This window comes from Chelonoidis abingdonii, chromosome 2 (genome assembly GCF_003597395.2).
Source record: "Chelonoidis abingdonii isolate Lonesome George chromosome 2, CheloAbing_2.0, whole genome shotgun sequence".
Lineage (NCBI taxonomy): Eukaryota > Metazoa > Chordata > Testudines > Testudinidae > Chelonoidis > Chelonoidis abingdonii.
In genome coordinates, this window is record NC_133770.1 from 91,907,475 (window position 1) to 91,968,085 (window position 60,611).

A 60,611-nucleotide genomic window follows, 5' to 3' on the forward strand; every position below is an offset into this window, starting at 1 on the left:
TGGTCTTTGATTTTGCTCGGTTTTTGGATCTTGCCTCCTATTTCCTGATGTCCTATTCATGTTCAGCTGTTACTCTGATCTCCTTCACCTAAATTGCATTATTGCCCTTGGCAGACTGTGTTTGTCATGAGGAAGTCTCTCCTCCACTAAGCCATTTACCTTACCTGGATTCTACTAGTACATACAAACCACTCGCATGTGGCGATGTAGTTTCCCATCAAGAGAACCCATCCATCCATGATCGTTCTGCAGCCTAACAGCTGTCACCTGAGACACAAGTAGCATGAGTCAACACGGTGTAAATAAAAAAAAAATACTCTCACACCATGATTTCCTTATTGTTGTTCCAAGTATGCACACTGTTCTACCTGATGTTGTGTTGTCTGTTCATAATACGAAACACTCTGGAATCTCCTACAATCTCTCTATTCCCATAGTCTCTCTTATCTCACTACAAACTACTTGTCTCCCCCCTCCCGAAGTATGTAACTCTCACAAACTGCTCCAGTCTCCCACTTCTGGATGCACCAGCCTGTTGAGCAGACCAAGTGTGCATCCAGAGCTCCTAAGCCAAGGCTAGCAGCATGGCATTTTTCTCACTCTGATTCCAATAATCGTACACTGCATCAGAATGTGATTGCCAGCTGTGTAGACTATACTAGATCAAATCAGCCAATGACAACACAGTGAGCCACTGAAATCACAGACTCATAACTAGGACGGAAGAGGAACCTCAAAGAGTCATCGATCGAGTCCCTCCCTCATGGCGGACCAATACGTTATAACCATCCCTGACAGACATTTATCTAACCTACTCTAAATATCTCAGAATGAGATTCCACAAACCTCCCTACGGCAATTATTCCAGTGGTAACTTACCCTGACATAGAACTTTTTCCAAGTCCACCTAAATCTCCTTCGGCTTATTTAAGCCCAATTGCTTCTTGTTCTATCGATTAAGGCTAAGTGACAAGTTTCTCCCTCTCTTATGACACCCTTTAGATACCTGAAAACTGCATCAGTCCCCTCTCATCTTCTCTTTCCAAACTAAAGAAACCCCAAGTTCTTTCACCTTCCTCAGTAGTAGTCATTCTCAAAACCTTAATCATTCTTTTCTTCTCTGACCCTCTCAATTCTCACATCTTTTAAATCGGCCAGAAACTGACACAATACTCCCATAAGCCTACCCAGCGCAGAGGTAGAAAGCGGCAGAATGACTCTCTGTCTTTTAAACACACCTTTAAGCAACCCCAGAATCACGTTGCTTTTTGCAACCAGATCACACGTTGACCATATTAGTGTTCCATCTATACCCCTAGATCATCTTTCGCCATACTCCTCCTAGACAGCTCTTCCATTCTTTATTGTCAGACTGATTTTCCGTCCTAAGTGGAGCACTTGCATTTGCGCTGATTGAACTTCATCCGGGTTACCTCAGACCATTCTCCAATTTCCATATCATTTTAAAATTTGACCCTTCCTCCAAAGCAGGCATCCCTCCCAGTTTCGTATCGTTCGCAAACTTAATAAGTGTACTTTCATCCAACATCAATCGTTGATGAAAATGAACAGAGCGGCCCAAAACAACCCTGCGGAGAACCCCACTTGTTAACCTATCCAGCAGCGAGGAGCCCATTAAAATACTATCTGAAGTACGATCTCAGCAGTTATGCACCCTACCTTATAGTACCCCATCTAAATTGTTATTGCTGTTTATCAATAAGATATCATGTAGACCTTAGCAAAGCCTTACTTAAAGTCTATGTATACCACATCCACCCTTCCCCATCCCACAACTTGTATACCTATCAAAGAAACATCAGATTGTTTACACACTTTTTCTTTACAAATCCATGCTGGCTATTCCCTATCACCTTACCACCTTCCAAGTGTTTGCAGATGATTCCTTTAATTACTTGCTCCATTATCTTCCCTGGCACATGAGTGGTGGATGCTTAAATATGTACTCAGGGTCCTGGCAGGGTTAGTCGTAGTGCCTTGGCGTCACAGCTATTGTTATTTGAGTTACTTTAGGCTAGCTAGATCGAAGCTAGCTCAGGTATGTCTACAGGGGCCACAGTCACTCCTTCCAAATGCAGTGTAAATATGCTCTTAGGGTATGTCTAGAGTGCCAGGTGTGATTGTAGCCCAAGTAGGCATAGCCATGCTAGCCTTAGTCCAAGTAGCACAATAGTAGTGTAGATGTAGCAGCATGAGCTAGCAACCTGAATACATACTCAGGCTCCCCAACAGTCTTGTACAGGGGTTGTTAGCCCATGCCATCACGTCTACACTACTATTGTTACAAGAGCTACCTAAATCAAAGATGGCATGGGTATGCCTACACATGCTACAATCACACCTTCTCTTTCATTGTAGACATACCCAGCATCACACTCCCAGATGCAGTCTGTGTGCCTCTGCACCCCTTCCTTGGGATATCGGGCTCCAGAGCTCAACTGCCTTTACCCCGATTGGGCAAAGGAATTTCTTAACCACAGATACTTCAATCTTAAGCTGCACCAAAGAGTTCCAGATCTTTGGAAAATAACAAACAGTCCTGAATACAATCTCCCAAGTCTGATTTCATCCCTCCTGTGAGTCCATAGGCTAGGCAGCCATTTCAGCCTTCTCTCTCCTACAGCCCTTTTCTTCTGGTATGTGGCAGTGGACTCCCTCTTGCTTAGAAAAGCAGCCAGCTTTTGAAACAGTTTCTGTCCCTCCTGTTATCCATGTGCTTTTGCTGGTGAAATAACAGGCTTCTTCCCTGGATACAGAGTTATTCAAAATCAATGGTCCTACCAGCTGAAAACTCATTGTTCCAGAAGGGAAAAGTTTTCAATGTAGATGGCTTTGATTGGCATGTGACAGCTTCTCAGACATAGTCTGACTAGTAGGTGTAAAGCCCCCATCACAAACTGGATGCTTAAATCCACAATGCAAGTCACAATACACCATGAGTGTTACAATCTAAAATGAAGCCCCTGGAACAAAATGGCATTCACAAAAAAAGATGGAGTTCACAGTCTGCCACAGACATACCCCCAATCTGTCACATGTAGTTTTTGGAACACTCTGGAAATAAGATGTGATGTCAGCAGCATATCCTCCTTGCCCTCTGTCTATGGAATTGCTCTACCTGTCAGCATTTCCACGACCTAGTTACTTGAGAGGTTATCTCTTTCCTCATGCTATTCTGCCACAGCAGAGGCACTCAAGCTGGAGAGGGGGTGGCTGGAAGGATATACTCTGTGAGGGCTCTGGGACTTTGGAACCCCCTCAACTCCCTCTGCCCGCTCTGAAATAGCCTGAATCTGGTGAGCTTCAGGTACACAGCAAAAGGACTGAGGGCATGAATCCCACAACAAGGAAGGAATGGAAAGGAGATTTTGTAGGTGGCTGGCTGAGTTCTTGGCTGAAATGACTATTGTATTGCTGCCGGGATTTTGTATTATTAGTTACTTGTGAGGCTGCCTAGAGCCTTGGATAGGCAGCTTTTTATTATTTCAATCTAAATACATGCACTGCCAATCCTTACCGTGGTATTTAGGTGGTCTACAAGGGTTCCAAAAGCTCAAGAGCCCTCCCTTCTCTCCTTGTACCATCTGCCACTCCACAGGAAACGTGATGGCATTAATTTATTTACTCCGTCATTATGGTCATCATTATCTGCACCTTTGCCGTCTTCTCTCAGGAGAAGGAAAACCCTTTGGTGTGTCGCCTGCAGGTAACCCTCCTCTCCAGCTTCACTGACCCCTGCATCTCCCTGTGGTAACGCAAGACCACTGTCCACATCAGCATTCATGTCTACCATTTTTACACTGCCTAACATGCTTAGAGTGCTTTACATTAGCTAATGCAGTCTCACAACTCCCTCGTAGTGCAATGTAATTCAGAGCGGGGCCAAGTACCGTCTTAGAATATATGTATATTAAAATTGTTGTTGCGAGGCAGTTAAGTTATTCAGTCCAATTCTCACAAGTGCTTTTTCAGCCTCAATTTGTATAAAGCATATTAGTTAGAACATAGCCTTCTGCAATGCTTTTAAAATAAAACCGAGAGAGACATGGTTTCGATGACACACTACCATCAATTAAAAAGTAACAAAGCCCTACACTTTGTCAATTAAGAATTAATGGGTTATATAAGGTACTGCACATGCCAAGAAAACGTCTTCCAAATTACTGCTGAATTTTCAAAGTGTGATGTGTGTATATGTTTTGTGTAACATACATATGTACAACAGCCTTGATTTTTAAATGATTGCCTAAATTTAGCATCCAAAGTCCATATTTAGGCACCTAAATAAATGGCCTTATTTTCAGAGGTGCCGAACAACCAGTAGCTGTCACCGAGTTCCAAAGGAGGTATGGGGTCCTCAGCAGTCTTGAATATCTGCCTCCTTATTTAGGTGACTCAATGTGGATTTAGGAGCTTAATGTTAGGTGCTTACTTTTGAAAATATCAGCTAGCTATATGTATATAATGGCATTAGCTATACCTACACACCACATAATAGCTGAAGGATATTTTTATTTTACATTTTTATATTGTGGTGCATATACAGACAACATCTCTTTATTTTTATACTTTGGCTATGCAGTCCAACAGTCCATTCCAGATGTGGCACGAAGTTATCTGTAGTGTCAAAACAGCTGGAGCCTAAACAGGTGGAGCCTAATCCAAACCTCACTGAAGTCAATGGAAAGACAACCATTGAGTTCAATGGGCTTTGGATCAGGCCTGTGGTGCTTACAATTCTGGAAGAAAAAAATAAATGGAGTCTTTCTTTTTATGATTTTTAAACATTTATTTTAGACCTTTATTTCAGTGAACACTAGCTGACTTCACGTGCCTACAGAGCATTCTGCAAGTGATTCTGTGAATTGACCGGGATTCTAAAATTGAAGCCATATGGAAACTTACTGTGCATATTAAATGGCATGCAGCCGTGTTAACAGCATTTGATTTGTGGTTGCAAGTAATAAATGAATTATATTAATTTTGTAGCTGCAAGCTAATTTCTCCAGAATTACTTTTTAATAACCAGCACTATATTCACTGGTAAGATTTAAATACATTTATGAACAAATTCGTGGATTTTTTTTGCAAAAAAAAGTAATGCTAGATTATCATTTTGAGACTTTGAGTTTGTTTAATAATTCCCTCTTCTCCAAAACAGTTTTAGAGAAACTGCTGTACCTCAATGGAGTGACTTAGGGCCAAATTACCTGCATGTGTTGCAGGAAGAGAAGTAACCCATGTGTTTGGTGGATAAACTAAGCAAAGAAGGTACATTTAGATATACTCCACATTCTGTACCACTGCAGCTACGCAGTCTTAGTGAAGCTATAGAGCTGGCTGAGGGGGCATGTGGGTTTATCCCCCACTTGAATAGTACTCTTTGAACCAATGACCCATCCTTCCTAGTGTATTGGCAGCTTACCAGGCACATAGACCTTGGCTACAAAGGAGGGCATTTAGTAATGCGCTTGCAGTTTGGAATTGCTACTCCCTGAAATATAGGCTTAAGTATATTATCTTAGCATGCCTTAGGCACATGGGAACAGGATTAATGTTTTATCAGCGACTTTACTGGTCTTATAACTTGCACAGAACTAGGTTGAATGTGAGGGAGAATTTATGTTCTGCTAGTCTGGCACAAGAAGAAAATGCAGTGCATGACCCCTGTATAAGGAAGATACTGCATTTGGGCACATCTCATTGTCAAGCTCTCATGGAGATACTAGGCAGTTAAACTACACAACTGAAGAGCTTTTGCATAAGGCTATGCCTGTTGTAGAGACCATTACTCATGGAGGATCCACCATCTCACAGAACATGCTGACTTCTGTGTGAGTACCTGAGGGTACAGGAACTCCATGATTGAGTAGGATGCAGATGTATTGTACAGCTACATATCTCCTCTAGGGCATCTTTTGCAGGCTCAGCTGTGGTGAAATGCCGGCTACTCCAGCATGAAGGCTGAAGTAACTGTTATAGGCTGGATGACCTGTTGTGCAAAACAAGTGTTTGGTACTGTGACAGGGTGCTGTTAACAGCATCAAATTGGGCTCTCCGGAAGCCAGCACCATGGTCATTCAGAACATGTAAGGTACTGGGTGTGGTTAAGGTAGAAGGGAGTACTTACACATTCTGGTAGCCTGCTGAGTTAATGAGGTAATTAGTTCACCAGCTGGAGAACCCAGGAAGGAAAAGGGGCTTTATAAAAGGCTAACCCAGGGAGGGGCTCCTCATAAATTCTGCTAATATGGTTGTACCGTACCTGGAGTATAAGATGGAGACAAACAATAAACTCGTGTGTTGAAGTACCTTGGTGGTCCTGTGCACTGCATAATTCCCCAAGAGGGCTTACCAGCCAGAGGTTTTCTGGAGAAGAAGGGGGAGCCTGTATACACATACATAATAAGGAATGGGAGGAAGAATGGCCAGGACATGCCTGCTGTCCACGCAGGACCTACCGCATATTTAGCCTGTGTACCTTGCAGCATTTGCTTCTGTGAATGCTGCAGAGATGGATCTGTATGCCCATAAAGCAGCTCTGATCGCACACACCCAAATTGCTTTGTTATTGGAAATGAGTAGCAGTGACTCTGCCTGGAGCTTTCATGGGGGCATTGGGTACATTCCAGCACTGAACTCCACTGGCATCTAGTCACCTCCCAGTTATAGAGTCATTTTTTTTTGATGGGGCCATAGCGATTGTTGCAACTCGCTTCCATCTCATACCCTGTTTTAATCATTCTGAACAATGACCAGAAATGACCTGTTGACCTGAATTTATTTTCCGCCTCTTCATAGGCAAAAGTGATATTATATTCTTACAGTTCTGTTCTACCTCTAAAAATAAAGGTTAGGAAGAGGAGAAGGCCTGAGAGGCTGCTGTGATCATAATGGCTATGGTTGGTTATAATTCTCCTGTTGTCAGTCTTTGTAGCTGAACTCTGGGTGGCTGATGGCTAGGCATGCTCAAGGGAGATATTCTGCTTTATTAAAATGGCTCTAACTCCCCTTCTATCAGGCTCTCAGATTAGTGCCCTTCAGGCACCAAAATTGGTGTAACTGCATTTAGTCAGTCAGACATTTTCCTGACTTTAGGTTGGGTTTTCCTACCTGCGTGGGATCTGCTTACTGGTGTTGGTAAGGTGGAGGCAGCCCAGTTGATTTGATTTGTTTATCTGTTCTGGGAAGAATTTCTCTCTGTGTTAATTTTTCTAAAGTTTTGCCCAGATGCCAAGGCAAAGGGCATCTAATACATTTTAATTAAGAGTGAAAATTGGGTTCCCTGTGCAAAAACAGAGAGAGGGCTTTGCACAGGTGATTGACATAGCATCCTCCCTCAAAATCTGGAGACAGAATGTGGGTCACCTATAGTACTTAGATAAGCTGTACCATCATTATATCAGTCTATGGACAGTAGTAGCTTCTCTGTCTGTTGCATCTCCCTTTGCATGGAGTTGTAGTCCAATGTCTCCTGCCCATTCCCTGGACCACTCACAAACACACTCGTCTTCTGGTCTCTGAGGGAGACCCCAGAGTAGGCTCTCTGGGTTCCAGCCTTCTGCCTAGCACAAATGTCATTTCAGCTGCATTTGAACATTATGTAGCTGCTCATATGTCTGTGAATAATTGACATCAAAGGTAAGGGAAAGTTTACCTTCCTGCCTGCTTTAGGACCTGGCTGAAATCACTGGCAAAACTCCCACTGACTTCAGCAGGACCGGGCCCTTAGTTGCCTCATCTTGTATGTCACAATTTACATTCTAAACCCTGGTTTTCAAGGGCTTATAAATCAGTATTTTGGCTTAGCTTCCATTGATTATTGCCCTTTTCTTTTTCAAAAATACTATTTTGATCTAATAAAGCCCCCCAAAACTTAACACTTCAGGCTTTACATTTAGACCAGTAAATTACTTTATGTGAAAAATATAATTTGGTAAGTTAATAAGCTCCAATTCAGGAAAAATATCTGGTTGGCATCTACTCTGCAAACAAATGATTTTTCAAAGCTTCTGCATGTTTGGTGCTGGTGGTGGGGCTTTCATGTTCCAGAGAAAAAGATGGATTTTAAAACTCGGTCTGTTGTTCCCAATATCAGATGCTTTTAAAACTTCCCCAAATACCTCCAAGTCTCAGTGGACACCAAAACCAGAACATGATATAGGTGACGATCCAGCTTGGTTTTGTAGGGTGTCTTCAATGCTAATGGCATCCTAGAATTAAGTATTGTCTGTAGTGCAGTTGCAAAGATAAATACAAACATAATAGGATAGGGGAAGATTAACTAAGAGGAACATCTCTGGAGAAAAGCCTTCTTGGAGAAGCTCTATGCACTACTATGTAACAACTTTTGTGGATGTGGCTGAGACAATAGCCCATCTTAGGGCATAGACCATATGGCCATCATTTAGTTGCATGGGGTGCCCCTCTCATTCCCCATTCTTCACAGACTGTATTGCTAACAAACTTTGCTTCCCCACTCCCTGCGGGTTATTCTTGCATATCCTTGGAAAAGATTTGGCCAAAGGGGCCAGCCGTTTACTGGCATGATGTGACAGAATTTTGAGAGCAGACTTGGCCATGTGTGTCTTGGAACACTAGAGGGGCAGGATCCTAACCTCTTATAATTTAGTTCAGCTTTGATTAAGTGAGACGTGGAAAGGCTGTCCTTGAGATTCAGTGGTATTGTGCCAACTGTCCTCTGGGTTGGCCTGTTTCCCTCCCGGGTAAAACTGAACCTGCCTCTATTGTTTAGTTCTGGGTCAGATCCAAATTCATGTTTTCTGACTCTGATGAAATGTCATACAGAGTGATGGCCTCATAAATGTAAGGCCAAGATGTCTGTTGTGTTGTCCTGACATTTTGTGAGGGCATCTTGTAAGCTTTTGATACTGTCAAATCAAAAATGATTTGACCTTGACCATGGACTATAAAACAAAACCATAGGCTAAATGTAATTCAGATCATAATCCTGAACATAAACCCACACAGCTAGCCTCTAATTTAGGGAGAGATTGGGTATTTGCTTCTGAGTTGACAGATTCTGCCATGTGTTCCAGTGGGATTTTCAGTCTGATTTAATTTGCTCCCATGTGGGAGCCCTTAGGGCAAAGGGAATCAGAAGAGAGTAAAGCAAGTTCAAGTGAGAAAGGGAATCACTGGTAAGAAAAAACTTTGCCTTTATTTGTGTGTGTGTGTGTGTGTGTGTGTGTGTTCTCTCTATGCCTTTGAAATACCTCCTTGCATTTATCTATGAAGAGAAAGAGCACAGATAAGTCCAAAGAGTGTAAAGCCAGGAGGTTTCCCAAAATGGGTGCATGACCATGGGAGTATGATGTGGCTCTAGACTCCATTCAGAGCTTGGCAAGGAAGGGATTAACCCTCTCTCTCTGACTAGAAGAGTGCAGGGTAGGCCAGCTGTGGGGCACTAATTAAATCTCACCCCAGCACACTGAGGGCTTGTCAACACGGTGGGGAAATGGGCCCTATCTGGGTCTGAGATCTAAAGTGACTAATGTGTTGTGCGTTAATCGTTCCATGTACCCTGCCAGTCACATTCAATGTTCCCTGGTGTGCCTTCAAGAAGTGATGCTTGAAACAGTACCATGTTAAAGTGCACTAGAGAACCTTTAGTGCACACCAGCAGGGTCTACACAGACCAATCAAAGTGCAACACATTAGTGCACTTTAGAAATCAGTTCCCCATAGTGTGCATAACCCCACTGTATAGACATGCCCTATAAGAAGGATGTTAGAGGTAAAGGATTTGGGGAACACAGGAATTGCCCTAGAGAAACAGACCTGTGGTCCATCTAGCCTAGCATCCCATCTCTGACAGTGGCCAGTACCAAGTGCTTCAGAGCAAGGTGTTAGAAGAACCTTGCAATAGGTAGATGTGTGGATAATCTGTCCCCATATTAATGTGTATATGTGTAAGAGAGAGAGACAAATCAAGGGAATTCCTTCCTCCAACATCTCTAGTCATTCAATAACTTACCAGCCAGGGAAAGTATTCTTCTGCGACTTGCTTTATCATTTACTGAGCTTTGGTTTTACAATTTACAGTGCCTTGAGGAAGAGTGGTGCCCTCACAGAGCTACCAGAATGAGTAATCTGGCTGTGAGTTGCCTCTCCTCTGGTCCTGCTATGAAGTTGACTGAGAAGAACTGGACTGGCATTGATTTTCCTCCCTCCCTCCTGGTTCTGTGGCCAGAAGGAAAGATGAACTGTCCCCTGAGTTATTGAGGACCACAGAGCTAGATGCCCCCAAATTGCAAAGCCTGAAGTGCTCCCTTTTGCTTAGCACTGACCCTGCATTTGCTAAGTATACTGCGGCAGGCATTTATTTCCCATAGCTTCTGGGCATTTTTGTAACTTTCCCTACAACTTACACACACACAAATTTTCACAAATACACCATTGTGGAAAGTGCACTTTGTAGTGCTCCCCTCTGTCTCTTTGCTGGTGAAGACAAACACTTGAAAATCTAAATGCATAAGGCTGCTGCTTCCACCTAGCAGGCAAACACTCCATAAAAGTCATGTGTTTCTGGGTTCTTCTGCTACTGGCACAGTGTGAATTGTGGGTGCCTTTTCCTTGCTCCTGCCCTACTGTGCAGTGGCAGGATGATACCTACACATTGTGCCAGTAACTGCGTGTTTCTCCTCCTTGCATTCAGCTCATTCTTCCTCAAATGTCCTTCTGTCACCTGCTTGCATTTTGTTGTTGTTAAATATTGTTGGTGTTCTGTATATATTCAGAAACAGCTACCAGACAAAGGATAGCTTCTCCCTCCTCTATTTCCCAAACCTCTAGTATATTCAATGCAAATTACCTCAATGTGATTTTTGAGGTGTTAAAAAAACAAAATCTTTTTCAGCACTTGGTCCAATATAAAAAGCTGCTCTCTGCCATTTCTCCTGTTTCCTATCACTGATAAAAGATTGAAATGAGGCCTAATCAAAACTGTGGAACCAACAACCCTGAACTAAGGGGAGGTTTGGACTGCGATCTCTACATCTATAATGATGGGATACCTATCTCTATTATGGATTCTAACAAAGCAGAACCCTGGATCCAAACATGCTCCAACTTCAGATTTTAGGGCTTTTGGATCCAGATCCAAACTTTGTGGTTTGGGCCTATTTCTAATTAAAGAGAAGCATCTAGCATTTAGCAGAGATTGGCCTACACCAGTAATTGGGCATGTTAGCAACTAGAACTAGTTGTGAAATTAGCCATGAGGCAAACAGTGCAGTTAGCAGGAGAAATCAGCCTGCTTCCTCCTTTTGGGAGTGGCATAATAAAGTGAGGGTCCAGAGTTCATCAGCCATTACCAAACCATTATCTAGGGCTGTGGTTCAGTCTCTGGTTGTTCCAAGGAACTTGCTTGTGGTGTTTGTATGATATATGTATAGGATTTTTTATTTTCATTAACGATTCCTCACAACTCTTCATGTACACTGTACCAAGTGAAGTCATTCTGGTCCCATAGAAGTGAATGCTTGTCAGTAGAGCTTGTATTTACACCTCTAAAATCAGAGGCCTTGTCTACAGGCAAAAAAGGCACTGGCTTCATTTCAATCAGTGTTTAAACCTGGTTAGCTAATCCAGTGGAAATTGCTGTGCCGACACTTAGTTCAATTTAAAAAGGTTTTATTTCAAGTCATCTGAAACCTGTTCTTAATTGACTTAGCTAAAGTGAAATAAACCTGGTTTAAACAGAGCTAAGAGCATCCACACAGCCTTTTGCACCGGTTTAACTACATTAATATAAAATTGCACCTTTAGTTAAACCAATGCAACATTCTCATTAAACAAACCCTGAGTTTAACAGCAAGCAGTGGTCAGGGAATCTGTCAATCTATAAACCCTTCCCCAGCCCCGATTCCCAATATTAATTCCAGCTGCCAGAGTTGCTAAAAGACAACTCAGTGCTATTTGTTCACTCAACATCCTTTGTATGTTTTAAGATCTGTCCCTGCATTGTACCAAGCTAGAAAGTTGTCTGGCTATATTACAGTTTACTATCTTTAATGAACATATAGTTGTTTCTGTTTAAGGATATCAAGGTATGGCTACATGCTGGTAAAGCATGTGTTTGAATGTGGTATGTAGTAAACCCTGATAATTGTCCATCGTTTCAAAACCCAAATGTAATCAGTAAGACTGTGCAGAAAATAATGCTGTGCAAGAAAAAACAAAAGGCACCTGTGTACTGTGCAATAATAAGTATCAGGCAAAATACAGGATCACAGCTAATAGATGTACTTTATGACTGGAAACATCTATGTTTAATTGCATTTAAAATATGTAGTGAAAAAACCACAGTAATACATTGTTATAACAAACCCTTACATCTGAAGTCAGAATAATACAAAAAAGTGCTGATACCATTGTATTATTATGTTAAAGTAACTGATGCAAAATTTTGACAACCTCTTCTAAAATGTTATGTAGCCCCTATCAGCAAACACTCCAAATTTTATACAGAATAATTCTCAGAGGTGATCACCTATATTTGTCTTACCCAAGAACAAAACAAGCCCCCCAAATCAAAGAAAATAATGTTTTTGCATAGCTTTAAATATTGCTGCACTAACTCTCCTGCATCTTGCAAAACCATCTCAGTTTAGGAATAGTTCTTTTAAAATTCTGCATAATTTTTTAAAATCCAGTTCTTCTCAAATACATAATATATAATTTCTAATAATTATAAATACATCATTTTAATCATCTGATTTTAATAACATGCATTTGTATAGTTACTGTACAATTGAAACAGACATTGACTTTAGAGAGTGTGTATGCGTTTATGTCAATTATATTGTTTAGATACACTGTTCAATGAATCAAGCGAATAGTGTGGAGAAAAAGAATAAGCCTCTGGTAAGAAACAATCTCACAGTGTTTACAGACAAAAAAACAAAAGGAAAAATATGTATATGAAAAAGGATTTATTAGTACATAGAAAATTCCCACAATAGTTGAAACACACTTTAGAAACTAGTAAACACGTTAAATAGAGTTGTGCCCATTATGCAGTGCACAAGCATCTGCTTTGTCTTAATTAGACGGGGAGGTGAATGACCACTGTTTATTTTCATTTTCCTCATTAATTATGAAAAACTGCATTTAATTCGTCTTGCATGGTGAGAGACTGGCTGCGCAGATGTAAGTCGTAAGGGAAGTGGCTCTCGGTAGGCAACCTGAACATGGAGCTCTGCCCAAGGGGACCCCTGGGTGGCACTGCACAGTAATGCATGCCATAATTGTAATTTTTGCCATAGTCCAAGGCATCTTCTTGCTTCAGGGAAAATATCCCATTATAGTTAATTGGGGGAGGACTTAGGGGACCTTCAAACTGTGGGCTGGCACACTCAGGGGAAGTGCTTTCATAGAAAGATTCATAAGCACTGCAGTAATTGTAGGGTTTCATAGACTTGGAATTGTCAAGAGTTCCATGCCCCGGGGGAGTGCTGAGCTCAGGACTGTGATAGGGAGGATAGAAGCTGGAATATGGTGACCTTGTGTGATGGGCACTTTCTCCCGTCTGACCCATCAAGAAACTTCTGGCATTCAGCTGCAGGCACCCTGCCACCAAGTTTGTAGTTGGCTGCGATAGACCTTTGCACAAGTTTTGGACGAACGTGAGCAGGTCAGGTCTCTTGCCAATACGCAGGATTTCAGAAAGAGCCCAAATATAGTTTTTGGCTAGTCTTAAAGTTTCTATTTTAGACAGTTTTTGTGTTTTTGAATAACAAGGGACCACTTTTCTTAAATTGTCCAGAGCATCATTAAGGCCATGCATCCTGTTCCTTTCTCTAGCATTGGCTTCTTGCCGCCTGAATTTGACCCTTTCCACTCTTATCTTGGTTGTCTTTTTTTTCCTAAGGCCCCTCCTTCTAGGCAAACCATTCTCATCCTCCTCCTCTCTGTCTTCTTCCTCCTCTTCTTTTTCTGTGTCTTCTCCAGTGGCCCTTTTGATATTCTTTCCTCGGAGTACAATCTGCTTTGAAAAGCTTTCTGGCTTCTTAATTTGCTTTTGGTCCTCACTTTCTCTGGAAAACTTTCTGCACATCTGGGATTCTGGCATTACAACAGACTCATCAAATGGTAGTGTTAACATGGTTCTATAATCTTAAGTTACCTGAAAGAATGCCAGCACAATGTTTAAATGTTTCCATTTGTAAAGCTTGTATACTTACACAAACAGCGTCACATACCATTCACTTGTATATATATACACATGTACATGTATGCAATACACAACACAATTTGCTAATAAAATATGTTTATAACATGCAAATTTTTTTCTATTTAGTTTTTTAAAAAAATTAGCTGCCAAAATTAGAAAAACAGCAAAACATGCATTATATCATCACTAATCTAAGCAAATTTAGTACAAGTAAATAAAGAGTAAAACTATGTTTAATAGTCACAATCAACTCCCTGCACATGTGTATTTTTTTAAACAAGCTTTTAGAATCCCCAGCACTGTGGAATTTAAGCAAATGCAAAACATGATAAAGCAATGCGGAAATTTCATTAATCCAAATTCCCCTGGGTAAAAAATGAGAAGGGAGAGATCAGTCTTAAAAATGAAAAGTGCTATATCTCTATTAACTGACAAATATTTTTTAAATCACCTATTAACTTTTATTTTGAAGTTTGTTCACATGCATTCTTTCATGGATCTATACATTTAAGTCCAGTCAATTGGAAAGGGTTAGAAAGAATTTAAATGGGAAAAAACCTAAGACAAATGAATCATTCAGTGACTTAATTAAAATGAAGTGAGGTTTTCTAACGATCAATGTGAAAATATATGAAACAGAGTATTTATTTCCTATAAGAAAAAAAAACAGGAATGATCTAATCCTAAATGTATTCACATAAAAAAGAGTTAGAAAATAAAATCTTTCTCATTTTTTAAAGGAAAGATTCTAAATTAATAGTACAATTTTGTTGTTGGAATTATCTTGTTTTCTTTTCTTTTTCAATTAATCAGGGTTAAAAAACCCGACCACCAAAAACAAAAACAAAAACCCCCTCCACGCGTTAGCAGTGTTTATGTTCTGCAAGAATCAGACATCTCCCTCTAGCTAATATCTGACAGGAATGGGCTGTGGATTCTGACTGCAATTGTGCACGTGCGTTTAGAATCCAGAATGAAATGAAGAAATAATTTTCTTTTTGAATTGTTGTTTTTGCTTTCAGTCTTGAAGCAGCAAATACTTGGATCCACTGTCCTCAGAGACCAGCACAAATGAATGCAGAGACTTTTTAATAAAACAAAACTAAACAAAACCTCCTAATAAAAGGCTAACTCTCTTAGTATTGCCTATACACTTGCAGTATTGCATAATCCCAGTGAAAGTATGCAATTACATCATAAGAATGGAATGCTAGGAGAAGTTATAGGTGGTAAATAGCATACATAAAATACAAGACAATGATACTGTATCTTTAAACACTTGCATGCACACACAGCCCCAACTGAAATAGATCTTTATTTATATTACCTTAGCTTTTTATTTCATTCAATACTCAGTTTTCATTTTTTGCCTTCCAAATCTTTTCAGTCTGAATGTCGCATCGTCTCCTGGAGTCTAGATCTGTGTATCTCTGCACTATCTCATTGATCTCTAAAAAGTGACATTGATGCCAACTGCCAGAGCTGGTACCCATGCCATCTGCTAGTGACGTCACAGGGCAGAGAAAATCATGTGATCCTTTCTCCTGGGACCTTCATTCTGCACTGATCATCTGGCATCCCTGTAAGTGGGTACCAGCATTCATGTATCAACACAGAAGGTTAGACTGATGGGGGGGAAAAATCTGTACCAGCATTTTACATACAGTAGGTGCATTTCCACTAGATCTGCTTCTATTTAACGGGCAATCTATATAGATAACCATGCCAATATTCAGTTTTATCTGTACCTACAGGTACAGCTACTCCATAGTTCTTAATACTGTATTTCTTATTTTAAAAAAGGGCTGTTTCATATTGATCAGAATCCCTTCTATGTGCCTAGGTACCCATGAAAAAGCAATTAAGGGACAGCTGAAATCAGAAAGAAATGTATCTACTAGGACACACCTAAGCAGGTTTAGCTCAAGTGTAAGAAGTCACAAAAGTAGTTCTTGTTAATATTATTGTGAGCAATCTATGTGTGCGGTTCAAATTGCTGCGTGCTGCTCGAGAACACAAAATAATGGAAGAGAGTGTCCATCTGGGGTCTGTGTGAGAGATCCTCTGGTTTTTTTCTTCAGAGACTTTTTGCAATAATCCTGTGGGGGGGGGGGGGAGAAGAAATTTGAAATCAGAAATATATTCTGAATATTTCAAAAATTATCATATTCCAGTGCAATGCATGCCCCCTGCAACATCAGAAATTAGTGTGTTGCCAAACACACATACACACACATTTTTTCCACCTGTGATAAAATGCACTAACTGCTTTGATTGTGATCCTTTTGTAGTCTTTCAGAGTAATCAGAAGATTTTCCCCCTTTGCTTACTTTCTGTGTGTCTTGCCTTCTACTCTCTCCTTTGAATATTAAGAAGTCTTTTCTGTCTTAAAATTTTAATTACAATTTTGTTCTTCCTTCCTGATTCTCTTACCTGTTCTTCCAACTGCATCTTTTTCTACTTTTATTCATTCTCATGTTCTCTCTCTCTCTTTCTCTCCTCCTGTCAGCTGTCTCTCCTGCTATCTGCTCTTTCTCCCTTAACCCTTTTGTCTCTCTCATCAACAACAGAGAAGAAACTATTAAGTAAAGCTGACAAAGCTTCTCAGCTAAGCCTTGCTATAGCGCTTGTGACAAATTCTACCTTGTTTTTAGGAGAGAGATGTCACACACAAGCAAAATGTTATCAAGACTTAAAATATGAACAGACTGTCTTATGTAGAAAAATATTTAGTCTTTACTATTATCACATTTTGTTGCTTTTTAGTAACTAAATAAGCTAAAAAGTGAGAAACTGAGTATGCTTTTAGTATTAAAGTAATCTCTAGCAGGGCTGCTATTGTTACCAGTCGGTGTCAGCATTTCCATCATAAATCCTGTATTTGAAGGGTTTATAACTCATCTGCTTTAATTCACTTTGGGCCCAAGTTTGGCATTAATGTTCTTAGCCCTGATCCAATTATTATTGTTTTCACAAAGTTTCATTTAAATCTGCTTCGGACTTTTTATTTTAAAGAAGAGGGCAGAAAAATTGTGTGTATGTGTGTGTGTGAGAGAGAGAAAGAGAGTCAATTTCAGGAACTCTTTTATTTTCCCTCCAATTACAAAAACAAAAAACAAAACAAGACACACACACACAAAAAAAACAAAACAAAAAAACAATAAGCAAACTTTTCTTTTTTATTGGTGTGAGAAATTGCAGGCCATTAGTTCTTAATCTTGAGTGGGCCTATTTTTAAAAATAAATATATTTGAGGTGGAGAAGGTCTTAAAACATTAGTATTGCAGAAGCTCAGCAAGTAATGTACTATTCACGCACTCATTTCATACTATATTGACTATTACAATCTGTATAATAGATCAGAGTGTAGCATCCCTTTATTCTCAATTGTAATTTATGCATTAAGATTTATATTGTGAAAGGTCCTAGGTATTGTTAACCTTTTCACAAATTTTGCATACTAAGAGTATTACACAATGCACAATATTCTAAATATGCAAAGTCTTGAAGCACTGTTTCAACGCATACTAAAAATACTATATCAAATCTAAGAAAAGGTTGACATTGTAACAGCTGCTTGTTAGTGGAAGAACTGTAAAATTTCCGGTCACATCATCTAGTCTCCAAAACACACATTATATAAGGTATTTTGCACCTCTCCTCTCTGTTACACTAGTTAATAATAATAAAAAAAAACACCTTAAAATATAATATCTATTTTTGGAGATATTTTGTGCTACCATTAAAATTAAAATAAATGAATTAGGGTGTGGGGAAGGATTCAGTTTTGCAGATGCTTTATGCATCATTTGACCTCTTTAATATTTTCAAATAAATTGTTAAGAAGTAAAATAGCTGTGATATCAAGGTTTAAAAAGCATCCACTGTGTATACATAATAACTTTTCCTAAGGATTTTTACTGTGCATTTTGAATAATGGTTCTGTGGTATGCAAATGTGTATTAGTGTTAATATGCATTCACAGCATACACCACAACTACTGCGTAGCTGTCTACTGTGAATGCCTGTTAAGAATAATAGGCTGGTATGTGGTGGTAAGGCTAGCATATGTACTTCTGAGCAATATAGACTTTTTCATCCTTTTGCTGGTTTAAGTTATCCCTTTTCCTCTGAGATTACAAAGACCCAAGTGGTGTTTCTGTAAGAAACAGTCACGTGGTTATGTCATTTTTAGAAACTGTAGTGGTGAGATGGGGATGTATAAACCCCACACTGGGCCCAGAAGGGTTAAAGGACAATATTTCTCCTCCAGGCCTACAGAGCGTGCTCCAGCTGGAGAGGAAGCTTAAAAGGGAACCACTTATCTCAGAAGGGTGAAGTCTGGCGAGGAAGACAGAGCTATCCTGAGGTAGGGTGACCAGACATCCCAATTTTATTGGGACTGCCCCATTATTTATTTGTTTGTCCCGCATCCCGACCGAACATCGATCGGGATGCAAATTGTCCTGATATTTTGTCCTCTGATGCACAGGTGGAGGAGGCTCGCGCCCCCCTACCCCAACTCGATCTGGCCCCACCCCAACTCCACCCCTCCCCCCATTGGATCCCTCCCCAAATCTCCAACCTGGCCCCGCCCCCTCACTGCCCTATTGGATTCCTCCCCAAATCCCCGCCCTGGCCCCGCCTCTTGCCTCTTGCCCAAGCACGCCGCATTCCTCCTCCTCACCCCTCCTCCCAGGCTTGTGCTAATCAGCTGTATGGCGGCGCAGGCACTGGAGGGAGGGGAGAGAAGCAGGATGCGGCAGCCAGCTCAGGGGAGGTGGAGGCAGAGCAATGGTGAGCTGGTGCGGGGGAGAGGGGCATGCTCAGCCCCCACCAATTTTTCCTATGCTCCGGCGGCTGTTTCACGTCTCTCATCTGGTCACCCTAGACAGACCTATCCTGAGGAAGGGTGACCAGATGTCCCTATTTTCTAGGGACAGTCCTGATATTTCAGGCTTTTTTTTATATTGGTTCCTATTACCCCCCACCCCCTGTCCCAATTTTTCATACTTGCTATCTGGTTACCCTATCCTGAGGGCTTCTGGATGGCTACCTGCCCAGCCTGGTTGGGGCTGATGGTTTAGTTTTCTTTTGCTTTCTTATATTGGACTTGGAAACTTTGCGTGAGAAGGATGGTAGGAAGTGACCCAGGGAGGCAGCTCCTCAGGGTGCTCCAGAGTGCCCAGTGTTGCTGTCTCTCATAGGGACCTGGGTTAGAGCCCGAAGGAGTGGGAGGTCCCAGGCTTCCCTACAAACTATCCTTGTTGCAGAGGGACATAAACATCATTTTCCTCTAGCAGGAAGAGGGTAAGGATGTTGAAAACCCTCAGATGAGGATAAGCCACATACAAAAGTTAGGAACTGAATTGAAGGCCCTTCCTGCTGAGAGACTGAAACCAGGTACACTCACCACTAGGCCACCTGGGACACTACAACAAGGGAATTAATATCATTACCCATTGTTTGTCATGGTACTTTTGGAATTTATTTTTTCCTTTCATACTCCCCAACTGGGGTTGTCAAATTTTTTTACTGTAACTTACTGATACTCTTAGAGCAGCGGGTGCCCATAAAAAAAAAGCAGTTTTCAGAGGTATGGTGCAAACACTTTGCTATGGCAGACATTGTAAATATATAGGTGACACTCTGATCAAATTAACATTACAGGACAGTCAATGTTCACTTTGTAATGGCAATCAGTGTTGAAGAATTTAAATAATTGGAAACCTTAGTTGTATTTTTCACATTATTTTCACCTTAATTCATACAGCTTTTCCAGTCTCACTAACTTGTTTACTCTGTGTACCCATTTGGCTATTTCTCTCCTTCTTTTAGGGTCTCAGTTTTAGGATTAGACAGAATCTCTGCTCAATGCTCATTGTAAGTAGAGCTGTGTAGCTGCAAACCCAAGGAGGAGCCCTGGGATGGAATGGTGACTTCCTTTTCCAGCGGAAGAAGTAATTAGTGCAGCCCTATAATGGTGCAGGTTAATTATTGGTATGGAGCCACGATACTGCCCGGTCTCTGCCACCTCCTGCCCAAAGTGAAGGAGAAGAGTATAAGACATGCAGCTCCATCTCATTCACCATGCGTCAGCAGCAGTGTGGAGAGCAGTAATGTGGCCATGCAAAGGTGTGTGTGAATAGATCTTACTCCCCTCTAACTCTGTGGCATTGGTGCCCCTAAGTTTTTTTGAAGATTGAGAGCGTTGGTGATGTAATAAACATAAAGAGAGAATCTTCTAAGGCACTGATTGGCTAGGCCCAATTTTCCCCACTGTTTATTCAAGCAGAGGGAACCATGGAGGGGGCAGGCTTTTGTCACCAAAACACTGGAGCACTCATTCCCTGTGGATTCCCAAGAGCTGTGGGGCTGGCAAGCCACATTCCTTGCTTTTGGAAACATCTCCCACCTGATAAGACAATTACTTGGAAACTCAGCAAGGTCCAGATGTTGGTTTTCCTGACCCTTCCTGTTGACTTCTCTGTGGGAGAGGATCATTCATTCCCTAATGACTGACCACACACTAAGGACTAAATTTGGCATCTGCACTTAGGCAAAGCACCCCATTGGAATCAGTGGGAGAGTTGACTGAGTAAGGACTGCAGGATTTGCCTAGAAGAGCACAACAGCACATGCTGAGATGAACAGTTTATTTAGAAGTGCACAGCATGCTCTAAATTAAATGCAAGACATAAGGCTATAGAGCAGTTAAATTAACATTGAATTGATAGAACCACAGAATAAAACCTAATGAAAACATGACTGATGTCAGCTTCTGTTGGACAGGCCCATTTTATCGAGATTGTCTTGCTCATCATAGGGGGAGCTGGTAGCACCCCTATATTTAGATTTTCATTTTACACTTTCCATTATAAACGATTCTTGCAAACTCTTTTGAGAAGTTTTGACATTTCCACTATTTGCATCTGACCTTTGAAATTCAGGAGAGAGAAAATTCTCAGGCTAGAAAAGTGACTTTTCTTTACGCCCTGTAATTCCATTCAGGTTTAGCTGAGCAGTAAACTGTTAAACTGCTATTTCCTTTCTCTTACTTATATTCCTCAAGCAGCATGCCGAAATACTAACTGAAAACCTTGGAAATAACATTTTTAAAAACTCTATGTTAAAACAATGCTATGTAAGTTACTAAGTAAAGCTCTGGAAAGTTAGCAAAAGTCAGATTTACGATTACCGTGCAACCTTAATTCTGCCCTTTGTGTGTGTGCACTACGATACTCCCCCAACAAGTGAGATCAACTGAGGTGCTTCTGTTTATGGACCCACAATTTTAAGTTTAGGATAGTGGGGCTTCAGGGCATTAAGAATCCCCACACCTTGGTTGTCTTCCAAACTCTGAAATTTGTGACATTTTGGGCAAAATCATGTGTTTCCTGAATTTTCAGCACACTGGTTTGATGAAGATGGGTTCAGCTTCCTTATAAAGAGCAGGGAAATTATGGGACCAGGTAACAAGAAGAGTTTATACAAGTATGTTAGCAATAAGAAAAAGGTCAGGGAAAGTGTGAGACCCTTAATGAATGGGTGGAGGCAACCTAGTGACAGATGATGTGGAAAAAGCTGAAGTACTCGATGCTTTTTTTGCCTCAGTCTTCACAGACAAGGTCAGCTCCCACAGTACGGGGAGGAGGTGAGCAGCCCTCAGTGATGAAAGAACAGGTTAAGGGCTATTTAGAAAAGCTGGACATGCATAAGTCCATGAGTCCAGATCTAATGCATCCGAGGGTGCTGAGGGAATTGGCTGATGTGATTGCAGAGCCATTGGCCATTATCTCTGAAAACTCATGGCAATCAGGAGAGGTCCCAGATGATTGGAAAAAGGCAAATATAGTGCCAATCTTTAAAAAAGGGAAGAAGGAGAACCTGGGAAACTGGTCACCCTCACTTCAGTCCCTGGAAAAATCATGGAGCAGGTCCTCAAGGAAACCATTTTGAAGCACTTGGCGGATAGGAAGGTGATCAGGAGCAGTGAACATGGATTCACCAAGGGCAAGTCATGACTGACCAACCTGATTGTCTTCTATGATGAGATGACTGCTTCTGTGGATATGTGGAAAGTGGTGGACGTGATATATTTTGACTTTAGCAAAGTTTTTGATACGGTCTCCCACAGTATTCTTGCCAGCAGGTTAAAAAAGTATGGATTGGATGAATGGACTATAAGGTGGATAGAAAGATGGCTAGATTGTCGGGCTCAACAGGTAGTGATCAATGGCTCAATGTCTAGTTGGCAGCTGGTATCAAGCAGAGTGCCCCAGGGGTCAGTTCTGGGGATCGTTTTGTTCAACATCTTTATTAATGATCTGGACAATGAGATAGATTGCACCCTCAGTAAGTTCATGGATGACACTAAGCTGGGGGGAGAGGTAGATACACTGGAGGGTAGGGATAGGGTCCAGAGTGACCTAAACAAATTGGAGATTGGGCCAAAAGAAATCTAATGACGTTCAACAAGGACAAGTGCAGAGTCCTGCACTTAGGACGGAAGAATCTCATGCACCACTACAGGCTGGGGACCGACTGGCTAAGCATCAGTTCTGCAGAAAAGGACGTGGGGATTACAGTGGATGAGAAGCTGGATATGAGTCAGCAGTATGCCCTTGTTGCCAAGAAGGCTAATGGCATATTGGGCTGCATTAGTAGGTGCATTGCCAGCAGATTGAGGGAAATGATTATTCCCCTCTATTTGGCACTGGTGAGGCCACATATGGAGTATTGCATCCAGTTTTGGGCATCCCATTACAGAAAGGGTGTGGACAAATTGGAGACAGTCCAGTGGAGTGCAACGAAAATGATGAGGGGGCTGAGGCACATGACTTCTGAGGAGAGGCTGAGGGAACTGGGCTTGTTTCATCTTCAGAAGAGAAGAGTGAGGGGGGATTTGATAGCAGCCTTCAATTACCCAAAGGGGGGTTCCAAAGAGGATGGAGCTAGGCTGTTCTCGGTGGCAAATGACAGAGCAAGGAGCAGTGGCCTCAAGTTGCGGTGGGGGAGGTCTAGGTTGGATATTGGAAACAGTATTTCACTAGGAGGGTGGTGAAGCACTGGAATGGGTTACCTAGGGAAGTGGAATCTCCATCTTAGAGGTTTTTAAGGCCCGTCTTGACAAAGCCCTGGCTGGGATGATTTAAATAAATAATAAAATAAATGGAGATATACCTATCTCATGGAACTGGAAGAGACCCTGAAAGGTCATTGACTCCAGCCGCCTGCTTTCACTAGCAGGACCAAGTATTGATTTTTGCCCCAGATCCCTAAGTGGTCCTCTCAAGGATTGAGCTCACAACTCTGGGTTTAGCAGGCCAATGCGCAAACCCACTCAGATCGGGGGTTGGACTAGATGACCTCCTGAGGTCTCTTCCAACCCTAATATTCTATGATTCTATGATTCTAACTTGTCCCAATAGAAATACTATTACCCCCATTTTACAGGGGATACGGAGGATATGGGGAACAGACACACATGGAGATTAAGTGACTTGCCCAAAATTACACAGAGAGCCTGTGCCAGAGCAGGGATTTTATCCCAAATCTTCTAAATCCCAATCTAATGTCTTTCTACCAGATCATCCTTCCTCCTCCCTCCCTGATCTAATGGTGCAATTCCATCGTAACTAGAACAGCTTTTCTAAAAACCTTAGTCAAAAAGCCTCCCAGAAAGTGAAAGACAAGATCAAGTTCAGCTCTGGTGTAGAATGATGTTGAAGTCAATAGCAGTTGGGCCACTTTTGCCAGTGGTGAGAAAGATCTAAGGAGACTTGGCCATGGCATAAAATGTGAAGCCCAAGTAGTACTTTTCCAATGATGAGTTAATGATGCTATTCTTAGGCAATTATGTGATCCATTGTATCCTTCCAGCTATCTGCCAGTGTTAGAAGTTTCATACCTTAAAACTCATTCAGCGGGATTGTAAATTTCACATGTCCCCATTCAAAGAGTCATAATTTCCCTAGAAATGCCTTAGTGGCAGTGGCATGCTGTGACATTCTCAGTAAGGCAGGGGTGGGCAAACAATGGCCTGCGGGCTGGATCCAGCCTGCCAGCCATTTAAATCCAACCCTTGAGCTCCTGCTGGGGAGTAGGGTCTGGGGTTTGCCCCACTCTGACGCTCCAGCTGGGGAGCAGGGTTGGGGGCCATTCCATGCGGCTCCCGGAAGCAGCAGCATGTCCTTCCTCTGGCTCCTATGTGTAGGGGCGTCCAGGAGCTCCGCACACTGCCCCCACCCCAAGCGCCACCCCCATAGCTCTCACTAGTCGGAAAATGTGGCCAATAGGAGCTGCAGGGGTGGTGCCTACTGATGGGGCAGTGCACAGCAGAGCCGCCGGAGGTAAGTGCTGCCCAGACCCTGCACCCCTGAGACCCCCTTTGCACCCCAAGCTCTTTTCCCCAGCTCTGATTGCCCTCTGAACTCCTTGGTCCCAGCCCAGAGCACCCTCCTGTACCCCAAACCCCTCATCCCCAGCCCCAACCCAGAGCCCACACCCCCAGCCAGAGCCCCACATCTCACCCTCCCTGCCTCAGCCTGGAGCCCCCTCCCACACCATGAACTCTGCATTTCTGGCCTCACCCCGGAGCCTGCACCCCCAGCCAGGGCCCTCAACCCCCTGCAGCCCAACCCCAATTTCACGAGCATTCATGGCCCACCATACAGTTTCTGTACCCAGATGTGGCCCTCAGGCCAAAATATTTGCCCATCCCTGCAGTAAGGCATGCAGTTTTACACTTGCAGGCAAGACATGGCCTCTCACGTACAGTGCGTATGAGGTCATGCTGTGCTGACAATGGTGGTGCGTTCAGGATTTGTACAGAACTGTCCTGAGGGAACAGCTGGTCCTAGGGCATGCAGTGCATGTACTGCATGCATATATACATGGCCCACTACTGCTGAGAGGAAAAGACTGAGATGGGGGAGAATACTCACACAAAAGTATCTTCTGCAAACGTATGGTTTTTGTTGTTTTCTGTGTTCAAAATATCTGCAGGAGACAGAGTCTTTTTTATTTTTATTCTATAGGATCTAGACAAAGCTCCCAAAAGAGGGTGTTATTTGATAATAATTCAGTGATATTAGCTAAAATCAGCAGCAGGTCCTATTGCTGTTCAAAAGAGAGAAATAGTTATCAAATGTTTGGCATGCAAGCTAATGGCAACCCTATGTGCAGTAATGTATGCCTTTAGCATCTGTGTTCAAATAATCCCTGTGGGAATTGTCTAGACACCACGGTTTGTAAACCTCCTCATACATGGGTTCTAGTCTTGACCAGAGATGACTGTCTTTGGCTATCTTGCTCAGTGAAGTTGAATTGATAACAGTTATCTATAAAAGGGCATCATATTACATTATGGGCCAGATTCTGATCCGTGCTAGACTAACACTTGGAAGGCAGTCATGGCTGTATGCTGGCCTTACTTCCCACCTGAATAATGGTGATGATCAGGGGCCAGTCTGATTCCCAGCGCAGTTTAGAGCAGCATTAGGTCAGCGACAATGACTAATTTAATGATCAACAAGACTAGACAACATTGAAGGTTTACACGCCTTTGTAAATTAGGAAAAACGTTCTGCAGTGTTTTAATGGCAAGTTTGCTTAAGTAATTTTCTCAATTTCAACCAGCTAAGTCTGGGGTTTGATGTTTTTTTTTTTTCTTTACTTTGTGTCTTTGTAATCATCTTTGATTAAATTTTCATTCCAAGCAAGCTGTTTCCTTGATCTCATCTGCAGAAAAAGTCCACAGCAAATTCTCAGAATATCAATACACAAACCTAATAAGGAAAAAAGTAGCCTTGCCTTCAAGGATCCCATTTTCCTATCAGATGTAGTGAGCAGATAGATGAAAGTGTAATTTAAAGCTAACTTCCAGGATGCTCTCACCTGAAATGTTCTCTTGAAGGTGCTAGAGTGGACTGTGACTTTGCAATGAATAGTGGAAGAAATGTTTACCAGGGACAAGGTTGCGTGACAGTGAAAGATATTCAGCAGAGAGAATCTGGATATATACAGTGTTTTGTGTTTTGTCCTTTGCTTCTTTCTGTCCTGTCAGTCATCCTCAAACCCTGGGAAACTGCAAAGCAGAAGGAATTATCAGTTGGAGAGAACCGCTTCTAGGGATGTGCAAAGAATGCCATCCCATGTGGTGCTGGGAGGGACAATGATTCAAGCATGTAGTTTTTTTTCTAAATAGTAATAGGGTGGAGGGGTGAGAGCATACATTACATTGTCAGCCTCTGTGCTACTTGGGTCTTATCCTGAGAAGAGTTGAATGCATTCAACCCACACTGAAGTCAGTAAGTGTTAAGAGTCTGCAATACCTAGCAGATTAAGGCTCCTTAAAATCTTGGAATGCCAGGGCAATACTATCCATTGGTTTTTAATTAGTGTGGGAGATTAATTATTTTCTTGTACCACATATGGAACTCTTGTAGTATCAATAAGAGTTTTGTTCAAAGATTTTTGCCCAGGGTCTGCTTAAATGCACAGGCTTCAGTAAAGGCAGAAATCTTTGATGATATGATGTGGGGTTTGACCTTGAAGCTAGAGCTGGTTGAAGATGTTCCAATGGAATGTTTCTGTTGGCAAATGCCACTTCATTGAAATTTAAACTTTTTTGCAGGACTGTGACGATTTAGACAACCTTTGGTTCAGAAAAAAAAGCCAAACAAAAATCTTTAGAAACAAACCATTTTGATTTTTCATTTCAAAACAACTTTTAGTTTTGAAAATTTGTTTTATGTAACATTTTAAAAAGCTGCCTTCAGAACAAAAAGTGTAGATTTTATCAAAATGAAATGTTTTCATTGAGCCAAAATTTTAAAAAATTGATTTTTTTCCCATTGGAAATTTAAAAAATGTTTTTTGTTTCAGATCAGAATGAAAACAAATTTAAAAATGTTGAAATAGAAATTTTGATTTTTCAGCAGCTCTGTAAGAAACCTTGTGCTGCTCGTGATGAATTGGGGTTTGACAAACGACAATTGTCAAACTTTCAGTCATTCATTTCTGGATTTGTCGTGGTCATTTATTATCATGTTCTGTATCACTTCATGTATCACAACATTACTCCAGTGTACTACTATTTAGCTAGGAATACAAAAGCTACTATATTCCCCCCAATCCTCCCCCTTTTTAATTTAATCATCAGTATTTCTCAGTAGTATAAGTTTAGTCTCCCCCAGTCTCAAATCCATTATACACCACACAGCACAAAAAATAGCCTTTGTTAAAAAGTTTAATGTTCTTAATTAGTAGAATTGTCAGACTAATTACAATACCAATTAGAATTGGCAGGGCTATCGTTAATTTAGAAGTGCTGCGGTCTACTGTTAATCGCTATTAAACCTTATAGTTTGTGAAAGAAAGAGAGCAAGGAGATGAATACACACACACAGCCCTTCCTTCCCCTCCCAAGTTAAATGTTAAGGGTCCATAACTATAATGATCTGTGCTGTCAATGTGTACTTAGGGAATGTTTAATCCATAAAGACATTGATGAAAAGTTAATAACTACTTACGCACAATCGCACCACTTCTAAATAAAAACCTTGAACTTTTTGCCTGTATCAAAAGAACAAAATCAGACTAATAGTTGCAAGATTCAGCTTCATATGATACTAATGTAAAGCACTTTGAGATCTTTGTCTGAAAAATCCCAAGAGAAACGCAAATGCATATTATTGCTTACAGTATTGTTACTAATATTTTGCAGTTCTATACCCTCTTTCCAACAAAGATCTGAAAGTCATAGGTGCTGGAACTAGGGGTGCTGGGGGTGCTGCCACACCTCCTGGCTTGAAGTGGTTTCCATCATATGCAGGGTTTACAGTTTGGTTCAATGGCTCTCAGCACCCCCCACAATACAAACAGTTCCAGCATCTCTGCTCAAAGTGCTATGTGAACATAAATTATGCTTCACATCACTCTTGTAAGATGGATAAGTATGATTATACCCATCTTAGCAATGGGGAAGCTGTCCAAGTTCACACTGGGGAGTTGGTGGCACAGTTGGAAATAGATTTGAGAACTCTAGTTCTAACCACTAGAACACATTCCCTTCCAATCAATCCACTTATAAGTGACAAAAATAATTTTGAATGAGACTTTTCTTTCCCCTTGCAACATATAGACTTGTTCAAAATGTGTATTAAGAACATCTACTCCTGACTGAAACCTTCTAGAACAGGTTTCCAGTGGTGGGTACAATGAATGCACCAGTGAAATGTATGTGCACCCATTTCATATACAAAAACACATTTGCATGCCCCAAAACACAGAAAACAAGTGCGCAGGTGACTACTTAGACATGCTGTGGCATGACCTGTGTACATTACAGGCCCAAATGTGTTTTCCAGGCACAACTATGTTCTCATCTTTGAACTGGGCCAAATTCTGTTCTGAATCTATAAATGCAGTGCCTGTTGGTGATAAGGGAAACAGTGATGAGATTGTAATGCTTTACACTACATGGTTATGTTACCTAGCCTGATTTTGAAAACATATATATCTTAGTTTTGTGCACCTTAGGTCTTACATTTGTGAACCTTACAAATTGCACTACAGTCAAGGAGCCCTTGTCTCATCCATTGTGAATCTTGTACATTAAGGACTTATGTAGTCTCTTTTGTAGTAGCCAGTAGTAGAATATGCTACATGTGCGTTTAAGGTTATAGGGGAGGAGGAAATAAAAAACGTGATTATATGAGAAGAAAGCAGAGTTAAGTTTGCAGATATAAGCTTAACCTTGGTATTTCTTGCCTTTTTAATGCGTAAAGCCAAATTTGATCTAAAGATCAGGGGGAGGGATAGCTCAGTGGTTTGAGCACTGGCCTGCTAAATCCAGAGCTGTGAGTTCAATCCTTGAGGGTGCCATTTAGGGAGCTGGGGCAAAAATCAGTACTTGTTCTTGCTAGTGAAGGCAAGGGGGCTGGACTCAATAAGGTCCCTTGCAGTTCTAATCAATAGGTATACCTTTTCTTATTATTATAAGAGAGTAAAAATAAAAGTTAGTTAAGAAGTGAAAAAATAAATGTACTGAAATCAAAATGAATCATCCACTCACATATCTTAATTAAATTCTTCAGAAGTAAATTTGAGTTCATTAAATGTGCACACTCATCCCTTTGTTCTGTCTTTGCTGTTTAAGTTATAGATTCAGTTCAAATGTGAAAATACCCAGGAGAGCTAAAAATCAGGAATGGGCAAACAAAATTAAGCCTTCATCCTAAACCGAACACTTTTGCAGATTTGAAAAAGATTAGTTAAGTTCATAGGAGGGTTTTAATAGTTCTATTTATTTTTTGCTTTGTGTGTTTTAATCCTAATATATTTGCATTTCCAGGTTTTGGCTGGGAAGTGTCTGCATGCTATATGAAATATTGTCAACAACCCAGTATTTTCAGTAAAGTTGAATCCAATAAGAAAACTGATTCTCAAATTTTCAAGCCCAGTTTTCAGTTACGTGAGCTCTGCAGATTCCATTTCTGATTAAGGAAAGGTGAAGGATGCTATTAGCCTGGAAACTCTGCTGGGACTTTTATTTTCCAGTCACATTTCTGGTGTTGCTTGTGCTAGTTTAAGAATGAATGCACACATTCTATAAACTCTTAAGCAACCTCATAACTTTTTAATTCTGTGAGGTTAGTTCCTTTTCACTGCACTGTTAAATTGGTACTTATATTTATATCAAGCCTTGTAAGGTACATAGTGGATGATAGGAGTACACTCATATTAAGTTATGCATGTGTTCAGGACAGCAGTTGGTTGGGAATTTCTGCAAAATCAAAATTTTCTGTGGGAAAATTTCAGTTTTGTTCCCCAAAACTAGGAAATCCGAAACAAAATTATTGGACACAAATTGGAATATTAACATTGTTTAGAGTCAGTATAATATTAAACTGCATTTCCCTAGTGTGGCACATTGCCTCATGGGAGTTGTAGTTTGGACTCCTATTTATCCCTCTGGATTGAGTGCCATGGCTTGACTACATCTCCCATAATTGAATGTAGTTTCCTCTGATTGCATGATATTTACAGAGTATCATGGCTGCAGGTGCATCATGGGAGATGTAGTCCAACCAGGGAGTGTGGCCCAGGTGAGAGAATGAATAGGTGCATTAGGCTCCTGAACGACAACTCCCAGGACGCAATGTGACATCATAGGGGAATGCAGTTTAATGTTGAACTGATTTGAAATGCTTTGCTTTTGGTGAGTTCAAGAATCTAAAATGAACATTTAGATTCAGGAATATAAAAATATTTAATTTTATTTGAAAATGTGGAAAAGAAATACTTCAACATTTCCAAATCAAAGAATGTTGGAACTATTCATGCCATGAAAAAATTGAGTATTTTAACATTTTGTCATGATTTCAGATGAAAACAAATGTCAAATTATCAGAATTTTCTCCAGGAGAGAAATTCTGATTTTTCTCTCAGCTGTCTTCAGGACCTAATAGTCAGAACATAAGAGGCGCCAGCAACTCAACTCCCTTTTTAACATACCACCTGTTGAGATCAAACCCTTCTCCTCGATATGACATGTGGTACCAGCAACAGGGATGTGAAGAATTTTAAAAAATTAAAGTTGAAAAAGACAAAAGCCTGCTCTACACTGGGCTTTTTTGTGTGTGTGCAGATGTAGCTACACTGATGTGACCTGCACTGGTGCAAACCCCTAGTGTAGCTACTCGACCAGTGTAAAAAGTGTCTTCCACTAGTTCTGTTTACTCCATTTTGAAACCAAGATATCACTGGCATTGGTTACTTTTTACACTAGTGCCGTGCATCTATAGTAGTGCTTTGCAGGGTTTCAACTCTGCTGGTGTAGCTACAGCAGTACAAAGCAAAACAAAGCAAACCCCTTGGAAGTGTAAACAAGGCTAGAGGGAGAGAGAGAAAAAAAAACTTCCCTTCTGCTTCTCCAGATATCTTACTACTAGGGCAAGAAAGTGTCCTTCTTGTTGGAGTGCCTGAAGGCGAAGAGCTGTGGTCATGGAGCTGTTCTATAGACAAATGATTTTTTCATTTTACTGCAATTTCCCCAATCATTATTTTTATTTTTTTGCTTAGGTGGTTTGCAGTTACCATATTTATTCATTCTATTGTTTGCCTTTAGGGGTTTTTGTGTGTTGTCTCCACCATTAGTCTGTTCTCTTTTTATTTTCTCCCCCCAGTGATTTTATGTAGTCTATTTTTCAATCTATCTTTTTTTAATCTGTCCTCTTGTCCATTGTACATGTAATTGTTTCTGAAGTGATGAATGTTATTAATTAATTTCATTTTTGTACAAAATGCCTCTTTCTGAGATGATCAAAGAGGTTTTTTTGTTTGTTTTATTTTGCAAAAGGATAGTTGGAAGAGAACAAACCAAATTTCAAAACCCACCTACTTCCATGAGCGAGAGGAGAGTTTAAGGATAGGTTCCATAGTTAGGAGCACAGGAATTGTTGCAGTGTGCCTCTATGCCTCCATATATCTGAGCCCATCAAGCCCATTCCATCGGGGGGGTCTATCAAGTACATCCGGTCTTTTGCCTCCTTCTCCACAGAGCCTTTTATTTCATTGAACTCTGGAGAAAGAGTAATGAATAGGACTCTCATCAGAGCTCATAATTATCATTGAACAATTGGATAGCCAGAGTCAATTTACAGCACATTTCCTATCTCTGACCCTATTTCCAGATCTTACTTGTATAATGGGCATTTGAGGACAAGTCTGCAACTCCAATTCATTGTGTTATACCATGTGCTGCGTCTTTGTCATTGGATCAGTGCGAAGGAACCAGGCTTGGCCCAGGGTATTATTTCTGGCTGACCAGTTCTTTGAAAATAGGAGAATAACAAATGCTTAGTAGTAAATAACAATTAGCAAAATACTGCTCACTATAAATAGCAAATACTCTTGCTCAGTCATAAAAAAAATTGACTATGAATATGGCTATTTATATGAAGAACAACCATTATCCTAATGCATTCTCCAAATCTATTTAAGTAAATAGCTACTTATAGGTGGTACAAACATGGTCAATCCAAAGAGTAGTCTGAAATTCATGGTCAAACACCAAATGGATCTTGCAATGTTAAAAATGAAGAAAAATCTTGACTTCACAGCATTTGTAGACAAAGCAAATGTCATTTGAAAGAAATTCCAGGAGCATAAATATGGAAAACAATTATTTAATTTTTCAGTTATATTTCTGACCATAAACACTTTTTAAAGACCTGCTAACATCCTTTGGAAACAAATGGCAATAAGCCCTCCCTCTCACCCACCTGGAAACTTTATAAGTAAGATCTAAACATTTAAGAAGCTACTGCTAATGAAAATGCTCTCATAGTTTTTTTTTAATCAAAATCAAAAGATCAACGTTTAAACAGATTTTGCCAAATTGGTCTTAAGTTATATCTCATGTTCAGATGCAGGGGCCTCGACTGGCATTCACGTCGCACTCCCCGTCAGTACATGGCCTGGGCTGGGGAAGCGAATGATTCACCCAGCAGACCAAATTCAGTGCTGAATCCTGATCATGTGCCTCCTGAGGCACGGTGCACATACGCTAAGAAGATTTGAAATTAATGTTTTGAAGAACACTTCCAATAGCCAGAACGGAGCCCTATTACCATCTAGTGTCTATTCATTATGAAATAGTTACCTGTGGAGATTTGTCAAAAGCTTTACATATTAGTCAATGCAAACTTGTAGTATTGCAGAGAAAGCCATTTGCTAATAGCAGGCAAATATCACTGCAGGTGGGCGCAACTGTAGTGTAGAACAAACAGTGTGGGTCCCTTGTAACTCTGAGAGCTTTCAAACTTGGAAAGAGCACAAAGCCTTATTTCCTTTTAAATAAATATTTTAATCTGCATAATTTCTAAACAGTTAAATCATGCTTGTGCATTAGACATTTAGGCAAAGAAGGAAAAGGTCATACAACTTTAATCCAATACTTCCCTGAATTCTTCCCCCAGTATTGCTATTTAGGACCCTTTCCCAAGAGCTAAAAATCTGCACCAGACCTAAGGTTCTACAGCACCTTAGATCAATGTGTAGATAAGGTTGGAGGCAGGAAACCCTCTTCCATGGCTGAAAATTACATGAAAAATATATAGATCAAGTTCTAGTTAAACCTAGCATGATAAAGGCTTTTGGAATTTAATTTCCTTATTTATTGTTTCAGTTTAAAGCACGTAATTTAAAGCATAAAGCAAAATGTTTGCTAATGGGGTCTTATTTTTTATTTCAGATGAATTTTAAATGGTGGATGTCTGATGCTCCAGATATTAAACCACAACATTGTTGACTCTTTGAATCTATATCTCTTTCTATTTTGCAGCCTACATTCACAATGTGGATTATCAAGGCTGTCAATGTACAAACTCTCAAGAAGAAGCTCAGAATGTGTTATCCAAATGATGGTATGTAACAGTGAAAGGTAAGTAAGAATAGGGGGAAAATATTCCTCTGGTTGCAGAAGAGGAGGGCATGAGTGAATGACACCATTAGTTACTGATCAGTTATTTTTAATCTCATACAAATATAATATGGTGAATCTTCTCCCATAGCTTTCCAAACCCTTTATGAAAGAATCCAGGCACTATATGCTTAAGATGAACTGTTCACCACGGAACTGCATAATGAGGAGCCATATCTTCCGGTGATGAAAATTGGTGTAGCTCCATTGACTTCAACTGAGCTATGCTGATTTACACCTGCTGGTGATCTGGCTCATTGATTCTGCTGTTGTAGTCCCGTGCTGCTGAATAGTTTGCAATACTGTGGTGAATAGAAGCTCATTCTAGGTATATTGTACCTGGATTTTTTTCACAAAGGGTTTGGAACAGTGCTTAATTTGTGCCAGGACTTGCCAAGGCTGAGCCCCAGCACTCTAGGCTTGCTGCATCAGTTATGAATGTAAAAAAATTGCTTGAGCTCCGGTACCTCTTTCATTGCAAATTAAGCACTGGTTTGGAAAGATATGAAAGAAGCTTCACTATCATTTTCCTCATCTTCAATGGAGTTATGCTGATTTGCAGCACTTGAAGATGTTGCTTAATGTGTGGAGAAATGTAATGATAGCGAACTCAGTATTACTGTGAGATGAGAACAGCACTGAAAACTATACTACTACACATTTCAAACTTCAACAGCTGACTAATCTGTGGGTGAAAGGGCTAGGAGAATGAAGAGTCTGGAAACCAAGAGTGGCCCCACAGTGGGACTGGGAGAACAGGATTCAGTAGCATGTTGGTCATGATGGTGGCTACATGCAGGAAAGGAGGAAAAAGAAGAGTAAGAAGTGATATCAAAATGAAGAGCAAAGTCAGAAGTTCCCCAACTATGTCAGCTCTGAAGTGTGGGCCAGGGCTGGGGAGAAGGAGTGTCCAATCAGCACCCTTTGAATTCCCTTCATTGCCTCTCTTCCCCTCTCCTGACAGTTCACTGAAGTGGATGTCTCCTAGAATTTAGTGAGACTCCAAGATAAAAGGGCATAAATCTGTAATGACTTCAGCATAAATGGCCTCTTGAGATCCAGTTCTGATCCCATGGGGTCCGCTGAGGTAAAGTGAACTGAATGCTTTCCTCCAGATAGCTATCTTTATTTTTATTATATATATAAAGAAGCGTTTGCTGCAAAATGTGTGAACTACTGAGCTCGGAGTCACAGCCTGCAGCACAGCAAACTGTTTTTTTCTGAAGCTCATAATGTGATAATTAAAATGCTAACAGGCACCTTAGTGATGGCATTTGCTGAAGATGTGGAAGCCTTCTCACAATTGTACCTTTCTGTAGGGGACTCATCAGTAGAAGCAAAGTGATCAGAATAGATTTTATATTTTATATATATATATATATATATATATAATTTTTTTCCTTCAATGAGTACATTAAATTTTTATGTGGTGTGAAATGGGACAGGACTTGTTTCCCTTCCACAGCACAATGATTTATTACCCAAAAAAGACCGCAGAACTAATTAGCAGAGTAATTAATTAATATAAATTTGCATATTTGCATTTGCAATTAGTGCAGCCGACTGATTAGTCTGAAAATGGGAAGTTTGACTCATTAGATGTTAGTGTCTGCTGGACTGGAAAACGGCTGCCAGATGAGGCGAAAAAGGGTGGAATAAGCATGTGTGTGTAAGAGAGTGTGCATTCGTGTCTTTTGTTAGAAGAATGGATGACGTGCGAATATCTGGCCTTCGACATCAGAGTTTGCTGATATTTTCTTCTTTTTAAATCACTTTTGCATCTAGTTGTCCCATTCACATGTTCCCTAGCTCTTTCCTGCAATGAGCTACCCCAGCTATGAAATCCAACAATGCTTATTAAACAAAAATGTTTAAAGAAGTAGAGCACCCATAGAATGGCTGTGGATAGGGGAACTGAGGGGATCCCTTTGTCTTGTGAAAGACTGAAACAGAATATTGCCCCTCGCCTTAATGATAATATCTAACCAATTGCTGATGCTAGAAAATCAGGCTCAATGGTTCTCAGGAAAAACAGCATCTGTGGGTAGCTTTCCAGGTTGTTCTGTGGTGTTTTTCCCATCAGATTTCGCCCTAATAATAGAAGACCTTGGTCCCTAAAATATATTTTCATGTTATATCTCTTCTAAATGTTCTTTCTGATTTATACAGTAGTACAGTACTTACTGAGAGCTACAAATGTGTGCACATCAAGGGGGGAATGTAATTTTCCTTAACTTTAAGGAGACTTTTGAGAACGTATTGAGGTGATCTATGTATCTATCTAATTTCTGAAGTACCTAGTTGCTGCCATACTATCTAGATGATGACTACCTTTAGATGCATTTCCCATGGACAGCAAGAGGTAGTGCATTTGAAAAATAGAAACAAAGAAGACTAGTTTGAATTTAACACAGAAAAATAGGCCAAATCCAGAGCATTTGCAATTCATATTGGAGGCGACTGAGTTTCTGAGCACCCTCAAAACCCGCTGGAATCAGGAGTTTTGGAATCTACTCCCAGCTCTGCTACTAATTCACCTTGGGCACATCACTTAGCTTGCCTTTGTCTCGGGCTTGTTCTACAATTAAAGATTTTGCCAGCATCACTATGTTGGGTAGGAGTGTGAAAAAAAAATCTCACCAATAACCAGCATAGCTATGCTAGTGAAAGCCCTAATGTAGATGCAGTTATAATGGCAACAAAGTCCTTCACTGCCATTTAGGGAACTGGTTTAAGCTATATCAGCAAAAGAATTTTTGTTGATATAAGCTGTGTCTCCACAAGGGAGGGGGTTGCCAGTATAGTTACACCAATATATCTATACTGGCCAGCCCTTTTCAGTGTAGATAAGGCCCCAGTCAATGGGAAGTGAGAATTTTTTGTGCCTCAGAGGGCTGCAGTCATTGATTTCAATGGGAGTTGCAGGTCTGAGTAGCACCTCTCAGAACTGGATTCGTTGGAATGTTTCATCTCAAAATGATACAAGCAAATTCACAATTAAATCACACCTGTAAAATGAATGAAGCAGGTATATATATTAGGGCTGTCGATTAATCGCAGTTAACTCACTGAATTAACTAAAAAAAATCAATCATGATTAAAAAATGAATTGCCATTAATCAGTTTTAATTCCACTGTTTAGCAATAGAATATCAATTGAAATTTATTGAATATTTTGGATTTTTTCTACATTTTCATATATATTGTATTCTGTGTTGTAATTGAAATCAAAGTGTATATTACTTTTATTACAAAAATGATAAACAAAAGAAATAGTATTTTTCAATTCACCTCATACAAGTACTGTAGTGCAGTCTCTTTATCATGAAAGTGAAACTTACAAATGTAGATTTTGTTTTGGTTACATAACTGCACTCAAAAACAAAACTATGTAAAAATTCAGAGCCTGTAAGTCCACTCAGTCCTACTTCTTGTGCAGCCAATCACTAAGAAAAACAAGTTTGTTTACCTTGACGGGAGATACTGCTGCCCACTTCTTATTTACAATGTCACCTGAAAGTGAGAACAGACGTTTGCGTGGCACTTTTGTAGCCGGCGTTGCAAGATGTTTACATGCCAGATATGCTAAACATTGATATACCCCTTCATGCTTTGGCCGCCATTCCAGATGACATGATTCCATGCTGATGACGCTTGTTTAAAAAATAATGCATCAATTAAATTTGTGACTGAACTCCTTAGGGGAAAACTGTATGTCCCCTGTTCTCTTTTAGTCACATTCTGCCGTATATGTCATGTTATAGCAGTCTCAGATGATGACCAAGCATATGTTGTTCATTTGAGAACACTTTCACTTCAGATTTCAGAAAACACAAAGAAGGTACCAATGTGATATTTCTAAAGATAGCTACAGCACTTGACGCAAGGTTTAAGAATCTAAAATGCCTTCCAAAATCTGAGATGGATGAGGTGTGGAGCATGCTTTTAGATGTCTTAGAAGACCAAACTCCAATGTGGAAACTATAGAACCTGAACACCAAAAAAGAAAATCAATCTTCTGCCAGTGGCATCTGACTCAGATAATGACAGCGAACATGCATTAGTCCACTCTGCTTTGGATTGTTATCGAGCAGAACCTGTCATCAGCATAGACACATGTCCCCTGGAATGGTGGTTGAAGCATGAAGGGACATATGAATCTTTAGCACAGCTGGCACATAAATATCTTGTGACACTGGCTACAACAGTGCCATGAGAATGCCTGTTCTCACTTTCAGGTGACATTGTAAACAAGAAACAGGGAGCATTATCTCCTGCAAATGTAAACAAACTTGTTTGTCTGAGTGATTGGCTGAACAAGAAGTAGGACTGAGTGGACTTGCAAACTCTAAAATTTTACATTGTTTTATATTTGAGTGCAGGTTTTTTTGTAGATAATTCAACATTTGTAAGTTCAACTTTTATGATAAAGAGATTGCACTACCATACTTTTATTAGGTGAGTTGAAAAATACTATTTCGTTTGTTTTTTGACAGTGCAAATACTTGTAATAAAAAATAAATATAAAGTGAACACTGTACACTTTGTATTCTGTGTTTTAATTGAAATCAATATATTTGAAAATATAGAAAATATCCAATTTTTAAAAAATAAATGGTATTCTATTATTGTTTAACAATGCGATTTATCGTGATCAATTTTTTTAACCACCTGACAGCCTTAATATATATTTATATCAATTGATCTAGCTTTATGTGATTTTAATGTGTGTCTAACTACATATAGGTGGAAAATAGAATACAAAAAAAAACATTGTTTGCTACTCATCATTAAATTTAAGCTGGATTTTTACCAAGCAAAGTTACAAAGAAAGAAACAAATCCTTTACATGTATGGAAAAATCATATTTTCCAAATACAAAACATATACTCATAATGTTCTGGGCAGCATGAAGAGTAGAGCTGAACAAATAGTGAAAATATTTGTTTGTAAATCATTGTTTGATGAGGAAATGGCAAAATATTCAGTGAATATTATTTGCAGGATATTATTAAATAGCTTAATAATGAGAAAAAGTATTTATGAAGTTAATCAACAAAAAAGAACCAAAATGTATGACAAATTTTATTTACAGCAAATTATTCAACCATCTCTAAAAAGGATTAGAATTTTTAATTTTGGGGCAATTAATTATCTTTTTAAAAGAATGTATTTTACAAATTCTGTCTTAAGCACAGTTTGGAGAAAATGCTTTGCTAATAAAATTAACATAAGTTATTTTTCAAGCATTGTTGTCTTGGGTTAAAATTTTCAAAAGTGCCTTTTAGTGACTTCTAAATCCTATTTTTAAAAGTGACTTTGGGCCAGATTTTAACAAGTATTTAGGTGCCTAAAGATCAGATATTCACGTAGTGGGATTTTCAAAAAACTCTAGGCACTTAATTCCATCGACTTCTGTATCTGCATCAGCATCTTTAGGCATATCAGTTATTTAGGAGCATTAAGTTCCATTTTCAAAAGCAACTTAGGCACTTGGGAATCCCACTGAGACATAGGCCCCTAAATCACTGCAGTGTTTTTGAAAATGCTTTGTCTACAACTAAAGGTGGGTCTGGGACAGCTTTTTGACCTGGATTCGAATAGTCATTCAGTAGTGATCCTTAACATCCACTGCTCAGTGTGTGTTACACATCCCCCACTGTACTCAGTCCACAGAGCAAGTGCGTTTGTTACAGCTCTCAGTCTGAGAGACTGGCTCTATGTCAAGCTGTAGAAAGTCATGCTTTTAGTTCTAGAGGTTCCTTGGTTCATTCTAAGATGGAGGTCACACTTAAACTGTCAATTTTTGGGTCATTAACATTGTTCTGGTACTTGCAGTATTCCCACAAATACTGCAGTAATATTAATGGGCAAAAGGCGAAGCTGAAAAAATTTGAATGGTATGCACTCTACAGTACTTTACCAACTCCAGACAGATAACTCTGAGATCAGAGTTAGTGCTCTGCCCGTTCTGTTAGCTCTCAGTTCCTGAACACATGCACAGATTCATCCAAATTCATAAAATTACCACCTATGTTGACTCATTTACTGCAGCAAATCTCTTCTGCAACTCGGGGAGAAGCATCACACTGGCCAGACTTGTGTGGGACAGGGAAACATTAATTAAGGAGACAGACAAAGACATATATCTTCTGACCACAAGATATCCTCTACAGAGTCCCCATCCCCCAACAACGTAGATAAAAGGACTTCCAAACAAGAGGAAACCTCTATGAAGTTGTCTTGCAACCTATAAGGATCCATGGGACTAGACCACAGTTCTGCAGAGCATGGGACAGCTGACATACCCATATAACCACTGGGAGGCCATGTAAAGCTACATCCAAGGAGCACTCTAGTGATTTAGGCGCTGCAGGAAATACTGCCCAAAGGGTTTAGAGTGACAGCACTCTGCGGCCACACAGACATCTGGCCTGCTGTGACTGCAGACAGAACCCTGCTTTCTGATCTCTGGCCTCCAACCCCAGCCTGATTGACTCTTGCTTATCTATCGTGGATCTAGCAATTTCTGCGACCCCTGCTTACAGACTACTGCTTCACAGCCGTCCTTGGTTTGTGGACACCACCCTAGCCATGATCGCTATGCCAGACTGTCTATGCCCCAGTCCCTCACAGTTTGCCCAGACCCATTTTTGACCCCTTCTGCAGAAGCACCTTAGTAGACATATGGAAAGGGTGGGTCTACCAGAACCCATTGGACCCCATGGGCAGTTGATCTTCAGGAGTGGATCACTCGATTCCAAACCGAGCTCCATGTGTTGCAATCCCAAGTGATGCAGCTCCTAGCAGAAAATCAGACACTCTGCGAGCTGATAGCATGGTCCCAGGAAGAGAAGTCTATCTCCAACAGCTGCCCTCTGAACAAGATCCTTCAGTACCACCACCCCAAATATGTCATCAAGATGGAAGACTACCAACTGGTCCAGGATGTCTCTAAATACTCATGGGAATGTTGGTCAGACCAAATGGCTTTACTAAATATTTGAAGTGCCCAAAGAGGGTTCAAAAGACAGTCTTCCATTTGTCTCCTGACCTAATGGGCACTAGGTTGTATGCCATCCTGGAGGCATGCATGCAGACAGGCCCTTCAGCAATGTTCAGAGATGAAGCTGATCCTTTTCTCTCTCCAGGAAATACAAGATGCTTCAGTCAGATGATGCTGAGAATCAGGGGAAGCATGGAGAATGGATCACATTGAATTGTAGCACTTCCTGATGACCCTGGAGTATGGCATCTAGGGGTACTGTTTCCTGTGCCAGTGGCCCTAAGGACAAGAGTGACCCATTTATTGTCTCCACGAGAACAGATGTAGGCTTTAAATGGAGGGGGATTTGTAGTGCTTGAGATGTTTCAGCATCTCTGAAATTCTGTCCAGGAAGGCATACAACCTAGTGGCCATTAGGTCAGGAGACGAATGGAAGACTTCTCACCATAAAAACCTTAAATATCTGCTCAAGCCTTAACCGAAAGACAGTTCAGGTGGGTATTATTCTTTTCTCAGTTTGATTTCATCATCACCCTATTGCCAGGAACCAGGAAAAGAAAAGCTGATGCCTTATCCTGAAAGGGGGAACACTAGCAAGAGTCCCAGGAGCCTAACCAAAAACCACCCTGTCTGCTAAAACCTCACAACTTCCTTGGTGCCGCAGTACACCAAGATCTGATTGAGCTAATTAATCCACCTTGTGGGGTGATCCATTAGCCCAGGAGGTGATGGAACAGCCTGAGCAAATGAGAGCCAGAACCAAAATGCAATGCTCCACGCAGGATGGGATCACATACCTTGGTGGGCAAATATATGTTTCCCCCAGGTGTCCCCAGGTAGTAGTGCTTCATCTCTGCCATGACGCTCCATTGGCAGGCCATTTTGGCTGCCTTAAGACTTTCCACATGACTTCCAATTTCTTCTAGTGGCCTTGTATGCAAGCTGAAGTTTAGCATAACATTCACTCTTGTGAACTGAGTGCACACACCAAGATGTCCCATGCTAAGTCTTTCAACAGTCTAGTAACTCTGGATACCCCATCTAGACCCTGGCCCTCGATCACCCTGGATTTCATAGTGGAACTCCCTGACTGACAGTCACATGAAGGTCTTGACCATTGTAGACCAACTGACCAAAATGGTGCACTTCATCCCCCGTGACTGCCTACCCACTGCTGAAACAACGGCTCAGCTCCTGGTGGTACATGTTATCCATCTTCATGGGCTTCCAAATTGTATCACCTTGGACCGAGACCCACAGTTTGTCTCATGCTTTTGGCAAGAAATGCTCTGGTTACTGTTTGTTTGGACTTTTACCTCATTTATGTACCATTTCCAGACAGATGGGCAGACAGAGAGGGTGAACTACATTAATACCAACAGTGCTTTTTCAACTACCATCAAGATAACTGTTTCTCCCTCCTACCTTTTGCCAAGTTCTCATAAAACAACTCCGACCATATCTCCAAGGGGCAGAGCCCCTTTTTTGTAAATTATGGGTTCCACCCTTGTTTCCACCTGACCCTGGTGGCTGCCTCCCTGAACCCAGGAGCCATCAACTGTATCCAACCAATTCATCATATCCCGGGGGAGCTTACGGACCACCTCAAAGATGCAAAAAAGGGCTACAAACATTATGCAGACTGTCAACACCAGGAAGGCCCAGCTCTCAGAGTAAGCCAAAAGGTCTGGACTATGGCAAAACATTTCCATATGAACAGGCCATCCTGCAAGCTAGATTACCAGTTCCTCAGACCATTTCAGTTTTGTTTGCAAATCACACCCATAACCTTCAAATTTCAGCTCCTTTGACCTCTTAAAATAATCCCATTTTCCATGGATCCTTTCTGAAGCCTTGCACAGAGAATCCCTTTCCCTTTTGGTTCCAGCAATCAGCCCCACCAGTCCAGATCCAAGGGCATGAGGAATATATAGTCCACACTATCATCAACTCTACTTATAGGGTGCGAGACTGTACTACCTCATTGACTGGGAGGGCTATGATCCTGAAGACCACTTCTGGGAACCTGCTGCCCATGTTTATGCCCCTGAACTGGTAAAAAAGTTTCATCAAGCCCATCCAGACAAACTGCCCCACTGCCAACCCAGAGGAAGGCACCCCTGAAGGTGGTGTTGAGCGATAATGTAAGGATCCATGGGACTAGAACAGAGGTCTGCAGGGCTTGGGACAGCTGATATTACCGCATCACTACCAGGCAACCACACAGAGCCATCTCCAAGGGGCACTGTGGAGACTGAGCACCACAGGAAGTGCTGCCCAAACAGTCCTGAGTGACAGCACCCAGCAACCTTCTGATTGGCCCATGCACACTATTTAGGCCTGGAGGGGGCCCCAAGATGTTGTTTGGACATTCACACAGGCTTGTGTCCTGCTGCAATTCCAAACTGCAGCTTGCTTTTTGATCTCTGGTGCCTGACCCCAGACTGGTAACTACCTCTGACCTCCGGTCTCCAACCCTGGCTTGACTTTGATCTGAACTCTTGCTTATTGATCCTGGCTCTAAAATTATTTCAATCGCTACTCACTGAAACCCACCTCATGGCAATTCTTGACTTGTGGACACCAACCCAAGGGTGACCACCTCTACCCTGGTCCTTTACACTATCACAGCACCAAACATCAGAGTGGTTCAAGAAGGAAAAAAAGACAAGGCACTCAAATTCAAAGACAGTCCAGCAAAGAAGAATTGCTCGGGGGAATGTTGCAATGGGCTAAAGAGACTTTTCTCCACTGGGCTGCTTGTTTTTATCACACCCAGATTGGACTGGTCAACAGTTGTTACAGAACCATCTGATGGCTATTTGGCATCCAATGGGAAATGCAATAGTTTCCACGAAATGGGGAACCTGACAAAATAACAAAAACCATTACTGCAACTGGCACTAACTGGCATCTCTGGTGATTGTTTCAGCAGAGATGCTTCACGTTGAATGGGAATGGACAATAAGGGAATAGGGAACGGAGACTGAGCTACATTCTCACTGTTGGAGGTGCCTACTTTCAATTGGGATGAGCCTTATTGGTGCTGCAGGGGAAACAGGTATTGAAGCTTGAACTTGTTTGGATCTTTTTCTGTGGCTAAATACACAACTTCAGCTTCCAGTACTTACCATTCTGGCCTCTTTCATGAGCAAAAAAAAAATTGAACCCAAAAAAAAGAGATGTGAGGCCAAGTAGTGTTGAATTTGTGTTTTCCTTTAGGATCAGTACATCTTTCCCCCTACATTCCATATGAATGAAACACACGTTCTACTGATTGCAAAGTGAAAATCTAGGCTGTGAGGATAAAAATGCAGAGTTTAATGAAAGAAATGACCACTTTATTGAAAAAACAAAGTTTAAAAAAATACACAGCATACACATCTCCTCCTAGGAGAAAGGAAGTGTTCTGAGGCCTTGGGGGACCATTAGATCATGCTGATAAAATAAATTAATACATTTTTAAGCTATTGTACCTACTTTGTGTATTTGTGTAGTGGGAACTAATTGTAAATATTCACAGTGAATAATTATTGTACTGTGAAATGCAAAGTACATTTAGAATTGAAAATAGTACAGTTTAGAGACTAATCCAGTGTCCCTACTTAGATTTTGTGTTAAAGGAGCAAACCAGCATCACGGCCAGCTCCAAAAATGTACTTTGTTTAACCTTCTATAGCAGTCCACCAACGAAGCAAGCTATTATCATAGAGATGGTTGCAATTCTAGTGTTAATATTAAAAAGAACAGGAGTACTTGTGGCACCTTAGAGACTAACAAATTTATTTCAGCATAAGCTTTAGTGGGCTACAGCCCACTTCTTCGGATGTAGCCCATGAAAGCTTATGCTGAAATAAATTTGTTAGTCTAAGGTGTCACAAGTACTCCTGTTCTTTTTGCAGATACACACTGACACGGCTGCTACTCTGACACCAGTGTTGATATTGTGTTTCATATAATAATGTCCATGGGCAGAGATATGGAACTTGGTTGTAAACATTTGATTTGAACTACAACTTGACCAACAAGGTCGTGGTATGGTAGCAAGTGCTAGCTATGAGAAGGATTTTTAGAGAGAGATTGAGCTGTGTCTTTCTGCTACTGTAAATGGAAGGTGGGAGTTTTGTAACACGTCTTCAGATGCTGCAGTCCCATTTCACATTTTGTTCAGTTGAAGCACATTTCTATTCTGTTATGTTCTCTGACATAGGAGGTCTGATTCTCCACTGACTTGCAGCTTGTGTAATCTTTTACAGTTGTGCGATGAGAATACAAAGTGGGTAGAAAATACAAACGTTTCTGACTTGGTAATGTTTGACACTCACAAGGGTAATTATCTATGCAAGGAGAAGCAGGCCCATGATATTAGAGACAAATATTTCTACATATATTGCAGACTTACCTTGAAATATACTTGGCAGCATCAAGGTAATTATTTAATATTCACTGTTTGCTTCTGGTAAAAACCACAACATGTTAGGTATTGTACTAATGCAAAAGGAGATATGAAGTAATGTTTTCAAAAGTGCCTCAGTAAATTAGGCTCCTAAATCCCATTTTCAAAAGTAATGTAGGCATTTAGGAGCTTAACTTTCATTGAGATTTAGGCTGTGAGGGGTCAGTTTTTTTAAAGGACTTTGGACACCTAAGGATGCAGATAGGCATTTAGCGGGATCTTAAAAAGCACTTAGGTGCCTAACTTGCAGTGGCAATTAGGAATTTGTGAATATTCCAGTAAGCACCTATCTGAATTTTTAGGTGCCTAAATACCTTAGGGTAAGATTTTCAAAGTACCTATGCGAGTTTTCAAAACGGCACTTAGGTTCTTCAGTCACTTAGGCAAGTTTGAAAATTTTAGCCATAGTGCTTACCCTGAAGAGCTTTACATTCTATAAAGACAGAACAGACAAGAGACAGAAGAAAGGACAACACCAGATATGTAAAAAAGTAGGTGACAATTGTCTATATCCTGATAAAAACAATTTAAGAAAATGTATCTCAGAACCATGACTTGATGATGAGCAGGTTAGTTTCTTGTGGGTATCACAGCAGATGTGGGTCTTCTGGACTGATTTTAATGCAGAGACCATTTGAGGAACAGCTTAGAAAGAGGATTCCACACACAATGATGGCACAAAAAAAGAGCAGAGATGTTTGTGAGATTTATAGGGAATTATCCATCTCATTCATGTCACAAGAGAACCCCAGAATATATGGGGATAAGAGGATCCAATGGGTGTCACGAATCCACATAAACATTCCTGACTCTTATGGAGTCCAAACACGCATATGAGAAGCGCTGCACCCATGAGCAGTCCCACTGGGGCAAATGGGAAAACTGGTATGCTGAGTAAAAATGAAGTGCATAACAAGAATCGTAGGATTAGAAGGGACCACGAAGGTCATCTAATCTAACCCCCTGCCAAGATGCAGGATTTGTTGTTTCTAAACCAGTGATACTCAGACTGAGGCTTGTGAGCTGCAGGTGGCTCTTTAATGTGTCTCTTCCAGCTCTTTGCAGCACGTAATACTGTGTGATTTAATTATTAATCAAGCAGGAAGCTTTTACTATGTTATTAACCAATTGTAATTGATAAAATAATAATACTTAGTCACTGTGTATATACTATGTAAATATGAATATATAGTACGATAGTAAATGAAGCAATGAATTCACACAACTGTGGCTCTTTTGGGTTATGTTGATTGCTAATTTGGTTCTTGAACCACTGAGGTCTGAGTATCACTAATTATCCAAAACAGATGGCTATCCAGCCTCCTTTTGAAAGCCTCCCATGAAGTAGCTTCCAGCACCTCCCTAGGCGGTCTGGTCCATTGTCCTACTGTTCTTATAGGTAGAAAGTTTGCCAGAGATTTAATCTGAATCTGGTATGTTGTAGTTTGAACCCATTGTTTCTTGTCTTGCCTTCTGTGATAAGAAAGAACAACTTTTTTCCATTGTTTTTATGGCAGCCTTTCAAGTATTTGAAGACTGCTGTCATGGTCCCATATTTTCTATTTGTAGCTCTGAGTTAGCTGAAAATGAACTATCAAATACAGGAAGACTGAACCTTTTGACTATGCATCTGGGCCCTGAGCCAAAGCCCAGTGAAGTCAGTGGGAGTCTTTTCATTGTCTTCAATGAACTTTGGATCCAGGACCTTGAAGAGGATTGTGTAAATTGTTTGTTTTAGCAACCATATGGGATATATTGCATTTGTGAAACGTTCCTGATACACCCATTTCAGAGAGTAAGGTACAATAGAACTGCACTGAAATAAATAAATAAACTAATTAAAAAAGTCCCATGAATACTAATTGTGCTTGGACTGTGTTTGCATTCATCTTCCATAGATACTGTAGCAAACAGGTTACCAACACAGAGGTGGGCAAAATGTGGGCCCACAGGTCACATCCGGCCCATGGGACTGTCCTGTCTGGCTCTTGAGCTCCCAGCGGGGGGATGCTAGCCCCTGGACCCTCCCCTGCTGTCCCCCGCAGCCTCAGCTTGTCATGCCGCCAGCACTTTGGGCAGCGGGGCTGCGAGCTCCTGCCAGGCAGCAGCTGCGAGAGCCACTGGCCTGCCCCAGTGCTCCAGACTGCGCGGCGGCGTGGCTGACTCCAGCCGGGGGGCGCGGCTGCCACTCCTGGTGCTCTGAGCGGCATGGTAAGGGGCTGGGGAGTGGGGGGATTGGATAAGGGATAGGGGGTACCAGGGGGGGCAGTCAGGGGACAGGGAGGCAGGGGGCAGTTGGATAGGGGGTGAGGTCCTGGGGGCACGTTTAGGGGTGAGGGGTCCCAGGAGGGGGTGGTCAGGGGACAAGGAGCAGGGAGGGTTGGATGGGTCGGGGGTTTTGAGGGGGAAGGGGGGGAAGTGGAAGGGGTCGGATAGAGGTCAGGGGCCAGGCTGTTTGGGGAGGCACAGAGACACGTGCCAGTTGTCTTGTGTATCCAATCAAAGCAGCAAGACTTTCATATACCCACAATGAAATGCTCACAAATGATCTTGACAAGAATTATTCACAGAAATTATTGTGGTGAATAATTTTGAATAAATTCTAGAAAATCAGTATCTGTTTATGCACTGAAAAAAGAGATGGAATAAAATGTGTAATTACAAAAGAGTTCTCGATATACGTAATTGTTCTCCTACACACTCTTGGTCAAATCACACAGCTCTTCATGTAAGATCTCTGCCCCCGCCCCCAGAGCTTGTTTATAGCACCCACTTGCAATGTCATGAGGACAGATCTTCTACCTGAATAGGTTGGCCTGGTCTGTGGCTGGTTGTGTGTCCTATATTGTCTGCTGATAGAGCCAATTGTGTTTAGAAACTGCAGCACTATATGGTATGTAAAATCTCTGATCTGTAACATTTACCCAACCTCTAGGTAAAACAGTATCTTCTGAGGGCTACGTGATGTTCATACCTCTAAATTGCCTTTTTAAAAATTGTTTACAGTATTGCCAGCCCCAAGTGTTCAAAAATTAGGCATCAGCCATCATGAGACTGGCTTAAGGATCAGCCTGCAGGGGGAGCTGGGGATGAGAAGAGGATTGTGGCACCAGGCTCAGGTGCTAGAAGTGCTCAGGAGGTGAGTGCCCCTCCCCCTTCCCTCCCATCACAGTAGCCTGGAGGCCTTCAGATCCTACAGTGTAAGTAAAGATGACCATGTAGCATCAATGCTTCATAAACTAGAGCAATATGTTATAGGGAATGATTTTGCATTGGCTGGGAAAGGACAGGCTGATCTCATAGGTCTTGTGCATCTGTAACTTTGTGATATCGCAATAAACTTACTCCTGTATCACAATGAGAGCAGAAGAAAAATCTACTCTAGTAATTGAAACTTTGCATCAGGCAATCATTCATTTCAATGCGTCATATGTACATATAACATGAAACTATTGAGAAACCCAGACTGGAAAACCCCAGGCCAAACCATGTATCTCAAGACTGAATCCATTTAAATTCCAAGAATAAGTAGCTGACAAAACTAATTTTTGGAGATTAACATTTTTCACCTGGGTTTTATATTTCTGCAAGAAATATACACTGCGTTAGTTATACATTGATCAAACTTTTATTGTGCCAGCTGTACTTCATAGACCTGAAAAAGTGATTCAAGCAAAACAAAAGAGAACATAAAAGCACAACTATAATGGTTTTAAATCCCAAAGAGGCAATTACAAGTTTGATTCCAGTGTTGCAGCTGGACTACATTGGAAAACTAAACACTTTGCACATATTAAGTAGATCTGAAGGCTAGGATAGGAGTTTAAATAATAAATCCACTCTGCAGTTACATTTGTAAAGTACAGCCCTTTTAATAAGTTGGGAAAATACGACAACAAGATTGACACTAATTCATGTGCAAAAGATAGTTTTTACAAAGCTGAGAAGATAAAACAGGTTGGAAAAAACAGTAAGTTACACAATAACTAATCATTTAGATAAAACAAGTGGAAAGAAGATAAGAATACTGTGCAAGGAGAATGAATTGTAATTCTTTAGTCACTAAGCATGTTAGCATGTTATAATGCAGCTTTTTGTATGCAGAGTGTTTCTTTGCCTGTTTGTAAGAAAAAGGAAGGTAATCAGGGCAGTGTGTACTGACTCTCTAAAGGAAAAAAGAAGGCAAAGGAAAAGAGGAAAACCCAGGGCAGGATATCATGTGCCAAACCACACAATAAAAAGTAAGATGAGTCTGAGGGTTAAAAACACATAGGTCCAGATTTCAACAGGCCATACCCAAGTGCACAGAGAGGGAGTGCCCAAGCAGCCACCTTCCACTTAAGCAGCCACTCACAATGGCAGTCTTGGAGATCAGAGATATGCAAGGGACAGTTCCTTAGTGTCCCTTTAAGGGGGCGGAGCCATCACCCCACCTTTCTCTGCACTTGCTCATGGAACAGGTGAACCACATTGGGTGAGAGCAGAATGCATGGACCAGCTTGTGCAGGTCACCTAGCCGCTTGGAAAAGATTTGTGTCTGCCTGAAGTAAAATCATTCCCTGAATGCTCCAGGGGTAGGGTGGCTGTTTATCCAAGACTCTTAAGGGCCAGTGAGTGGCAAACACCACAGCTTTGCTGAATGTATTTTTATTCACAGCACAAGTGTACTCTTAGATTTGTTGGGTGCCAGAAATAAAATAAAACAAGAAAGAAAAACTAAAACACTGAATGAAGGGAAATGAAGGAACACAAAATTACAGGCAAGCAAGGAAAGTGGGGAAAGGCCTTTAAGTCCAAACAGGTTTTTGTTCAGGCACCCCTCTTTGTCTTATGAGTTCACATAAGATTTGGCCATAGCTGGGTTTGAGGTTTTTGCATGCTCTCATGGAGTCTAGTGGGTTTGCTGGCTCTCTGGGACCAAAGGTGAGGCTAATGGGCATAGTGGAAAATGCCATGCAGTGTTATCCATGTGACGTTTCCCCGCAAACATGAGAACTTTTATATTTGTGAGCAATCTGCAGCCATGGCATATTGATGGATAGCCAGATAATGTCAAAACATTCATATCCAACACCATTATCCTAATTGGTGGGTATGAATAAAATGTGTTTGCACGACTTCTTGTTCATGAGCACAGGCTGAATTTGGATGTGGGGTGATTTTTAAGTGCATGTGAAGTTCTAGTCTAATATCTCTAGAGGAAGCCAAGAGGAAACTAAAGATTGATGGTTCCAAAAATAAAATGTGAAAAGATATTTTTCTTGGGAAATACTAACTGAATTATTAATAAAACTAGTGCCACTTATAGGGAGAACTGAACAGGCTGTTTGCTGATTTGCATACGAAGGGCACAGGAGGAATGGCTTCTATATTTTGATGGTATTAGTTGATCTAATTTTAAAAGTTTATAAATGAGTTATATTTGTTTAATTTACCTCTGGAAAGAACATGTATTTTGCTAGAGTCGGTTACCCTAACCTGTAGAGAAATGCAGGAGGATCGAATGAGAATCTTTCATCTGAGTCACTTTCCTTAAGAGGAACTTGTGTCTCTGATCTCTTTCTCTATAACGCAAGGTTAACGAAGCTGAAGCAGTCTGGAACCATCCTATAATGAGGCAGATATGACAAGTCTTATCACGCAGAGCTGGAGCAGGACCAGAGTAGGGTTGTGAGAAGAGGCTGGATTGGGGCTTGCTAAGGAGAAAAACCAGACCACCCTAGGGCCATCCTGACAGAAGCCAGACCAGTGTCAGGATGTTTGTATGGCAAGTTTCTGAAGAAAGTGATCAAGGACCTTCTGTCAGCATAGTGGTGATTCAATAACAGTTCTAAAGAGATTTGCAGTCTGATATTCCTTTCCTCTCTTGTTTGTGATGATTATTTTAAACAAAATGCGCTTTTAGAATACCCATGCCAGTGGTGTAAAATTGCCCTTCAGGATAAAGTCGGAACAGTTAAAGGCCCATCATCAACTTGATATCTAGTCAAGTTGCAAAAAACAAATTAAAACAGCTTGAGGTCTATTCCTGTCCCTGAGTCTGAGCCCTACCAAGGTATGTGATTTAAATAACCATTTTCCTATTATATACAAATGCTTCTTCACTTCCCTGGTGCTATATGGAAGACCCTGGGAATGAACAGGATTCAGTGACTAAGGCACAGATCCTGAAGTTAAACCTGCGAAAGCAGCCACTTGTGCTTGTGCTGAGACTCTTTCAAGGCTCAGTTAAAACTCAAGGGGTCAAATGCGTGGATCAGTTGCAGTATCAGGGCCTACTTTGCTGTTCAGGAGAAAGTATACAGCCAGTTTTATTCTTTCTTGTTAGATGCTAGTTTAGTTTTTAGAACTGATTTGCAAGTCCTATATCTTAGTATTGTTGCTGTATTATAATTAACTCTAACTCAGGTATGTGTGTGTGTGTGTGTGCGTGTGTATGTGTGTGTGATTCATCTATCTCTCTATGTGGAATGTGACATGTCTTCCTATGGAATTTTATGTTATCTTTCTTTGCTTCCTGACACTAATCTCTGGGATTTTCCATGACACTGTTTTTGGGGGAGGGTTGTATTTTGTTTTTCTGCTGCCTTTTGTTGATGTGTGTATCTCATGCTTCATATTACTAGGAATAAAGATAAAAGATATTTCAGTTTTCTAAACCTCAGGACATCCTTTCTGTCTGATTCTTTGTGTGTTGCTGGCCTTTTATTATAAACTTGAACTGAGTTAGTCGCGTAGGAATTAGTAGGAAGACAGAACCAATGTGGCAAGCTTGTTGCAGACCTCAAAGGCTCTGTTCCCTATTTATCTTCTGTTCACTTCTGTCCCATGCTGATGAAGCTCCTAAAATTATTTTTCTAGCTTTTTAAAAAAAACAAATTGAGCTATTATTTTGTTGCTGATGTTAATAAAATGTATGGTTTCTAATTTCCCAAATAATGAGGGGAAAACCTGGTTATCTGCAACAGCCATCCGTAATAACTTAAATACTGCTACCATTAAGTACCACCTCCTAAAAGGACCAAATTGAAGTTTTGGACTAAGACTAATCAACAGTACAAGAGGTAGCATATTGGAATATTTAACTTAGATTTATCAGCTCTTTGGGACAGAGACTGCCTTTTTATTGTGTGCTTGTACCAGCACAAAGAGCCCCTGATTCCTTACTGGAGCTGCTAGGTGTTAATCAACACAATTATTAAATAATCAGTGGTACAGCTGGGTAGGAAATGGTTTTCACATCCTGGGAATTTTTTTCAAGATTTTAACAAATATTCCTGTCTCAAATTGGGACAAAGAGTTAAAATCTTGAAATTTTTTTGTCAACTAACAACAAAACTTCATTTTGAGTCAATTAAAAATTATTGTGTTAATGATTTTGCAACACTTGATTTTCATTTTGACTGTTTTTTTACTATAATAAGCTTAACTTTCTAACTAGAAAATTGTTTTGAACCAAACTACAGATTGTTTTGATAATTTTTAAACTTTTTTATGCCAAAATTTTTCAAAATGAAAAATTAATAGAAACTGACCTTTTCCTACAAAGTGTTTCAGTTTCAATGAGTTGGCATTTTCCGACCAAAAAAAGAAAAGGTTGTCAAAAAATAGCTGACCAGTTCCAGGGCCACCTGTGGGGGAGAGGGCAATTTGTCCCAGGACCCGGGCACTGCAGGGGCCCCCATGAGAGTTTTTCACGGCTCTTGGAGCGGGGGTCCATCACTCGCTCCGGGGGCCCTGGAAAACTCTCGCAGGGCCCGGGCCCCCGGAGCTTCTTCCGCTCCAGGTCTTTGGCGGCAGGGGGGGGGGGGGGTGTCCTTCTGCCCCGGGACCCGCTGCCGAAGTGCCAGGTCTTCGGCAGCAATTTGGTGGTGGGGGCCCCTGGCTGCCGAAGACCCCAGACCCCCTGAATCCTCTGGGTGGCCCTGACCAGTTCTAATCATTGGAACTACTAAAGCAACCAGAAAGAAATCATACTCACTTATATACTATAGCATTTGACAATTTGCTGGGTCATCATTAGGATATACAGGAATGTGGATAATTGCGGGAATTAGTGGACAAGTGATGCACATCTTGGGGCATGATCAAGATTCAAATAGGAGGAAGCCTTAAACAAGGTTTGGATATGGACGTTTGTACTTTATACTCTTTTTAAATGTAAACTTTCTGTAAAACAGAGTCTACAGTTTCCAAAGTCATCAGCATGTGTAGTAGCACTTAGCCACTGGGGCTGACATGATCTCTAACATACTTGAGTTGGTCGGAATGACCTCCTACCAAGTAGCAGACACTCATGACAATTCTATTGCGGAAGGACAAAAGAGAAACACATTTTAGTGTTTCTTGTACAGATAAAAGTCTAACAAATAGTTAAACATCTGAGGGCAGTGGAACTATGATTGTAAGATGTGAAAACTCCAAATCAGGTCAGCTGAGAATACTGCCTATGCATGCGCACATGTGCTCTCTCTCTCTCATTGTACACTGCAGAACAGTTCAGTTGAGAATAATATTGCTAGGTGGACATGTTACACTATATCAGGAACAAGTGATGCAAAAGACCATGTTGTGAAATCTGAGGTCCTGTTTAGGTCCCACTTCTTAATTTTAACTTTTACACCTCCATGGAAAAGAGCTGAGGATTCACCAGCAAATTTGGCAGATCCATATACAGATGCCAAGGGATTCACATAAGGTCAACCTTGTGGAACTCCTATACCTGTGCACCAGTTCTTGCTCTCAGCATACCCCCATTCCGTGCTCCCTGGCACTGTGCTTCCTCTGGTACCATATTACTAAGGGCTGGAGCTGTAGTCTCTTCTTTTACTAGTTTCTGCAAGGCCAGAAAGGGGCTGATGTATCTCCTCCTCCCTGGCCTACCCACTTCTGATTCAAGTGGCTCAATATCTAGCTCAGTCCCCAGCACTGACCTGGACTGCATGAAGATGCTTCTGCAATGTGAAGGGTGCGGGGAGCGGGGGGAGTGGAGGGGAGATGGTGCTGTGAAGGCCACTAAGTCATCCTTTGGCATGGACAGGAGAAAATCCATGTGTCCAGTTGCTGGGCTCGAAACAGTGGGATGGAAGACTGGATTGACAGGGTTTTACCCCACTAATTTACTTTAAAATGAAAGCTTAGATGCAAACATTTCCAGCAGCTTTCATGCCTATTGAAAAGTGCTTTAATCAAAGCACCAAGCCTAGTGCAAAATCTGCACAAGTCTTATTCTTCATCCAGAAAGACAGACCAAAGGTCCTATCCACATTGGGCTCAGAACTGGGCTAGCTCCAACCATGTTGCTGCTGATAAAACCACAGGGAAACATCTACAGCCTCTGTTCACTCTTAATCCTTATTGGAATGTCATGTAATAACGTATTTAATTATAGTACTGCAAATGTGCAGTAAATGACATTTTTTACCTTTATATTAATAAGTATTATTTATCCTTTATTGCCCTGAAGCATTTTAGGGACCGTTGTTAATATTTTGTAGAAAATAAATGTTTATGGAATCATTAACTCCGGTTTTATTGGCCATATTTCTTGAAAAGATTCTGAGTCATGCCTTCAAGTCTGCGAGAATTTGTGAGCCTGTTTTTTGGTTGGTTTATATGTTTTGTCTAACGATGTACTTTGAAGAGAGAACTGTAGAGTGTAAGTTGGAGGCAAGTATTCTTTATTTTAATTAAATTGCTAACATAAGAAATTATCTTATTGAGTGATTGTATTATGGCAGAGCCACTTGTTCTGCCATATAGTAGTTAAGCATGATTTGATGCTTCCATTGTAAACCTCTATTCTCTGGGGCTTATGGAGTAGCCAAAAAAAATTCTCTTCAGGCTGAAACTTGGCACACAAAATCTCAGCCTAACTTCAACCATTTGTGTTTGAAATTTAAACTCCAAAACTTTGTTCTTCCTATTTTTGAGTTACTTGGGAAATGGCATGTGAAGGTCTTCAAATAATTTTTGGGTTAACTGCATGGCTCAGAAGTGGTTCTGATATTAAAAGTGCAATGTTGCTAATTTATGATGTGACTGAATTGATGCTCTTGGAGACAAAAAGATATCAACAACTGGCTGAGTTATCGATGGTTACAAATTATATCCTGGCATATGGGGTAAAAATTATGGCAAATTCTTTGGCAAATAACTGAATTGTCAGGCCTGATTTTCCTCTCATTGATTTACACTGATTGAGTTCAATGGAGTTACTACTGATTTACACATGGATGTGAGAAGGGGAATCAGGCCCATTATAATTTGAGGATACTTAGAGCTTGAAGACTCCATGCAGAGAGATTGTAGGACTGGGGCCAATATATGTATCTAACTCTTTTCAGTTAGTTATGTTTGTGATTTATTTCCTTTCCTTTGGTAACATCTCTTCCCCATCCCACTAACATAAATATGAAGGTTTTGAGCACACTTGACATGGTGCAAGAACAGCCCTTTGCAGTGCCAAGAGACCTGTGTGGAGGTTTTTCGCCTTCCTCTGCAGCATGGGGCATGGGTCACTTGCTGGAGGATTCTCTGCAGCTTGAGGTCTCAACCCCATTGGGATTCACTAACTAGACAATAAGGTTCAGGGCGTTTGTTACAGAAGTGTAGGGTGAGATTCTGTGGCCTGCATTGTGCAGGAGGTCAGCCTAGATATCATAATTGGTCCTTCTGACTTAGTTTTGAGTTCTTCCGTGTGGATCTTTTGACCCTTTCTGTTCTGTTGCCTGCTGTTTGTAGGGAATGTACATACCCGGGCCCACAGGCCTGGCCTTATTATTGAGGCTATTGTTCTTGTCTGCAAGCTGGGCACACGGCTTCTTATCACAGGAACTTGGCTTTCCTCCATCCTCCCCTGTACTTTCACACAGACGGCCCCGTTTGCATCTGCGGTGTTTGTAACTTCCCCCCTTGCAGTTTCTCACAGGACTGCTGTCTGCGCTGGGGCTGTTTTTTGCAGTTTGCTATGCTGTCGAGCTCTGTGGAGATTTTTGTAATAAATCTTGATTCGTCTGTGCAATTGAGCATGTCTAATCTTAGATAATAAAGGCAGGTGAACTCAGAAAGCCGCTTTTTCACCTCTCAGTTACCCTGAAACTTGTGTCGAGTCTTTCCTTCATCTGGCGCCAACGTGGGGCACGAACCCAGCAACCCTGGTGATTAGAGCTCCGATGCTCTACCAACTGAGCTAGCCAGGCAGCCACCTGAATCCACTGCATTGCCATTCCCAGTGACTTTGGGGAGACTCAGGACTGGCTATTGCGAACAGCGGCTGGCTGATGCTTGGCGCCAGCAACCAGCTAAGCCCCCGGAAATCCCTGTTTCCTTTGTGATCCTGGCTCAGGATACCTGCTATTCAGATGTTCTTGGGTGGCTGATTGTGTTATACAGCTTCAGAGACGCTCTCCGGCCAGATGGACCGGAACAGCAGCACCCCTCCCTTCGAGCGACGAGTCTTTAATATTTTGGGAACAATTGGCCAAAACGGCAAACACGTCTCATTTCTGTTTGTCTGAAAGTTGGTCAATGCATGGGAACTGTTAGCGCTCATGCTGATTTCAGTTTGCCATTGCCCAGATGGGCTTCGCTATAAACGAATCGCTCCATTAACCATATCCTCCCCTGGCTAATTGGGTCCCAGCGCAACAGTTTTTTGCCACAGACTGCCTCTACCTTCACACCCCTTATTTGGCACTAGTGATGAATATCCGTCTTCGCGAGAATGAGAATTGCCCAAGTAAATAGTGCCAAAGGGATGGTCATGAGATCAATCTCCATATTTCAATGTGCTCAACTACTTTAATGTAGGTGCATTTAGATTATGCGCAATTGTCTTTCCAAAACAGGTTGGTTTTTTACATGTGGCGATACAAACTTTAATTATCCCTGCCAATCTTATGATGGCACGCGGCTGCGGTTCTTAGTCAGACTGACTGTTGTGTTGCCTTTCTAAATGTTTATTCGCAACGGCCCAAGCGATACTATGCGATCTTGTCAGGGGACTGTGATTCCTCCGGTGACATTGTTAGCAAGCAGCAAGTATATGTCTCTGCGATATACACTGGTGTGAGTTCCAGCACTGGCTGTATATGAGTGCACGCCACTTATTAAGATTGGCCATGCTAGGCAAGTACAAGCTGTTAATAGCACCCTCTTCAGCTTATTGTGTCCGTTCTTTTAAATCAGCACGCAGCATGATGTTAGAAGCAGAGTTAGGGGGAATTTTGCATTTAAATAGAGGCTTGGGGCCCATAGATTTTTTTTGCTTTATGTCCATAGCAAAATATAGGGGATACATGTCATGGTTGTGCAATTAAATTAAAAATTATGTGTTGCTTTATTTCGGACGATAACAGCCCCTCCACTCTGAGGAGCGTCTTGAGGAAGCTAAAGATCTACTCACACATAGACAGAGTGGGATTAGTCGGGTTTCTGGAGTTGGCATCCACTGCGTGTACCTGAATTTGCCTTGGCTGAACGGCCTTGGGATATTGCATAATTGGGCTGACTGTGACTTTGTGGGCTGTTGCTTGTTTTATTCAGTGCCTTCCTTCCTTGTATCCATGCTGTAAGCTACTTTGGTCTCTACGGCCAAAGCTATAAGGCTGTCTGCTGACGACGTGGCACGTCTTGAGAAACAGTTAAGGGGGTACCAAGACCCGCAGCTTATTAGAATGAAAGAAGGGGGGATGTAGGAATGACCCCGGGCCCACAGGCCTGGATACCTTATTATTGAGGCATTTTGTTCTTGTCTGCAAGCTAGGCACACCCGGCTTCTTATCTCAGGAACTTGGCTTTCCTCCATCCTCCCCTGTACTTTCACACAGATGGCCCCGTTTGCATCTGGCGGTGTTTTGTAACTTCCCCCCCTTGCAGTTTCTCACAGGACTGCCGTGTCTGCAGCTGGGGCTGTTTTTGCAGTTTGCTATGCTGTTGAGCTCGTGATGGAAGATTTTTGTAAAGAATCTTGATTTGTGCTATGCAATTGCACATGTGTAATCTTAGATAATAAAAGAGGCAGGTGAACTCAGAAAAGCAGCTTTTTCACCTCCTCAGTTACCCTGAAACTTGGTGTCGAGTCTTTCCTTCACTGTTCACTGTGGAATCTGAGTAATATAAAGCTAAATAAATCTAAAAGGAAACCTGAATTTAGGTTCTCACCCCTCTACCTTTGCACAGGCAGTGGGGTCCTTTCTCCTTTCTATCTAAAGTGTTTGGATGAGTAACTGTCTCCATTCTCATGGCATGATCCTCCAATGTGCTGAACACTGTGGCCCCAGTCCAGTAAAGTGCATCAGTAGTTTAATTGATTTCAATGGGAAAGTTAAGCATGTGCTTTGCTGGATCAGAGCAGGATGTTCAATGTGTTGCAAAATCAAGCCCTTAGTTTTCACCCTGTCTGGTGTGGGGATGTGACCAGAAACCAAAGGGGTACTGTAGTGAGGTGGCCTGGCTCCCAGCCGCCCCAGAGAGGGACGAGCCCCTCTAGGTGCCAAAGTGGGCAGAGCCACTGGAGCCTGCGCCCGCCCGCCAGAGGTCAAGGCACAGGACCGGAAGTATAAAAGCCCAACCCCAAGGCTCAGAAGCTGCCTTGCCGCCGGACAGGCCGGATGCTGGTGCCCTAGCTCCTGCTGGGGAGACTCCTGCCACCTGCAACCGCCCCGATAACTGGCCATACCAGTTGAGGCCGGATGCCGACCAGACGCCGGAGAAGCTAGTAAGCCTACCGGTGAGAAGTGATCCAGAGGAGCTGCCCAGCTTACCGCTCATTGAGTACCCCAAGGAGCCCATGGTGCGTGATGCTGTAGAAGACGCCGACCAGACGCAGGTACTGCTAGAAGTGGAGGTCGGAAGTAGCCCGGGGGCAGCTGACCCTAGTCTGGCTGCAGCACACCCAGAGCTGATATCAGTGTGTTGCGGCCAGGATCCCCACTGACACAGCAGCAGGTCTTTTGCCACTGCTAGGGCCCTGGGCTGGGACGCAGTGGAGTGGATGGGCCTGCGTCCCCACTGCCAGCCCACTCACGGGTGGCAGTCTCCCCCCTCACCCCGATGCTCAGGACCAGGAGCCTGGGTTTTGCTATTGGACTATTTGCTCAGCCTCTGTCTGAGGGTCTGAGCCCTGAACTGTTTGTTTGCTGCCCCGCCCTGACCCAGGGCCTGGGCTTGGTATTGGACTCGTCACTCAGCCCCTGACGGAGGGCCTGAGAGCTTAACTGTTTACTGTCCTACCAGGCTAACGCCCCAGCTCCCCGGACCTAAGAAGTGAGGCGGCCTGTCTCCCAGCCGCCCCCGAGAGGGATGACCCCTAACCGAACCCCTCTACAGGTACATATGATGGTAAAGGGATGTTAAGGTAGCATCCTTCTTCAGCATGAAGCAGATAGAGTCCTGGACGTGACTTCTCACAGGGCCTTCCAGAACTTGGGATCTTGCCTCACTGATGTTGCTCAGCTGCATATGAGGAATGGGTTGTCAAATGCTGCAGAAGATCTAGTGGTGTTGAGGCCAAAAAAGAGAACTCTGAAAGTGACATTAGTGACTAGATTTTCCAAATGGGAAAAGAATCCAACGTGCTGAGCTCTTCTATGAATCTGTCCAGAAGTATCACCCTGGGAGCTGTGAGGTGCTGAGCACATCTGAAAATCTGACCCTAGCAGTCTTGCTGAACCTCCAGCACCATGATTAATGTATTTTAAGTCAACCTCTGCAATTCACAGAAAAAAAAGCACATCAATTAGCTATTTCTTTTCCTACTGTGACGCTGACAGACCAGCTCAGGCCAGAGCTGTAGGCCAATTCACTTGTGTGTTACTGGAGATCAAAGGAGATGTTAATTGTATTGTTTTCACCTATCTATAACCTGTTGCTTACTATTACATTACATTTACATTATGCAGGCCTGGTAATTAAATAACCCTAGATCAAAGTGTATGTTAATGTAACAATGTAGTCAGGTGTCAGAACTTCATGAAAACGAATGGAATGTTACCTGTATTGTTTTCACGTAACTATTCCTATTATAATTTAATGACAGGCATTTACATTATGTACATGCCTAACTAAAACAACAAAGAGTCTGGTGGGACCTTAAAGACTAACAGATTTATTTGGGCATATGCTTGTAAACGGGTGACTCACCCCTGCGAAGCCCCCTGCTGGTGTCTTCGGGGAATTATCTCGGTTTCCAGCCCAGAGCGCCCTGTGCAGGCCAGTGATCCGCCTGTTCTCTGGCCCCATGTCCCTCCCTGGACCCGGTGCCCTTTTACATGGAGTGCTGCGCCCAAACAGTCATCCCTTTCTCTGAGGGTTTCCCCTTCCCGGGGGACCCCCACCCTCTATCCCCACTTTGCCTCAGTAGATGGTGTGACAAAGTTCCTCCTCTACCTTGGTGGGTCCTGCGCTTATTGGTGGATTTGTTCACCTCAGTGATCTTTCC

At 41.5% G+C, this 60,611-nt stretch overlaps 1 protein-coding gene across 1 annotated transcript; it reads right to left on the reverse strand.

The window, feature by feature from the left end:
* Nucleotides 1-12,304: 12,304 nt before the first annotated feature.
* On the reverse strand, nt 12,305-15,833 carry NEUROD6 (neuronal differentiation 6). Its single transcript, XM_032790664.2, has 2 exons — nt 15,546-15,833; nt 12,305-14,170 (listed from the first exon to the last, which is right to left on the reverse strand). Exon 2 carries the CDS (start codon nt 14,147-14,149, stop codon nt 13,136-13,138), a length of 1,014 nt encoding a protein of 337 aa, XP_032646555.1. The 5' UTR covers nt 14,150-14,170; nt 15,546-15,833; the 3' UTR covers nt 12,305-13,135.
* Nucleotides 15,834-60,611: the final 44,778 nt, after the last annotated feature.

What these genes read in the sequence shown, in the direction of transcription:
- NEUROD6 (XM_032790664.2), bottom strand. Translation starts at nt 14,149, where the DNA reads ATGTTAACACTACCATTTGATGAGTCTGTTGTAATGCCAGAATCCCAG.